At 43.1% G+C, this 72089-nt stretch overlaps 1 protein-coding gene across 4 annotated transcripts; it reads left to right on the forward strand.

Moving 5' to 3' along the window:
• Positions 1–17353: 17353 nt before the first annotated feature.
• Positions 17354–44919, forward strand: LOC147422308 (uncharacterized). 4 transcript variants are annotated; one of them, XM_086503729.1, is made up of 5 exons: positions 17354–20374; positions 41779–42301; positions 42398–43305; positions 43503–43761; positions 43901–44919. In XM_086503729.1, the coding sequence occupies exons 1-5, from the start codon at positions 17489–17491 to the stop codon at positions 44497–44499; spliced, it is 5175 nt and encodes a 1724-aa protein (XP_086359855.1). In that variant the 5' UTR covers positions 17354–17488; the 3' UTR covers positions 44500–44919. The 4 variants fall into 4 exon arrangements, with proteins under 4 accessions (XP_086359855.1, XP_086359854.1, XP_086359856.1 ...); XM_086503728.1 differs by having other exon boundaries at positions 41779–43305; XM_086503730.1 differs by having other exon boundaries at positions 17354–19939; positions 41779–43305.
• Positions 44920–72089: the final 27170 nt, after the last annotated feature.

Genomic DNA, 72089 nt, shown 5'->3' on the forward strand with positions numbered 1-72089 from the left:
GTAAGGCAAGCCCTCTGGCCGGTGACGCGTGAACCTGGGTGTCCCGGCAGGGGTCTCTAGCAGCGTGTCAATGGGGGTACGGACGTCAGGTGTCTCCACCGGCGTCTGGGCCCCGAAGCGAGGAGTGTCGAGTGGGGTGGCTCCTGGCGGAGTAGGTAGAGGTGTGTAGCTGCTAGGAACAGTCAGCCGCGCAAAACCTGGCGTAGATGGCGATGATGTGGCTGGTGTGGGGGCGGGCAAAGAAGGGGAGGGTAAAGAGCCTCGTCGAACATGAGGCGGTGTGGAGGCATCGGTGGCGGAATCCCCACAGCCACCACTAGAGCACCGGTGTCTATACGAGTGTGAAGATCATCTCGTCGACACCGAAGCTTCGGAGCGCGCCGAATGCTCCGAAAGAGAGGGAGATGCGGATGGAGTAGGAACGCGCGATGATGCGCCAGAGCGATGACGCTCCACGTACCACTGTCTCTGCTGCGGTGACAAAGAAGAAAGAAACTCCTCATCATCCATACCTGCATTAAACACACGAATATTTAAACTTAATATTGAATGAATAGAGTAGACAATGACGCAAAGACCATTAAATATAATGACGTAATGACGCATATAAATACAATGACGCAATGAATTGAGTGATAGAAGAGGCAAGTCGAAAACTCAGAATTTTCAATCAAAAGATGTGAGCGCGAGTAGAAAAGAGCGTTATACACCATGGAAGGTACTTAGAGAGCCAGAGCTTTTACAACACGGAGCAAAATTGTTCAAATACAATATTTGTGGCTTTAAGAGATCTCTCTCTCATCCTCGCATAACTCAGCATAACTTCCTATATCTATATAGAGCTCTCCGTTTAAACACATATCCTCTGTTTCATTTTGTAGCTCCTCTGCATGCACCCCATATAGAGTAGTAGCATCTTGATGCTCGTCTGGCACCACCGCAGCGGCTTCTGATTGAGCATCTTCTCTGATCTCCTCCATTGATGCCGTTGTGATTGGCACATGGTAGCCTTCATACGTCCTTGCACTACGAGGGGCTACCTCTATGACGTACCACCAGTTTGATGTAGACTTTGTAGGATGAAATATTACCTGCAGAGCCACATAACTTACATGAGAGCTTTCAAGCACATAACTTGTAAAAGGGGGATGTTAACTATTTACATACTTACTTGTTCACAATGCTCGGGTAGTACGAAAGTGTCTCTTAGGTCAGTCCATTTCTTAGTAGAATCCACCTCAAGAAAACCAGACTCTCCTCTACGCACAGTAGCGTTGCGACCCTCCATGATTATCTTGAACCATTGCACGTCGAACAAGTCGACAAAAAATCCTCTGTAATCGATCCTCAAAATCTTTTGTAGCGTGCCGAAGTAAGTGAGTTCCGCCACCACAGGATCTGCATCAGAGGAACGTCGTCGACTAGACTGTTCAAATTTTGCCATGATTCCACAATCTTGAGTAAAACGCTTTTTGTCGATCTGTTCCACCCTAAAATGTCGACCTTTACACCATGCTGCTGTGTATGACTTATACTACAACGAACAAAGATTATGAGTGGCAGTTCAAACGTTTAGAAATAAAGTCACTAGCTAGTCGTACATTGCAAACTTACCTTGGTCGCGCAACCCCGAGAGTACTCCCACTCTTCCTCAGTCACTTCGTCACCGCATTGTTGTGCGCTTTTCAATTGGTTGTGCAACCATCTTAAGCTCATGAATGTTGGTAGGCTCTCCAGAACCGTCGGATAGTACATCGGTGGTCGTCTTCCCCGTCTCCACTCGATTCGTGCCCTTTGTCGCTCTTGCTTTGCATCCTCATATTGTGAAATCCACTTTTGCATCACTGGATTGTGAAGCATGCAAAATCGGTTGATTTTAGCCTCTAGATCTTCCGTCATCTTCTTCTCAACACCGAGATTGCACATGACAATCCCAGATATGCGCTCATCATCTATGGTTCGCCATAGCGTATCCCGGGCTTTATCAAATCCATCTAGCCACTCTCCAATGTACACTAGGGACTCTGATACCAACCAACCTTCTGCCATGCTACCCTCCGGACGTGCCTTTTGACGCACATATCCCTTAAGCGTTTTCATGAAACTTTCTAAGAAGAACATCCATCTGGAATGAACTATGCCAGCTATTTCCACCTCATCAACTATGTGAACAAGAAGATGCACCTGAATGGTTAGCATGGTAGTAGGAAAATGTTTCTCAAACATGCGCACAAGCTCCGCAGCATTTAGTTTGGCGAATGGTATGGAGTCTACGTTGATCTCCTTTTGTGAGATCCATTGCACCAGCTTTGCAAGTTTGTAGATTGTGTTACGGATGTCGAGAGACAAACATCCCTCAATGGCAACCGGTAAAATAAACTGTAAAGTATGTGCAGCAATGATATTAAAGTCCACATTTTATGCAATGATATTAAAGTCCACTATGAACGTACCTGACACATTTTATGCCAATCGTGTGACTTCAAACCGGTAAGCTTTCCTTCTTTAGTAAAACAAGTTCGGAGCGAGTGCATTACGCCAGTGGGGGTCCGCAAAGATCGAATGGTCTCTTTTACTTTGAGTTCTTGGGCTCCTGTGAAAATCCATGGTGCTTTAGGGAGTTTTATCGATCCATCAGACGCTGTTTGCGGCCAATATTGCTCCATACGATCCACATTTCTAAGGTCAACTCTGGCTCCCAAAGTATCTTTCTTGCCGGTCAAATGGTCCCATAGTAGATTACCCACATTCTTGAATATGTGCATTGGATCGAGCAAGTGATTGATCATGAGTCGGGGCCAGTATGGTAACTCGTACCATAGAGATAGTCTCTTCATCCCTGGAGGCAATCCGTCATCGCACATCTCCTTCTGCTCTAACCATGCTTGTGCAGACATCCTTGGTGGCTCTCTTCCCAAAAAGCCGTCGAATAACACATGATTCTCTGGAAGATACGCTTGATGACCTTCGTAGATTTGCTTCTTCAGTGAGGGCGCCCTACGTGCATTCAGTCTAGGTCCACATGTGACACATGCTCTGTATCCGCTTGTTTGAAGCCGTGCATGTATACACATGATAATAGATCAACTATGGGAAAAAACAAGATTTACAGTGTCTGAGTGAGGAGTGTCAATAGATCACCTGAGCATTCTGTTAGCCCGGGATAGTCATGCATGGTCCACATTAGAATGCCTCTGATCAAAGCATTCCGTCGTCCTATGTGTCGGCTCATATCCACCACCTCTATGCCAATCCACAATTGTTGTAGCTCTTCCAATAGTGGACGAAGATACACATCCATATTCTCCACTTTATATCGCCCTGGCACAATCAAGCTTAGCCATAGGCGCCCCTTCTTCGTAGTCAACCATGGGGGAATGTTGTAGTTGACGATGACAACGGGCCATACACTATAAGATGTTGATCTTTGACCAAATGGATTTACGCCATCCATAGCCAGGCCTAAGCGCAAATTTCGAGCTTCCCTGGCAAAATCCGACCATGTTCCATCTATATGTTTCCAGGCTGCGCAATCTGCAGGAATTCGTAGCACACCATCCGAAGATTTATTCTCCTCATGCCATGATGCTAGGGCGGCCATGGACTTACATTCGAAGAAATTCTTGATGCGAGGAAGCAGAGGAAAATGTCGCAAAACCTTTTGTGGAATTTTTGTCCCGTGGAGATCTACTCGATATCTTTCGGAATCACATTTCGGACACTTCTCCATGTCTATGTATTCCCCTCTGAAAAGAATGCAGTCATTAGGACAAGCGTGGATAGAATTGTAATCCATCCCCAAGTTTCGCAAAATCTTTCTTGCTTCATCTCGGGAATCTGGCATCACATTGTCAGCTGGTAGTATGTGCTCTTTAAGCAATCTACACAACATAAAAATACGATACAGTCGTGTAAAAATCTATCAGATCATTATACATTTAGAGTTTTATTAAAGTAAACTAATTGTAATAGATCACCTGAAAAGCGCTGTGACGCTAGTGTCACTCCATCCAAACTTTGCATGCATGTTGAGAAGAACCAGGAGTGCTTTCAATCTAAACATACGTGCTCCATTATACAATGGCGTATCGGCTTCACTTTTCATATCATCATAGATAAGCCTTTCTGAATCCATGATCGTCTCGATCATTTCATCAGTCTCGGGCTCAAACATTGCCTCGTTGGAAATGTGCTCTGCATGATCATCCCCCGAGCTGTCAGAGGCTACATCTTGTGGCCTCACATATGCTGCTTGACCAAAGCGCCTGCGAACACGTCTATTGGGTTGCAAGATTGCTGCTTGTTGGCCAGCGTCAGAGTCCGACGAGTTATAATTGGCAAAAACTCGATCTATAATAGATGGATCGAACTCGTCAAATTCGCGAACGTGCTGCAAAGAAACACGTCTTGTCCGTCGCACAACATGCTTCCATTGATTACAAGGACATAAGACCCTCGTTGAGAGATAGGTGTTTCGGTTGGACGGTCCCACATCCTCGTCACTACTCATAATGAGGATAAAAATCTTATAACCTGGGCAACAAATTTAATATTCTATTGGCATTCTTCGTCTTATCTCTCTCTCTCTCTCTCTCTCTCTCTCTCTCTCTCTCTCTCTACCTCACATTCTCTAGTCATGTCCAATCCCCGCACACCTCGGTCTAGAGGTGCACGGAGATCAGAACCACCGGGTTATAATCTCGTCTTTATTGGTCAATACCTATATTTGTGGGTACAAGAAATCTACAGACCCACGTCTACATGATACTGCATGTAGTGGACAAAACCCCTTTGCCTCTTCTCTAGCTGTAGCACTTCACAGCATCTTAACATCTTTTCACAGTAGATCTTTTCGCTGTTCGTCTAACTCTAAACCCTAAACCGTAAGTAATTCTTGCGTGGACTCGATCTAACGTAAATAAGCGTAAATCTAAATAAACGTAAATCTAATTTAACGTAAGTCTACATCTAACCTAATCTTTAACGTCTTTTGGGATAGTTTCCTACGACGTTAAAACTCTCTTCTTCTTGTGTGTGTGTGTGTGTGTGTGTGTGGGTAAACCTAAATAAACCTAAGTCTAATCTAATATAACATAAATCTAAATCTAACGTAAATTATGTTATATTAAAAACAAAGAACTAAACTAATAGGGATTATAAGAACCTTAAAACTGATTTAACACATAATTTTTCACATAACTCGGCAAGAGTTGGCATTCTCATCACTAAAGATATGAGAGTTAACTTCCGGCGGTGACGCTGCCTCATCTCCATCCACATCTGACGACAGCAATTGGCCCTTTGGACCGTTCTTGCTCTTGTTACTAACTTTGAAGTTGCTGTTGAATGACTAGAGGTTGTCTAGATGGTCATTGTCGGGGATGTAGTGACTCTTGCCGCCTTGAAGATCCACCTTCTTCCCTATCTTCTGAAGACATTTCACCAGTACTTTTGGATCGACGGAGCCCACCATGAGTGAAGGCAGCAATACCCTATATTCCATTGAGGGCTTTCTTCACCCGCTTCATGCAGGCATCGCAGTCTATGGAGACCTAAATCTAATCTAATATAACGTAAATCTAAATCTAGCGTAAATAAACGTAAATCTAACTAAAAATAAACCTAAATCTAATCTAATTTAACTTAAATAAACCTAAATCTAATCTAATTTAACTTAAATAAACCTAAATTTAATTTAACGTAAGTCTACATCTAACATAATCTTTAACGTCTTTTAGGATAGTTTCCTACGACGTTATAACTCTCTTCTTCTTCTGTGTGTGCATGTGTGTGGATGTGTGTGCCAATAAAAAGAGATAAATGGTATAACCTTTCTATCACCCATGCCAAGTATGATAGATTGGTTATGCCATTTCCCTCTTGAATAATAGGTCTTGAGTTCAACTCCTCGTCGGCTAGATCTTTAGGTCTTTTAATTTTAATTAGTTTCCTACGACATTAAATTAGTTTCTCTCTCTTTCTCTCTCAATGTGTGTGTGTTTTTTTGTTTATGCATGTTTTCTCTCTCTTTTCTCTCTCAATGTGTACGTTTTTTGTTTATGCATGTTCTCTCTCTCTTTTCCTCTCTCAATGTGTGCGTTTTTTGTTTATGCATGCTCTCTCTCTCTTTTCCTCTCTCAATGTGTGTGTTTTTTGTTTATGCATGCTCTCTCTCTCTCTTTTCCTCTCTCAATTTTTTAATTTATTTTTTAATGTATGTGTGTGTGCGTTTTTGTTTATGTTTGTATTCTCTCTCTCTCTCTCTCTCTCTCTCTCTCTCTCTCTCTCTCAAAAACACTGTGTGTGTGTGTGTGTGTGTGTGAGAGAGAGAGAGAGAGGGAGAGGGAGAGAGAAAGAGGGGAAGGGAACATGAGAGTGAGGAGAGGGAAGGAGCATACCTGGCTCTCCTTCCTCCCCTCGTGTGTGTGTGTGTGTGTGTGTGTGTGTGTGTGTGTGGAGAAGAAAGAGAGAGAGAGAGAGAGAGAGAGGGAGAGCGTTACCTGCTCCTTGCTTGAGGGCGCCGAAAAACTCAGATCTGAGATCTGAGTTTTTGGGCGCTCTCTGTTATTTTTTTTAGCCCAGCCGGCGTCGCTATGAGCGTCGCAAATTTACAAGTAAATTTGCGACGCTCATAGCGATGCCGGGATTATTTTTTTTTTAGCGTCGCTGTGTGAGCGTCGCTAATATGAATAGCCTCTTGTAGTGCTAAGGTTCCAAAATTCAAAGATTGTGTCCAAAGGTTAATCACTAGGAAAATTGGATGCTTAATGTGTGTGCCAAAAAGTATTCAAAGAGTCCTACTTAGGAGGGGGCGAGCCTTGGAAGTAGGGGATGAGAGAGAAACACACACACACACACACACACACACTCACAACCTTCCTTTACACAAGGGGAAAGAGGGACACATGTCAGCTCCCTAGCCCAGATGCCCACAAGGTGTACTCAAATCCTATTGGATGGCCATGGAGGTGGACCGATGAGAATTAGGCTAGAGTAAATATAGTTTAATTAATTTAAAAACACTTGATAAAAGAACCAATAGGAATCAAGCTCTCTAGAAGACTATTGGACAGTCTCCCAAGGGGTCCAATGAGCATTCAACAGCCCAATGGCTTGCCTGATTCCTATTGGCAAGGAGACAAAGGGGTCCAATGAGAGTTTAGTTGCATTAATTAATTACCTAAAGCTCTCACAAAATGGGAAAGGGGACACATGTGAGAAGGCTATCACTTATGCTCTTGAAATTCCTTTGGCTAATAAGCCTGGAGAGGTCCAATAGGGTGTGAGCATGAGCAAATAGCAAGAGGGGTTGACCAAGGGAGAGAGGGGGCTGATTTTCTCAAGGCATTATTGCATACACACTCACGCTAGTCCATGTGTGGAGTAAGAAGACTCTCTCTCTCTCCTTCTCAAGCTTTAATGGAAAGCTTATCACCTACTCCAAGCTTGTGAGAAGGGAGGCCTACACCAACAACTCTTGGCTTTGTGATGCAAATCCAACCAAGAGCCAAGCTTCAATGCATGCTCACCTCCTCTACCATGCTAATTACTAAGCTAAGCTATGCTAATATGAGTGATTATGTGAGGAGATGTACATCTTTCTCGTAATGCTACTCCTTCCTCCTCTCAATCTACTCTCATACTCCACTAGCTCTCACCATCTTCGAAGGTGTGTGAGGTCTTGGGTATGAGACCGTGAGGGAATTGATGTTGTGTTTGATAAGTGTTTTGCTTAGTGCTTGAAGCTTTCATCTTCATTGCACTAACTAGTATTGAAGGAACACAAAGAATTGTATTGTAAAATGTCTCTCTTGATGGGAGAAACCATACAAAGCCTTTTGGAGGGGGGACCGGCTCCATGAAAATCTGGTCCTCAACTGTTGTCAATAGCTTAATTTCTCTCTCTTTTGAAGTATTGTTCATGCTATTTAACTAGGTGTTATACTTTTTGTTGCTCTCTCCACCCAAGCACTCTTGTTATTCTCATTAGGAATCTATTCTAACGAAATGCTCACTATGTTCATGCTATTTTCCGCTACACACAAGTTACTAGGCCATTAAAATTTACAAAGAGTGACAAGTTCTACTTGGTGTTTGGGAGACGTCGTCTCCGCAAACTTGATTCTAAGCATGCATACTTCTAACACACAAGTTACTAGGCCATTAAAAGTTACAAAGAGTGACAAGCTCTACTTGGTGTTTGGGAGACGTCGTCTGCAAACTTGATTCTAAGCATGCATACTTCTTAACATTTGTGCTCAATAAAGAAAAGAGAGTCTTATAAGACAAAAACTTTGTTCATTTTAAACATTTTTACGTTTGCTTACTCTAGGGAAGCATTGTAAGCATTGACAAGGTTTAGGTTATCTTTTAATTGTATGCCTTGCATCCATCTAGCATCTTCAAAAGGATAGTTCTTAAACTTAATAAGATACTGTCGGATAATCTTAGTGCCTGTCAATACCTTGTCTTCATGTCGGAGAATAGACTCGGGCTGCAACAGCTCTTCTTGGTCCTTGATCTCCGGTGGGTCTTCAATAGTTGGTTCTTGAGGTGGCTCTCCTTTGTAAGGCTTTAGTAGGCTCACAAGCATCATGTATGATCCAATGACTGGGCAACTTGAGTTGATAGGCCATCTCATTGATTGGTCTAAGAATCTGGAAGGGACCATAGTACCTTTTTGCTAATTTAGCATAGTACTTTTGGTGTCCCGTAGGATTCTTGCCCATCATGTGCCTTAATCGAGCCTTAGGAAATTTAAGCAAGACCCAATCATTTTCTTTAAAGGCTTGAGCTCTTATGTGCTTATTAGCAGCAGGAGCAGCCTTTTGCCTTTGTTGTGAGATAGAGATATCATCCTTAATCTTTTGGAAAGATTCTTGTAGGTCTCGACTATACTCATCTGCAACGAAGATCTTCCCGTGTACCTTAATAGCAGGGGACTTTTGGATCTTCCCTCAATTACCTCGAAAGGTGCTTCCTATGGAAGTATGTACAGTGTTATTGTAAGCATACTCCACTAAGGGTAAGTACTTCTCCCATTGGGACCTTTGATCTACTTTTGTTACATAGGCTTTTAGTAGATCAAGAATTATTAGGTCAGCTATTTCACTTTGGCCAACCGTTTGGGGATGATAGGCCGAAGAGAAGTTTAGCCTTGTACCTAAATTCTCAAAAAGACCCTTCCAAAAATTACTGGTCATTCTAGGATCTCTATCCGACACTATGGACATTGGCAAGCCATGGTACTTGAAGATTTGTGATATAAAGAGGGTTGCCATTTGATAGGCTTTGATTTTTGACAGGTATGAAATGTGCTTGTTTGCTAAACCTATCTACTATCGTCCATATTCCTGTATTCCCATGGATAGACTTGGGCAATCCAAAGATAAAATCCATGGATATGCTCTCCCATGGTGAATTAGGGATTGGCAAAGGTTGAAGCAATCCAAGTTGCTTCCCTCTATCAAACTTCGTCTTTTGGCATACCACACATTTTGAAACATACTCTGTATGTTTGCTTTCACGGTAGGCCAATAAAAATATGTTTCTATCCCTTTTAAGGTAGACTGATTCCCTCTATGGCCCACATAAGGAGGAGCATGGGATTCATACATTACTTTCTCACGTAGTGAGTTAATAGTAATGCATAGTATATTACCATAGAGAAGATAACCATCTTGTAGGGTAAATGGTTCTTCTTTCTTCCCTAGTGCAAGGGTTGAAATCACATCTCTAAAATCGGGATCAATAGCGTACTCATCTATCATAGAAGATAGATCATTAGGAGTTGCTATGGAAAGCGCATTTACTCTCGGCCGTCTTGAGAGTGCATCGGCTACTTGATTATGCTTGCTAACAATGTGAGCAATATGAAAATGAAATTGCGAAAGAAAATTTTCCCACCTCATTTGTTTGTCGTAGAGCTTGGTCTACGTCATAAAGTACTTAAGGCTTTGGTGATCCGTCCGCAAAATGAAAGGAGTCCCCAATAAATAGTGCTTCCACGAGTCTAAGGCATGTAGAACTACGAGGAGTTCCTTTTCATATACACCTAGAGCTTGCTCAACAAGATCGAGCCTTCGACTTTCATAGGCTATGGCGTGCCCTTCTTGGAGCAAAACAGCTCCAAGGCAATCACCACAAGTGTCACATTGGACCTCAAATGTCTTTGAGAGATCCGGCAGTGTAAGCACAAGTTGAGAGATAAGATTTTTGAAAGCATTTTTCTCCTTGGTAGACCATGTATACCTAACGTTTTTCTTTGTTAGGTCATGTAATGGTCCCGTGATTTGTGAGAATTTTTCTATGAAGCGTCTATAGTATGCAAGTTCATGTAGATTCCTTGGATTAGGCCATCCTTTTATTACCTCTAGCTTTGATGGATCCATTTGGATGCCATCTTGAGAGATAATGTGACCTAAATATTGAATCTCTTAAAAACTCACTTTCTTTCGATTAATATAAAGTTTATTCTCTCGTAAGACTTGAAATATTACCTGGAGATGTTGTTTGTGTTGGTCTAGTGAATTAGAGTAGATGATTATATCATCAAAAAACACTCCAGTAAAGGTTTGATGAGGCTTGAATAGCTTCTCCATCAAGCGGTTAAATGTGGCTGGTGCGTTGGTCAAGCCAAAAGGCACGACAATATACTCATAAAGACCAAACGTAGTACGAAATGCGGTCTTCACAATGTCTTGATCTACTATCCTTATTTGATGGTAGCCACTTTTTAGGTCAATCCTTGTAGCTTATTAAATAGGTCTTCTACTCGTGGAACGGGAAACCTATTTTTGATAGTGACCCTATTTAGTGGTCTATAGTCGACACACATACAATACATGTCATCTTTCTTTTGCACTAATAAAATTGGTGAACAAAATGGAGATGAGCTAGGCCTAACCATACCCTTCTCAACTAAATCATGCACTTGCCGCATAATCTCCTCTTGTTGACCTTGAGAAACTCTATAAGAAGGTTTATTAGGCGGTGAACTTCCTGGAAGAAGTTCAATTGCATGGTCATCATTACCTCATTTAGGAGGTAGTTCACAAGGGATGTCGTCAATAAAAACATCTTGAAATCCCTTGAGAAATTTGGATAACTCTAATTCCTTGTGATTGTTTATATTTTCTTTTGCTAAAGCATTAGGTTCATTTTTAGAATCTTTAACAAAAATCATATAGACACAAATAGAGCTCTTTATTGACTTATTGAAAGCTTGCGTATGTACAATGGGTATGGTGTTACCCAACTCCTTAGCATCTATGTACGTATCTTTTTCCCTAAACCTAAAGTAGAGTTGCCTTTCAAGGAATTTAGCATTGGTAGCCATGCAATCAAACCATGGTGCCCCTAGGATTACATCCTTGTGCTTGAGAGGAGAGATAAAGAAATCCTTCTTGTCCACATAGCTTTGGACATGGAGCCTCGATTTCCCAATTTTAGGGAGTGACTGAGGCTTCTTGCCCCTTGAAAGCACCATCGGTAGGTAGGACATCTCCCATCTCATAGGCTTGGATGCCTAGCTTGGTGGCCAACTCTGTGGATATGAAATTATGAGTAGAACTAGGGTCAAAGAGAATAAAAGAATCATGTTCTCTTACCTTTCCCCAAGCATGGCATAGAGGAGATCCTTTGTGATGAGCATCCTCTTCTTGGATTTCGGCCAAGGTAGCTCTAGGAGGCTCATTTCGTGTGTTCTTGTGGAGACAAGCACGATAGGCATGCTCTTGCTCCCTATACTTGAAACATCTCTTTACGATAACGCTTTAGCTCTTTAGGAGAGAGCTTATTTTTGCCTTTATAAACTCCCTTCTCCTTAGTTTCTTGTTGTTGGCATTGCCTTTGGGAGACTTTTGGACATGGTCCTTCCCCTTAGGCTTGTTATTACAGTCCTTGTTCTCCGTGGGCTCAAAATTTCTCTTAGCCCCTTATTGGAAATTGATTTGTGAAGCCACCATGGTATGGTGTATGACCGCAGATATGATGTGGGAGTTGACATACTCCGCCATCTTCAATTAAACCTGCACAAATTTGTTGTTTTTGCTCTCCAAAATCCATCTTTTTGAAGACAACGGCTTTGAGATGTAAGTCCCAAAACTTGTCTACATATTTGTGAATAGATTCGTAGGGAGAGAGCTTCAAGCTTCGCCATTCGGTGAGTACTTTGTCTTTGGCATCGATAGCCAAAAACTGCTTCATGATGGAAGCTCTTAAAGCTTTCCATGTTTGTGGAGCTTCACCGTTTGCTCGTAGGCTAGACCACCATAACCTGGCGGACTTTTGAAAACACATAGCTACATGGCATAGCTTAGAGGACTCTGTAAAGCCCTCATCTCGAAACACTGCATTGAATTGTTGGATGAAGGCCAAGGCTTTGTCCGTACCACCAAAGGTGCCATCGTAGGTAAGGAAAGGGATGTTCTTTCCTCCCTCTTTGAACTTTTTGAGCTTGGACGACCTCTTCCACGCGGCATAGGATTTCCTATCGCTTCTTCTTTTAGGTGGTTCAAGAGTTGCACCATCACTTTCTTCAGAAGAGGAAGAATTCGAGGAGGATGGAGAAGAGGGTGACCTATTTCTCGCCTTTTTCTTCCCTTGTTCCTCCTTGTCTGCACCATCACTTTCTTCAGAAGAGGAAGAGAATGAGGAAGATGGAGAAGAGGGTGACCTCTTTCTCACCTTTTTCTTCTCTTGTTTTCTCTCATCCCTCTTTGAATTATGGTGTAAAGAAGTGTGCGATGGTCTTCTCCGTTTAGGGGATGTTGGAGAGCGTTTTGCCCGCCGTCTTCGTGGAGTCATCTCTGCCAAGGTGGCAGGAGACTCACTTCTTTCTCGTTTTCTCGGTGGGGGCTCTACCATTGAAACTTGAGTTCTCCTTTGGGAAGGAAATGTGTCGTCAAGTAGTAGATTTTTGAGCCCTTCGTAGGGATCCTCTTCTTCTTCCCTTATCGGAAAGAGGCCTCTTTTGGAAGTCTCACAAGGAGGCTTCCTGAGTACTCTCTCTTCTTGGTGGGGAGTTTGGAGAATCCCATGAGCACGTAGCTACCGTTGCACTTCACCTTGGAGGCATGGATTGCCCATGGCTTGTTGAAGCCTAGTAACAAGGTAATTAACAAGCATAGGGGCATCATTAGTAGCCTATTCATTAGAAAAATCAAAGCTATCAACATGAATTTTACTCTCTTTACTATTGTCAGACATTCTAACAAACTTTAGGTGTAAAATTTTTAAGTGTACTTTGGCACTTCAAGCCCTGGTTGCTAATCCTCTTAACCCCTTTAGAAAAGCACTCAAGCTCCTGTACCCTTGGCTCGAATACCATTCATTGCAAGGAATAGAAGAGAGGGTCTTTCACCACCAAAACAACCCTGGCTCCTGTCAAACTTCTAATAGCTCAATAGTGGTTAAGCCGTAGGCAAGCCCTGTAGGACTCCACTATTAAGACCATAGCTCTTGACGGTGATGCCCCGTTATTTGCATGAAGCAGGTGCACTACAAAGCTGAAAAATCCCTATTCTACTTATGCAATTGCAATTAATAATACCAACCATCTATACTTAGCTTGAGGACCTCTCTTCTTGAGCAAGAAAAGAGAAACCTTGTGCTTTGATACCAATGTAACATTTAATGTCCAGTAACTTGTGTGTAGCGGAAAATAACATAGACATAGTGAGTATTTCAATAAGAATAGATTCCTAATGAGCATAACAAGAGTGCTTGGATGGAGAGAGCAACAAAAGCATAACACCTAGTTAGATAGGCATGAACCAATACTTCAAAAAGAGAGAGAAATTAAGCTATTGACAACAGTTGAGGATCGGATTTACATGGAGCCAGTCCCCCCTCCAAAAGGCTTTGTAGTATAGGTTTCCCCCATCAAGGGAGACATTTTACAATACAATACTTTGTGTTCCTTAAATAACTTGCTGGTGCAATGAAGATGGAAGCTTCAAGCACCAAGCTTACACTTGAAAACACAACATCAATTCCCTCACGGTCTTAGACCCAGGACCTCACACACCTCACACACCTTCGAAGATGGTGAGAGCTAGCGGGGTATGAGAGTAGATCGAGAGGAAGAAGAAGTATTCTTACGAGAAAGAAGTATTTCTCCTCACATAATCACTCTTAATAGCTTAGCATAGCTTAGTAATTAGCATGGTAGAGGAGATGAGCATGCATTGAAGCTTGGCTCTTGGTTGGATTTGCATCACAAAGCCAAGAGTTGTTGGTGTAGGCCTCCCTTCTCACAAGCTTGGAGTAGATGATGAGCTTTCCATTAAAGCTTTGAGAAGGAGATAGTCTTCTTTACTTCACGCATGAGTTTGTGTGAGTGTGTGTGTGATAATGCCTTGCAAAAATCAGCCCCCTCTCTCTCTTGGTCGACCCCTCTTGCTAATTCCTCTTGTTGGCCCCTCATTGGCTCATGCCAGGCTTAGCCAATAGGAAATTAGAAGCATAATTGCTAGCCTTGTGACGTGTTCCCCCTTTCCCCTTTTGTGAGAGCTTTAGGTATTTAAACAATTCAATTAATCTCTCATTGGACCTCTTAGTCTTTTGGCCAATAGGAATGAGGCAAGCCATTGGGCTGCTGAATGCTCATTGGACCCCTTGGGAGACTATCCAATAGTCTTCTAGAGAGCTTAATGCCTATTGGTTCTTTTATCAAGTGTTTTTAAATGAATTAAACTAAATGTACTCTAGCATAATTTCTCATAGGTCCACCTCTATGGCGGCAACTGGGCTAGGAAGTTGAGATGTGTCCACTATGCCCTTTGTGTAAAGGGGAGCTTGGAAGAGTGTGTGTGTGTTTCTCTCTCATCCCCTACAAAAATGGCTCGCCCCTTCCTTGATAGGGATGTGGGAAAACTTTCGAGTCTTCCCACAAGCATCCAAATTTTCCCTAAGGCTTGACCATTGAATATTTCATTTAATTTTGGAACCTAAGCCTTTTGGAAGTCTTAATGGGTTGAACCTTAGGGTCTTTGAAGCCCATTGATGCACATTGCTTTTTGCAGATGATCCCTCTTTGGATCCCTACTGAGACTGGCCTGCTAGCCTTACCAATATTCTAGCTTTTCCTCCCCTGGTACTTCCCCATATTAAATGATCAGTTTAACATGAGAAAATCATTTAGGAGAATTAGATATTAGTTATTATGACATTCTAGTGGGCTTAGTCCCTATTGACCTTTAACTTAAGTTATAAAGGGAGTTTACTAGTGTGATGAGCCTAGGGAGAGTAAAAATGCACGTGCAAGTTCCCAGCTTCGACACGTACGACAAAGCGTACATGGAGTAGAATGTTATGTTGGATGTTGCCCTTGTGAATATGTATGTCAATTATCGTGCTCTTTGCCAAATGTGAAGTGTCCTACAAAAGATCCCTTGTCGCTTGGAATGCTTTGATTGTATATATCTTTTTGGGTAATGCTCTTGTGGACATGCATGCCAAGTGTGTGCTCTTCGCCAAGCAGAAGTGTCCTAGAGAATGTCCCTTTTTGCCGTGTCATCTCCTATAGTGTTTTGAAGTAATGAAAAGTGGCCGTCCAGTTGTGGAGGAGAATCAACAAATCATAACCCTCCAACATTAGAGGAGGGGCATATCATGACCCTTGAACACTAGAGGAGAAACAAGTATCTCGGGGAAGGGCACATTCCCTATGGATCATAAAAATTAAGTGAGGGCAGTGCCACCTTCCCGCCATATGGAAAAATGGTAGTGTTTTTCTTAATGGGCACAAGCATGGGAGCACTTGTTTCTCACAATCATTTGATAACCAGGTTAATAGATCTTTATTACCATTGACATCTAAGAACTCCTTGATGTTCCAATCTTGCGAGATTTATGCAATTGAGAAAGTGCATATACAACCACTAGGAATATAAGTTCAACTCAAAATCCAAGTCTAGTACTACCCTTTAATATTCAATGACGATTCACAAGTGCAACCTTACAGATTGCTAGTGAAAAGTTGCAGAAATAGTTTCTTCCATAAAAAGTATGACCCAGATTCCAAAAATATTCATAATTTGATAACAATCATAAAATGAAATTATTGCATTCGCACCATTACATCAGTATGGAACTCAACATCACGACTCACGTAATCAAAGCACACTAGACTTAAAACATCAAAGTTTAAAAGAACTTTGCTGTCAAATCAAGAAACCTCGAATAAAAAGACATCATATAATTATTGGATGCTTTTTGAATATCATTATACCATTACTTGATTTGATTCATGAATGTTCATTAATTGAGTCAATCTATTTGTTGCAAGGTAATCATAGCACACTATTTTTTTATTATTTTGGGAATGTCTACTCTTTTGCTTTACCCTTGAACTAGAAACTGATATTTGCTCTAATAGTCAAAATAATTCAGTGATATGATTACCTTTCTTTGTTCTTCAATTCATCCATTAGTTCTTCTTGGCACTGTCGGACGAAGTTGCTATAGCAACGTTTTGATTTCAACTACAAAAGTGTGGCCTTGTATCTTGGGCCACAAATAGAATATTTCTTTTACCAAAACCCGCTTATCTCATTTTCACCGTCTTCTCTTCATTTTGAGAGCCCATGCTTTGGTATGTGTGTGTGTGTGTGTGAGAGAGAGAGAGAGAGAGAGAGAGAGAGAGAGAGAGAGAGAGAGAGAGAGAGAGAGAGAGAGAGAAGAAGAAGAAGAAGAGGAAGACGAAGAGAGTTTTAACGTTGTAGGAAACTATCCACAGACACAGAGAGAGAGAGAGAGAGAGAGAGAGAGAGAGAGAGAGAGAGAGAGAGAGAGAGAGAGAGAGAGAGGGCTTTTCTCTCATGGTGCCCTTCATTTGAGAGGTTCAAACTGCATCTTCATATGAATTCATTCTCCTCTCTCTCCTTCAGAAATACATTTCAGTGGCAGCGAGACCAAAGGCCACCATGTCCGCCCACTGGAGTTTCAATGTGAATCAGTTGGGAAGAGAGAATTAGGGCTGATGAGCGAGAAGGACCCGGTGTGAAGAGAGCAGGCGGGAAAAAGAGGGCGGTGTCCTCCACGAGAGATCGGACGGAGCAGGTGACAGCCTACCTCTCGTTTCTTTCTCTCTACCATCTTTCAAAATTAGTCTACTCTTCACAGCTGATTGTGCGTGTTTCACCCGTTTGGGCGCTCTTCCTCGGCTGCATGATTCCGCAGGATTTCGTCCTCCCTCTTCAATTCGGCGCTTCTACTGCTCCAAGGAAGCTTTTGCTGTTGATTATACTTGAATTTGTTTATTGGGTCCTCCTCAAAATCTCGATCTCCTCCTCGGGCAATCCTCGCCAACATTGCATGCTGCCCCTGCTGTCGATGGTCTCTCGCCATTGCATTTTGGGTCCTTGCTTTTGGGATTGCGAGCGCTAAGGATGGGCCTGCATTTCTTCAGCTGGGTGGCTTTTAGAGCGTGCATAACTAACTTGCAGTGGCGAAAACTATTGTTATTGCACATTCAGTGATCTCTATGTCAAGCTCGCTTCAGCAAGAGTTGACTGCTAACTTCAATTTGAACAACACTACCCATGAAAGATTTGATGTGAAGAAGAAGTTTAGGAAGCGGAAAAATTTTCTTAGCCAGTATGGATCATTAAAGAGAAGAAAGTTAGCCAGCCCCTCTATAAGGAAGCATGTTCCATCTAATGAACAGGTTGTACTCTCCAATTCTCGTGTTGCAGAGCGGTATTCTCTTAGCAATGCTGCAGTTAATTCAGGTCTGAATAATGATCTTCAAGCTTCTCGGTGTACTCCAGAGCATGATGGGCATCACAAAAATAGTGTCAAGGGTAAACAAGTGAAACATGTTGACCTTGATCTTAGCACCGATTTGGGTGCTAATAACAGGATCATGGATTATTCACAAGCTGCGCAGCTTGATACTGCAGAGGTACTTTGTAGCTCCACCATGTTGCCAAGCACGAAACTTCTGGAGCCTATTTCCAAATCAGCTTGTGATAAAATGCAGAGTGCATCAGACAAAAGAGTTTTGAGACCAAGACGAGTGCGCAATAAGGAAATAAAGGAGAATGTTCCTCCTCTAGCAGATCCACCTTTGATTGTTGGTAGAAGGGTTGAGGTTTATTGGCCATTGGATGCTGCCTGGTATCATGGTTTAATCAGTGCATATGACAATGTACAGAAGAAGCACAAGGTGTCCTATGATGATGGTGAAGAGGAGTGGCTCTATCTTGCACGGGAGAAGTTTAAATATGAGATGCCTTCAAAGTCGGAGTCTGTACAATCTGGTGGGAAAGCCAAGGAGAGTGCTAATGATGGGAAGGAGGGCTTATCAATGTCACCTTTGCCCTCTAGCAGGCGGCAGCATGATTCAGACATTAACAGCACAAGCAATGGGTCACCCAAGCCTATCTACTTGTCCAATAGAAAATCAACTGCTCCTTCTACGAAGGTCGTATCTCCACGAATGGATGCTGTGATATCAAAAGTCTTATTTTCTGAAGGAAGTTTTGAGGCCAAAGCAACTGTCTTGAGAATTCAAAAAGACCCCAAGGTTTTTAGCCGAAGACACAAGGGTAATTCAGTGGGCTTGGGCAGGGGAAAAACTGAGGTGGATGGATCTGTTAAGGGGGAAGGGAGTTTTGTGTATGGGAGGAGGCAGAGACATGAGGAGATGAGTAGGTCCCAAGCGGCTGACCTGACAAAGAATGAAGCTACTAAGAGTCTCAAGGGTTTTGAAGGACAGCATTTGCAGGAACCAGAAAAAAGCACAAAGAAACAAAAACTTCTTCGCAAAAATGATCACGCGAAGGGTCCAGCAGGCCATCCTTGCCCAGAGGAGGAACATCAGAGCACTGTAAAGTTTGACAGGTGTGCATTGGAAGCTGTCAATGGGGGTGCTTCTTTACAGGAAGTGCAGCCGAAGCTGACAAATGCAAGAAAAAGGAAGCGACAGCTCTCAAATGCTGAAGCTGGCATTGCTGGATTATCCAAAAACGGAGACGATGGTGTGCCAGAATCATTGAATACAGGGCCTGGAGTGCAGACTTCAAGTGAAGGACTGCACAGAAGGACAAGAAGAAAGCCCAAAATTAAAAGCTTGGCCCACACTGCTTTTGATGCAGAGGCTGTAAAAGATGTGGTGGGATCATTAGTTCAGGCCAAACTGTTGTCTAAAGAAACGGATTCTTTATGTTTTGACAGCTTACCTCCTGCGAGTTCAAGAGAAGATTGCAATCCTGGCTATTTGGAGCTTGGATCAGGTAAAGACCTTCAAAGGAGGGAGTCAAAGCGAGGTAGGAGGTATGCAGGTGGTTACAGTAGAGGACGTGGTCGACTCAGAAGAATAATGGATAGAAGGGGGACTTTACATTCTATAAGGCCTTCAAACAAATGTCAGGATAGTGATGTGGCTACTATTGAGGACAATCGATTGAAAAGCTCTTGTGATCAATCGTTTTCTCCAGAAAATTCTACTCCCTTCCCTGTGTCTCTAATGGATGCAGCTTCCACAAATTGCCCAAGCATGCTTAGTGCAATAATGTCAATGCGTTCAGTGGCCACCAAGAGATCTGCTTTTGAAAGTAATTTCTCTCAGTGTGTCAGGCAACATTGTGTCAAACTCGGTGAGAATCTGGAACGGAGTGGCAGGTTGAATCTCCGAAAGGTCTTTCACTCCACCATCCATTTTCCAAGGATAAATTTGGTGTGTGGTTTATTTACATGGCAGCTTTATAACATGTTGGAAGCGATCGAGTTGAGCGGAAGGAACGGTTTTGAAGGAAGATTTCAGTGGAAGGGCTCGACACGAGACTTAGCTAACATCGTTCTACTTTTCATGTCAGTTGTGAGATCAATACCTTCTACAAACCAAAAGTGTTTTCAGTGTTGGCAAGGCAGTCTCTCTCACGATCTCTGGAGTGTCCTTTCCAGAAAGGAGCAGTGGTCAAGGAATCTGCCCGTGAGTCTATCCCCTCAAGCTGATAATTTATTGATGCAGCATGTAAGGAAGTTGATTTCAGCGCATTGCATAGTGAACATGACATCTAGACAGATGCTCAATATCTTTTCCAGTTACATACTCAAGCCTTACATTGTTGCCATTCTTTGTGAAAAAGGTGCACAGCTTAGAGTGGTGGTGCAGCAGTACTTACTTGCTTCTTGTCCTCTGCAAGATGGCATCTATTTCAAGCGGCAGTTTGTGAGAAGTATGAAGCTGAGGTCTCATGCTGGGGCTGAAACAGATTTTGTTTCATGCCTCACACATTTGTCTGTTTCCCAAAATGAGGGCATGGGAGTCCATGAGATAATCTATAATTGGATTGCATCTGTTGCTTCTGTGGGTCATGCACAGCCGCCCATTCCAAATCCTTCATTCAAGTTGTGCAGAAACCAGGTCATTACTGTTGCTGCTGGGTTTATGAGGTTATTTGTGTTTGTTTTTGTTTTGACTCGAATGACATTGCAGAAGTGCATGTATAGTGAATGCCGATGCATATTTGTGCAAACTTCTGTGTCTTCATACACACGCATATTATACATGCATGCAATCACAAGAGGTTATTGGGGTGCATGCCTGTGTAAACCCAGAGGCTGAGGCTTGAGGTGAGCCCAAAATAAAATAAGGTTTGATTCCCCTTGTTGCTTTGGCACCTTGTGTGGCCCTTATTTACGAAAGGCTGCATTAGCAGTGAATCAACTTCTCAAAATCATTGTTGAATATATGCAGTTCTTTTATGAGAAACGAGTTTTGATTCCCCTTGTGCCTTTGGCACCTTGTGTGGGCCCTATTTATGAAAGACCGTCTTGCAGGAATAAACTGCTCACATTAGCAGAGAATCAATTTCTCAGCTGGCCTGAAATCATTGTTGAACAAATGCAGTTCTTGTATGTGTGTGCCATGATAAGAAATACACGAATGTGCAGGTGCCTGCTGTGTGTGTGTATGTTTCCCCCCCTCTCTCCCCTTGACGGTGAACCTTGGGAAGACCAAGGTCTTGATCTTCCACACTTCCAGAATAATCAAGAGGGCGCATTGTTCACAGCTGCCGGAGAACAGATAGAGGCGGTGGAATCTTATATATACCTGGAAGTCACCTTTGCCAGCCTGCTAGGGAGTTTCACCATGGCAAAGGCAACTACGGATAGGCCCACCAAAGGATATGCGGCCTTGGCCATGCTGGAGAGGAGATGCCACCAGGCACATTCTCAGGAACCCTGCGCGAAGGGGTGGCTGCTCAACAGACTCGTTACTCCAGCCTCGATGTCTACAGTTGCAGTGTGGGCCCCTGGTTTGTTAGTCACCTTATGGACATAGATTGAGAGACCACATATATGTATGATATCACACTTGCTCCATAGGAAGCCCTCAGTGCCATATGCATTATTAGAGCAGAGCTTGCTACACTGCCCATGCTAGCGAGGCACTCTTCCAGATAGTGTGCTTTATCCAGAGGATGTAGGAGCATAGACTCACACATAGGGCTGTCGAGGCTTCTAGGCAGCTTTCAGAGTTAGGTGAGCAGGGGACATAGTATTCACAAGTCAGAGACTGTCTTGGAGCTCATGGGCTAGATATGGAGAGACTATTGCTCTTCCAATATGGTCCATACTCACCTTTCTTTTGCCTCTCACACAATGAGAGAAAGTGCTAAGACAAGATCTATGGGCTTTACTTTAGGGAGACTTGGATCACACCTAGACGGCCTCTTCCCTCGAAGATGGCGTATTGCAGAGATTAGCGAAGGGGTTCATCCAACGACCACGCTACATGGACACGTGTAACGGAGGCACCACGTGCCAACGGAAAAGAACAGACTGAACAGACTTTAGACGCTTCAAAACTATTGAATTGACAGAGATACATTGCACACGAGACAGTGGCGCAGTTCCACTTCAAGGGAGCATTGGCCCCCAAATTGTGGCGCCCCTTTTGGTATTTCTTTATATTGCCTCAACTTAGTACAACACGGGCAACATTGCTTCGCATCTCCATGTGGAAGCATTCGAGAGAGTGAGCCCTTGGTTCGTAATTAAAGGCCCTTGGCCATCCAAAAGCAGTTACATGAAAAGCTTATAGTCTAAAAGCATCTGATCTCCAAAAGCTAGTGTCCCATTGTCTGTCTGTACAAACTGCCATGTTAGCATGTGTCAGGGCAATTCGTAGAGGTGTTTGTACAGCTTGCCACATCAACGTAGATTATAGGCCACTTCAACATGTCAACGCAATTCACGGGCTTCCGTAGAGCAGCTATCATCATCTCTAGGTTGGGTCTTCAATGATTGTGTGCGTGTCTTTGATTGTAGGTGTAAGGATTTTGGGTACTAATCCTTAATTAAGTACTTAAACTCATGATTAAGACTTAAGAAACTTGAACTAAATTTAGAAACAAGACTCAGAAGAGAAGGCTCTGTGTTTGATTGAATGAATAAAACTGAGTACAAAGGGTTCCTTTTATAGGAACTGAAGAGTCATTAGTGAAGAGGCATGTCTCTTGGTGAAGAGACATGACTTTAGGCGAAAAGACACATCCTTTTGGTGAAGAGTTGCAACCATTGGGTGAAGAGTTGCATTCGTAGGGTGAAGGGATGTGACTTTTGGCGAAGAGGTATGTCTTTTGGGCGAAGGGGTGTGACCATTCAAGAACAGGAGTCCTCCTGGGTTAGTCACACTTTGTATCTGTATCTGTAATGAATCAAGAAGAGTGTAACAAGTCACAATCGTGACATTCTATCACGAGGACGTGGCAGTTATTAGCCATGTCACAGAGATGTGGCAACTGCTAACCTTGGTTGTTGGTTTCTTTCCAATGGGGTTTATTTTACTTGTTTTGAGACCCTCTTTTTGAAGTAGCAAACGGTTGGACATTGTATGGCCAATGTGAACGGTAGATTCACCCGCAGACGGGAAGTGGTCGGCACTGGAATTCGTATGGTAAGAGGATGTCTAGGCTCAGAGCAAGATCATATAGGTCCCCCCGTCGCACTTAGCAAGTTGGTGGATACTAGGAAGTGAACTCAATTAAGGCGTAAAGTCAAGGTGGGACTACCAACCAAAAGTATCCGACAGTTGGGCCCCATTGCATTTTTGGATGCGGTCCCAATGAGGATAGATGGCCAGAAGACCAGTGGGAGCCCAACGGAAGCATCTCCTAAAATTTAGGGAACTGCTATTTTGGGCCACGAAATGTGTTCGCGTCATTACCTTCGGTATGACTAGGGGAACACTTTACAACTCTGCCGCGAAGTCAACTGACGCACCAGTTGAGATATTTTTAGCAGGGAAAGCCCAAACTCGGAAACTGGGCGACGTGTCAGCTTGTGAGCGATTCTGCCACTCTGGGAGGCAAAAACGAGTTGCATATCAACAAAGGGGGCGCCATTTTCAGCCACAGGCGGATTGCAACAGGTACAGAAGCTATGGAATGCTTACCTTGCCCTCTATGCACAGTATGGTGACGGGAGTGATGCCCCGCACGCTACATACTGCTCTCTTTCTCCCCTACGTGCAGTTATGTGATGCCCCACAAGAGGGCTACTCATTTGACTGATGTACAGTTGTGTGGGTTCATGCTTTTGTGCTGAGGCAAGAGCCTCCTTGAGCAGGAACAGGGGTAGCTAATTGTTGCTCCAAAGCAGGCACTGGTGAGGGTCATAACCTCACCATACAGGTGCAAAATCAGCGCTGTGTATGCGCTGTAATTTGACTGTTTTTCAGCCATACGGACACCAGGATCATTGGGAATCGTGCCCCACTGGCAAAGGACAGTTAGGGGACTGTTTGGGGCTGAAAACGGGGCAAAAACCAGTAAATACAGCGTGCTGAATTTACTGTTTTTGGACAGGAATCAGAGGGTATACGACAGTGCAAGCGAGTTCCAGCAGGGGAATTGGTTTCGCGCAAGTTTTGGGGTTGTTATGCTGCCGAAATTTGGCCAAATCAAATGGTATCTAGGTGGATACACGTGAAGGATTCCCAAGACCTTACCTTGTAATTTACCCTCCTAAAGAATAAAGAAATACCGAAAGGGGCGCCAATTTTGGGGCCTACAGGTTGTCAGCGTCTGCTCGGAGCATTCTAGCTTCCGAGCCGTGTGTGTATTCAAGTGTTAACTCCCGTCGTAGGTTCTCTTTGCAAAGTGCTCTGTGTGTGTGTTTAAAGTAAAGAATTTCGGGTGAAAGCCAACGCCTACCGCCCTACGGGCCGGTTTCATGGTTCCGTTGCCGGGACATCAATCACTTTTTCCTCAAAGAGTGAGCCTGGATTGTTCAGGGTAAAGACACAGTGCAAGAACACGGGGATTACACTATGGCCGACAAGGGGAAGGGAATTATGGAAGAGGGTTTCTCTCCAAAGGACAGGCAGGAGATTCCTATGGTTTTTGAGATTGGCGAGAGCTCACGGCCACGTCAGTCTGTATCTCCTGTCAACGTGAATGTCCCTCCAGTAGTACAGGGCATTATGACAGGGCAACTTGAGGATGATGCGTTTAAGACTCAGTTAGTTGCCGCGGTGAATGTCTTTTCGCAACTGGTGCAGAATCCGAGGTTTATGGAATTCTTACAAGCGCCACCAGTGCAACAGCAAAATAGACAACCTACGCCGCTTACGGAGCTTGTTGAAGCTCAAGCCCAGGTACTTCATGAGGCGCAGGAGGAAAGGGAACACTCGCATGTTGCGGAGTCGGGGGCTCCAAAGCAGGTTCCTCCCGTGCTTGAACAGGTGGCTAGAACGCCTATTCCACAGGTTATGCCAGTTCAGCCCGCCACCTTTCAGAGCCAGCATGTTGTCTTGAATGGACAGGGAGCTGGATACCAGGCTATGCACTCAGTTTTTCCACCACCCACGGTACATCCTGGGTATTTCGGGGGTGGATCAGTGTTCCAAAGTATGGCTGGTTATGCGTCTGGAAGTCAGCCGTACATGCCAGGAACAGTGTTCGGGGGTATGCAAGGCATCATGCCAAACCCCATGTATGGTACAATCGGCATGCAGCAAGGTTTCCACGGCAACCAGGGCCAGTTTGGGGTGCCACAGGGTCATTTTGGCATGGCTGGTTTTTCTGGACAGCAGCCAGATATCGCACCTCTGACGCAAAATGTGAATGGCCAACACGTGCCGATCATGCCTAGTACAGTGCCCATGTTGCAGACCATTCCGTATGACAATTTGGGGGCACTAGAGAAGCCGAAGGCTTACAAAGAAGGTGGTGCAGCGGTAAAGTTCAGTACATTCAGTGGTTTCGAGGACAAGACAAAGGCACTCACTTTCCTCCAGCAGTTTGATACAGCTTATGCGGGAGGGAATTTTACAGAGGCCTCGAAGGTCAGGAAAGCTGCCACTTTCTTAAAGGACAATGCGCTTACATGGTGGATGACATTGTTAATGCAAGGACAGGCACCCGCCACTTGGGTTTACTTCAAGCAAATGTTTGCATTTGCTTGGCTATCAAATGAATTTGAAGCCGATGTCTTGACAGATTGGCACCAGCTTACGGCAGCTTCGTGCAAGAGCTTGCTGGAGTACAATAGGAGGTTTTGTAAAGCATTACTCTCAGTGACCTCCTACAGATTTGTGCCACTGACAGAGCAGATAGAGAAGTATTGTTGTGGGTTGCCTAAAGGGCTTCGCGATTACTGTACAAAGAATAGAGTGGCTACCCTTACTCAGCTTATGGAAGTTGCGAACACTGGTCTTGCCCTGTTGAAAGGAGAGGACAGTGGATTTCCGAGCAGTGATAAAGGAGGGCAGCAAAAGAAAAATTCAGCGAAGAAGCCCTTTGTGAAGACGGCTCCTGATGCGTCACAGGGGTCAGAACAGGCCACCAAAGACAAGGATTCAGCTGGGACTTTTGGAGCGCAGGCAAAGAAACAGAAAAGGAAGCCTTTTGTGCGCAAGTCGCTCGAGGAAAAGAAGGTCCTAATGGCTGAGAACAAATGCTTTATATGCGAGCAGCCTGGTCATATTTCTATAAATTGTCCACAAAGGAAAAGGCCAGCTGACTCAGAGGATAAAGAAGACCAGAAAGGCAAGAAGCCTAAACCCACGGCAGGTTTAGTGCCAGACATGGTGGGTGACAGGCCCAGCACAGATGCCAGTGAGTTATGCAGGGCATGGGGTAAAGTTAGAGATCAGACGGCACTCATCTTCTTTGATCCAGGTGCCAAAGCCAACTTTATCTCACCAGAGTTAGCTATGAAGCTCGGCATCAAAGGTGAAGAAATGGGGTACACAGCAGAGGCAGGGTTGGCATGTCCTGGCCACTCAGAGTGTGTTACTCCCATCATTGGAAAACTGCGTCTGCATATTCAGTCGTATGTGGACACTGAAGAGTTTTACATCATGCCGCTGGAAGGTTGTGACGCCTTGTTGGGGATCCCGTGGATGTTCCGAGTGCATGGAGTCTTGGATGCCTACAACAAAAAGATCACTGTACAGCATAGGGGCAAAACTCACATCTTGGATGTAAAGCTTAAAGGAGAGTCAGTCCCTATTGTATCTGCTTTTGCTATCACTTCTGTAATAAAGAATCATCTTTCTGTGTACTTGATTTTTGCACGTGATGTCTCAGATAGTGATCAGTCAAATTTATCTGTGTTAGATAAAGAAAGGTCAGCATTTTTGCAAAAGTTTAGTGACTGTTTTTCTGATTCATTACCGTCGCAATTGCCGCCAGAGAGACCTGAGGACCATCGGATAGATTTGGTGCCAGGGTGTAGCCCACCAAATAGACCTCCCTACAGGGTTAGTGCGGCACAGCAGAAAGAGATTATGGGCCAGGTTGAGGAGTTATTAGAGAAGGGGCTGATTCAGCCTAGTTCTTCACCCTTTTGCTCCCCAGTGCTCCTAGTGCAGAAGAAGGATGGCTCATGGCGCATGTGTATTGATTATCGTGCGTTGAATAAGAATACCATCAAGAATAGGTTTCCTATTCCTCGCATTGATGATATTCTCGATCGTTTAGAGGGTGCTGCAATTTTCAGCAGGATAGACCTGAAGAGTGGGTACCATCAGATTCGTATAAGCCCAAAGGATGTACACAAGACTGCTTTTAGAACGACATTTGGTCTTTATGAGTTTCTAGTGATGCCGTTTGGGCTAACAAATGTTCCTGCCACGTTCAACAGAATGATGGACCGGATTTTCCGCTCGCATCAACAGTTTGTTGGAACATTCTTCGATGACATGATTGTGTATTCGAAGAATGAAGAGGAGCATAGGCGTCACTTGACCATTGTGTTCGAAGAGCTGCGCAGTCACAGGTTACTTGTCAATCCTAAGAAAAGTGAATTCTTTCTTGAAGAGATCCACTTTCTGGGCCACATAGTCTCAAAGGATGGTGTTAGAATGGATCCCGCAAAGGTCGAAGCTATCAAGACATGGCCAGACTTGAAGACTGTGCACGATGTCAGAAGCTTCTTGGGATTGTGTTCCTACTATAGAAGGTTTATCAGAAATTTTGCAGAGATAGCATTGCCTCTTCACGCATTGCAAAAGAAAGAGGTCACTTTCAGATGGACCCAAAAAGAGATTTCAGCTTTTAGTCTCTTAAAGGAAAAGTTGACTTCAGATCCAGTTATTGTTTTGCCAGATCTCAGGAAGTCATTTGTGGTCCAATGTGACGCGTGTGGCAGTAGCATCGGAGCAGTGCTAATGCAAGATGGACGGGTAGTAGCATATGAAAGCCGAATTTTGCAAGGGCCAGAGAGGACTATGCAAGTCTATGAGAAAGAACTCTTGGCCGTTATTCATGCGCTTTCTAGCTGGAAGCACTACCTCTTAGGTGCTGATTTTGTTGTCCAAACAGACCATCAGACCTTGCGATACTTCTTGACACAGTCAAAGTTATCCGAAAAGCATATGCGATGGGCAAACATTCTTTCCATGTTCCACTTCCAGATTATGCATGTGGAAGGCAAGAAGAATGTTGTGGCTGATGCGTTATCAAGAAAGCCACAAATTTCAGCTGTGTCAATTCCTTATCATCATGAGTTAGATGACATGAAGGAACAGTATACTGCTGATGAAGATTTTGCAAGGATCTTTGAACAGTTACAAGAGGGGCAACATCATGAGCACTACCTCCTCAGAGATGGTTTTATGATGATGCATGGCAGACTTTGTCTCACTAGGCCACTGCGACATAAGGTCATGGAAGAGAGTCATGTCCCACCGTATGCAGGGCATCGTGGCATTGATGCAACAGTTAAAGCGGTAGAGACGTTCTTCTATTGGCCTACCTTGAGGAGAGATGTGGATGCCTTTGTGCGAGCATGCATAGTTTGCCAAAAGGTCAAGTTTGACAGGCAAAAGGCACCAGGGTTGTTACAACCACTGCCGATTCCGGATAAGCCATGGGAAAGCATTGCTATGGACTTTATCTTTGATCTTCCAAGGACGCTAACAGGGAATGATGGTATATGGACCATTATCTGCAGGTTCAGCAAGCAGGCCCATTTTATCCCTGTCAGGAAGAAGATAAAATCTGATCAGATGGCACGCTTGTTCATGTACAATGTGTTTAAGTACCATGGTATGCCACAATCGATTATCAGTGATCGTGATCCTCGCATGACCAGTTTGTTGTGGAGAGGATTGTTTGAGAACATGGGTACTACGCTCAAGTTCTCGTCTTCGTTTCATCCACAAACTGATGGACAGTCAGAAGAGGCCAATTCTACTGTCTTAGATCTGCTGAAATGCTATGTGTCAGATAATAAGGGCAAGTGGGAACAGTATTTGCCTATGCTTGAGTATGCGTACAATAATACGGTGCATTCGTCTACTGGCAAAGCACCTTTTGAGATTGTTGAAGGCGGCAAAAAGGTTCCTCCCATTTTGCACACCAAGGACAGGATCTTTGAGGCAGATCGATATGTTGAGAACATGGATGAGATGTATAAGAAGATTAAAGTTGCCTTGGAGAAGACTCGGGCAAAACAGAAAAAGGCTGCTGATCGTCACCGTCGTGAATTGCTACTATCACCTGGTGATTGGGTTCTCTTAAGGTTCGAAAAGGCAAGGTTAAAGAAGATGAAGGGCAAGGAACGGCTGTTTCCTAAGCTCAGCATGCGTTACTATGGGCCTTTTCAAGTGCTTGACAAGATCAGCTATGTGGCTTACAGGCTGAAATTGCCTGATGCATGGAAGATTCATAATGCGTTTCACGTGAGTCTTCTAAGACCCTTCGTGGGTGATGTGCCAGAAGATATGCCAGTTGAGGATCAGCCAGAAGTTGAGGAACTTGATGAGATCCTGGTACCTGAGCAAGTTTTGGCACATAAGGACAGAAAAGTTAAAGGACAAGTTGCAAGACGTTATTTGGTGAAGTTCAAGAACTATCCGCCTATGGATGCAAAGTGGATGGAAGAGCATGAACTGTCAGAGTCACCAAATGTATTGCAGCTTTACCTTGAAGCCTTTGGGTTACAGCCTACTTATGCCCCAACCCAACGTGTGCAAAGGAGGGGTAATGATAGAGCTAGTACATCGAATGTACATATGAATTCAGTGCCATAGATAGAAATGGCAAAAGTATGAAGGCCTCATTAAGTCATTTGTATCTATGTATGTTACGACCTTTCTTGCGGATACATGCGATGATAAAAGAGTGTTAATAGCACAAGATCATCAGTGGCGTGTATTTATGGTATGCAATCGAGGACGTTTGCGATTTCAAGAGGGGGGTATGTCACGAGGACGTGGCAGTTATTAACCATGTCACAGAGATGTGGCAACTGCTAACCTTGGTTGTTGGTTTCTTTCCAATGGGGTTTATTTTACTTGTTTTGAGACCCTCTTTTTGAAGTAGCAAACGGTCGGACATTGTATGGCCAATGTGAACGGTAGATTCACCCGCAGACGGGAAGTGGTCGGCACTGGAATTCGTATGGTAAGAGGATGTCTAGGCTCAGAGCAAGATCATATAGGTCCCCCCGTCGCACTTAGCAAGTTGGTGGATACTAGGAAGTGAACTCAATTAAGGCGTAAAGTCAAGGTGGGACTACCAACCAAAAGTATCCGACAGTTGGGCCCCATTGCATTTTTGGATGCGGTCCCAATGAGGATAGATGGTCAGAAGACCAGTGGGAGCCCAACGGAAGCATCTCCTAAAATTTAGGGAACTGCTATTTTGGGCCACGAAATGTGTTCGCGTCATTACCTTCGGTATGACTAGGGGAACACTTTACAACTCTGCCGCGAAGTCAACTGACGCACCAGTTGAGATATTTTTAGCAGGGAAAGCCCAAACTCGGAAACTGGGCGACGTGTCAGCTTGTGAGCGATTTTGCCACTCTGGGAGGCAAAAACGAGCTGCATATCAACAAAGGGGGCGCCATTTTCAGCCACAGGCGGATTGCAACAGGTACAGAAGCTATGGAATGCTTACCTTGCCCTCTATGCACAGTATGGTGACGGGAGTGATGCCCCGCACGCTACATACTGCCCTCTTTCTCCCCTACGTGCAGTTATGTGATGCCCCACAAGAGGGCTACTCATTTGACTGATGTACAGTTGTGTGGGTTCATGCTTTTGTGCTGAGGCAAGAGCCTTCTTGAGCAGGAACAGGGGTAGCTAATTGTTGCTCCAAAGCAGGCACTGGTGAGGGTCATAACCTCACCGTATAGGTGCAAAATCAGCGCTGTGTATGCGCTGTAATTTGACTGTTTTTCAGCCATACGGACACCAGGATCATTGGGAATCGTGCCCCACTGGCAAAGGACAGTTAGGGGACTGTTTGGGGCTGAAAACGGGGCAAAAACCAGTAAATACAGCGTGCTGAATTTACTGTTTTTGGACAGGAATCAGAGGGTATACGACAATGCAAGCGAGTTCCAGCAGGGGAATTGGTTTCGCGCAAGTTTTGGGGCTGTTATGCTACCGAAATTTGGCCAAATCAAATGGTATCTAGGTGGATACACGTGAAGGATTCCCAGGACCTTACCTTGTAATTTACCCTCCTAAAGAATAAAGAAATACCGAAAGGGGCGCCAATTTTGGGGCCTACAGGTTGTCGGCGTCTGCTCGGAGCATTCTAGCTTCCGAGCCGTGTGTGTGTTCAAGTGTTAACTCCCGTCGCAGGTTCTCTTTGCAAAGTGCTCTGTGTGTGTGTTTAAAGTAAAGAATTTCGGGTGAAAGCCAACGCCTACCGCCCTACGGGCCGGTTTCACATTCCCTCCCATTTAAATTAAAATCCCATGTTCAGATGAAAGTCTTCCGCTTGTCAAAGAATTCTTGAAGAAGGTTTGGGTACTGCTGCATATCTTCATCCGTCTGCCAAGTTGAGTCTGACTCGTCAAAATCCATCCACTTGACAAAAAATTTCTGTTGTGATCTTTCGTCTTGTTTCTTTTTGTCTAACATCAAGAATCTTTTCTGGATCAAGAATTATGTGTTCATCTTCAATTTCTGGCACATAAGAAGATAAGTCGGGAATTGGCGAATCTTCTTGTATGTACTGTTTGAGCCAAGAAATGTGGAAGGTTGGATGAAGTTTTCCACATGAGAGTGTAAGTTCTAACTTGTAACTGACAACTGAGTACTTCTTGACTATTTTGAAAGGTCCATAGAAGCAAGGGCGCAACTTTGGAAAGACCGATTTCACACTTTTGTAGCGAAGAGGTGCTACATACAACAAAATCCAATCTCCTTCTTAGAAATCTGCATGTCGTCGATGCTTATTGGCTTGTTTTTGGTATTTTTGTTGGACATGAACCAACTTGTCACATACTTGAATAAGTACATCTTGCATTTCTTGAACCAACTGATCTGCTAGAGCTACTTTGCGTTGAAGAACAAAGTTTGTCGGTATAAGAGGAGTATGTCCATAATCTGCTTGGAATGGAGTCATGCCAGTTGTTGAATGGATAGAGGTATTGTATGCGAACTCTGCAAGTGGCAAATACTCTTCCCATGACCCCGATCGAATTTGTATGTAATGTCGAAGCATTTCTTCCAAAATTCGATTCACTCTTTTTGTCTGACCATCAGTTTGAGGATGGTATGCTGAGCTGAATAACAAATTTGTACCAAGAGATTTGAAAAGGGATGTCCAAAAATGCCTTGTGAATTTTGGATCTTTGTCTGAAACAATAGACTTTGGTAATCCATGTAATCTGAAAATGTGTTGCACAGACAATTGCACAACGTCTAGAGCCGAAGCAGCCTTCTTGCAAGGAATAAAGTGTGCCATCTTTGAAAACCGATCAAGCACTACGAGAATTTGTGCATTGCCTTTTTGAGAACGAGGCAAAGTAGTGATAAAATCCATGCTGACACTTTTCCATCGTTCTTGAGGTACTTGCAAAGGATGAAGTAACCCTTGAGAAAGTTGTCGAGAAGCTTTCATTGTTTCACAGGAATGACAAGCTTTAACAAACTTGATAACATCTTGCTGCTTTTGTGGCCAAAAATATGTTGTAGATAACAATCTGTATGTCTTGTTGATGCCTGGATGAGCAGCAAAAGGGACTTCATGATGTTCTTGGATCAAAAATTTTCGCAATGGCGGATTGTGTGGAACACAAATACGATCAATGTAATACAGCAAGTCATTGACAATGGTGTAAGTTGCAAACATATTCATTTCTGCAGGAGTCGGAGTAGAGGATTTAAGAGCTTGAAATGCATCCCCAAAATCTCTATCTGTCAAATACTCATGCTTGAAACAAGCAGGTATTTCCATCTGCACACCGGAAATGGCAAAGTTGATAGCGCAAGGCATGCGGCTTAAGGCATCTGCAACTGCATTTGCAAGGCTTGGCACGTACTGAATCATCATATGAAAACTTGCTAAGAACTCAACCCATCATCCTTGACGAGGATTCATCACTGGTTGAGTAAAAATATATGTCAATGACTGATGATGTGTCTGCACCACAAAATCTGCGCCAAGAAGATAGTGTTTCCAAGTGCGGTAAGCATGAACAATGGCTAAGAATTTCTTGTCATAAACTGGGTATCTTATTTGAATGGCTGAAAATTTGCGGCTGTCAAAAGCAATGACACGCTCATTCTACATAAGAACACCGCCAGAAGCACGATCTGACACATCAGTCATGACTTGAAAAGGTTGAGTGGGATCTGCAATAGCCAAAACTGGAGTTGTCGTCAAGGCGTGTTTAAGGGCTTCGAACGACTGTTCTGCTTCTTCAGTCCATTGAAGTTTATCCTGCTTGGTAAGCTAAGTCAAAGGAGCTGTAATGTCTAAGAACTTGTGGACCTTGGTATGATAAAAATTTGCAAGTCCCAAAAAAGAGCGCACATCTGAGATGGTGAGCGGTAAAGGCCAATCCACAATGATCTGTATTTTCTTGGGATCAACTGCAACGCCACAGAAATAATGTGGCCAAGGTATTCCACCTGATTCTTGAAGAAATCATTTTTCTTCTTGTTGATGTATAGCACATTGGTTCGCAAAATTTGGAAGACAAGCTGCAAATGTTCCTTGTGATCAGCCATCGTTCGACTGAAAACTAAAATGTCATCCAGATAGACGATCACGAACTTGTCAAGTAAGGTCCGAAGATTTCGTTCATCAAGGTCATGAAAGAGGCCGGGGCATTGGTTAACCCGAATGGCAATACCAGAAATTCATAGTGACCATACTTTGTGCGAAAAGCTGTCTTGTACTCATCACCAATGCGAATGCGAATTTGGTGATACCCTGATTTTAGATCAATTTTGGAGTAGATCTTTACTCCCAATAATTGATCAAATAACTCGTCAATGCGAGGCAGGGGAAACTTGTTTTTAATCGTCAACTAATTCAAAGCACGATAGTTGATGCAAAGACACATAAACCCATCTTTCTTTTTGACCAACAGGAGAGGAGCTCCAAAGGGACTTTTGCTTGGGCGAATATGACCTTTATCCAACAAATCTTCGAGTTGCCGTGTATCTCTTGAGATTCTGAGTATGAAACTCGATAAGGGGCTCGAATTGGTGGAGGTTGGCCGGGGATCAAATCTATGGGATGATCCACGGGAGGCCGAGGAGGCAAAGTTGTTAGTAGCTCGTGGGGAAACAAGTCCAGATGTGGTTGAAAGAAGGGTTGTGCAAATAAGCAATGTTGGAGGAGGATTTAACTTCTGCTTCTTCTGCACCGGGTTTGACATCTCGCAACATGATTAAGGCAGTAGCACAATCACGTTTCCGAACCAGCCGTTTGACTTGTAAAGTAGAAACCAATATAATGGGTTTGGTACTGAAAAGACCACAAAGCTCTATTTCCTGTTGCTTGTGAAAGAGTCAAATTGAGTGATCTCTGAAACTGATCATTGGATCATACTGAAATAACCAAGATTGGCCAAGGATCAAGTCGTAATGTGACAAGGGCGTAACTGGAAAACCAAGTTAATCTTGGTAATCCTGAATCTGAAAATCCAGCTTTTCAATCCTTTTGTTGCACTCGAGGAAGGAACCATCAGCAAGTTCTACTTGGTAAGCAAGTTCTCACTATGGTTGATTTTGAAGGCGAAGTTTAGTAATCAAAGATGTGCTGACAAAATTAGTAGAACACCCACTATCCACAAGAACATTGATTGGCTCCTTGCCAACAAAGCCTAGGAGGCTAAGAACCTAGTTTGAAAGATCCACTGGAGCAGCGACACGATTTCGAGCATTCATCATTAAGGCACTCACAACCTTAGAAACTCGAACACAACGTGCTGCTTGTTTGCCTTTGTCTGGGATAGGAGGTTGGCTGTGGATAGGTTCTGGAATTGTGGTCTCCATGTGAGAATTCTGGCGAGGATTTGAAGGGTTCGGCTTCTTGGGGCATTCATACCACCTATGCTGTCCATGACAAATTGTACATAATCTTGGACGGTTGGAGTTGGAGGTTGAAGGAGCCAATGAAGAGGCTTGCTGCCCAGAAGAAGTATCTTGCCGAAAATCACGACGACCATTCTTTTTGTGATTGGGAGGATTGTGTCGTCGATTCTGATTATTTGCAGACGAGGAGGCTCTGGAAGTGGCTGCTTGTCTAGAAGATTGGGGTCGAAAAGAATTTTGTCCAACAAAGTATTGTCTCGAAGATTGAGATCCTGAGAAAGAACTTTGATTCTGACCACCTTGTCCTTGATAATTACGTCGTGAAGAGCTTGCAGAATTGGAAGCTCGATCGCCAGGAATGAAACTTCTGAATGGGCGTTGATTATCGCCAAGACGCTCGACATAAGCGATTGCAGCATCCAGTGTGGCAGGGTTAAATTTATGGACATCATCCCTCAGGGAAGGCTCAAGTCCGTAAATAAAAAAGTGTGGAGTTTGTCTGAAGGATTGAGAGTCACTATCTCAAGAGTTAATTTTTGAAACTCCGAGATGTACGCGGCCAAGGAACCAGTTTTGCTCATGCGGCGGAGAGAAGACCAGGCGTGAAAATTGGCATTTGCAGGCTCAAAGCCTTGCAAAGAATGCGCCGGAATTTGTCCCAACTAGCGGTGATTTTTCCATCTTTAACTCGGCGACGCCACCAAAGGAATGCAGTATCCTTTAGCAGGGAACTTGCCAAAGCAACCTTCTTACTCTCAATGAGATCGATCATCGATGTTTGAAAAATAAACATCCATCTTGAAAAGCCAATGGTCCAGCACGCGCTTATCGAGGCGATCGTTGTATGGCTCGGGCAACTTTGCATCAATTTTCTTCTTTTTGTGCTGTGTTTATTATCTTAAAAAGGTACTTTAATTCTGGATTGTCTACCGTTGGTTCTGGAGATTCGACTTGCTCAGGAACTGACTCTGCTACAGAGGAAACCGAATGTGTAGCTTGCTGCGTCCTCGAAGAAGAAAATGCCTGTAAGACATCCAAACATGCTGCCATCGATGCAAGACCGTTGGAAAGGGCCTCCTAGAGGATGGACATTGGCTCTTTGAGGATGGCTATCGGATCGTCGGGTGGAGTACTGCCCGTCTCTGACATTCTGATAGCTCAAAGGGATTATCTCGGAGAGGTGTGGTCGTCGTAAAAAGGCGAAGCTGCTGTTGATGTTGCATCTAACGAAATTTGCTCCAAGATCCGAATCCTCTATATCTTCCACCTCGTCGATAGGAGGTGTGTCGTCTAGTGTCAAAGGCGTATAATCCGGAAGCTGCAACTTGTTGTGAACCTGAACTAGAGGCTGCTGGGAGATGATGTCGTTGACTGCATCCATTCGACACTCCGTCAGAGAATAGGCCAAGTGAGGGTACCGGCCCAAAATGTGCTCAAAATGTGGCAAATGAAGAGGCTCGCATGTAACAATGATGTGCCACATCACCCAGACCTGTGAGCGAGAGGCATGACGATGGGTAACATATACCAGATAATTCTGCGGCAAAACTGCTGGCTGTAGTGCAAGAACAGGAGCAGGTTCGGGCGACAGAATGAATTCGGGAACCGATATCTCTTCTGAAACCGGAGCGGGTTTTGGAGACGGGGAATCCGGAATGATAATCACTTCCGGTTCGTATGCGGGTTTCGGTTCTGGGGTATCTGGTATAACGATCACTTCGGGAGCAGGAGGAGGATGTTCCGGCAAGATGTCTTCGGGAACCTCGTCTATATAAGAGAGAGATAAGGCACTGGAATTCGGAATTGATCGCCATCCATCGCGTGCGTGAAGCCGATGCGAGAAAATTGCCAGCGCTAGAAGAGGGAATCCTCCACGCGGGAGAGAGAGTGGAGTCTGGAATCGTTATTTGCGCCATCAGTTGCATATGCTGCTTGGCCTTCGGTTTATTTTTTTAAATGTTGAGGCCTTTGCACACTAGGGGTTAAATTGGTCCTGGCCCAAATTTAAAGTGGCCAGCCAATTTTATTAAAGGCTTTAAAAATTGACAATCAGCAAAGAAAGGAAATCGCTGGCAGCGCAATAGGATGTCGAAACTCTCCAAAGAGGTATCGCCAGCGCATGTGACCAAGAGGTGCATCTGTCAGGGCTGGGGCTCTCAAGGGGTGTGACCCATCATTGCCAAGGGGTGTGAGGTAGGAAGCTCCAGTGCATGGAAGAGAGGAACCCAAGGAGTGCATCCCTTCAGAGAAGTGCATGCTAGGAGTGTAGCCGGTATGTCATAACACCCCATCTCTTTCTTCTGTCTTCTGCTTGACTTTATGTATACGTAGAATTGAAGATTACCTCATATTGGATTGTATATTGTCCATTGTTCTTTTGCTTCCATGCAACTCCAGGAAGGGGGGGAGAGGGTAGTGGCGAGGGTGAGAGGCTCACAACCTTCGGGTCTCGAGAAAAAATTTGCTCTGATACCACTGGGTACTAATTCCTAATTAAGTACTTAAACTCATGATTAAGACTTAAGAAACTTGAACTGAATTTAGAAACAAGACTAAGAAGAGAAGAGTCTGTGTTTGATTGAATGAATAAAACCGAGTACAAAGGGTTCCTTTTATAGGAATTGAAGAGTCATTAGTGAAGAGGCATGTCTCTTGCTGAAGAGACATGACTTTAGGTGAAAAGACACATCCTTTTGGGGAAGAGTTGCAACCATTGGGTGAAGAGTCGCATCCGTAGGGTGAAGGGGTGTGACGAGTCGTCGAAGGAGTGTGGCTTTTGGCGAAGAGGTATGTCTTTTGGGCGAAGGGGTGTGACCATTCGAGAACAAGAGTCCTCCTGGGTTAGTCACACTTCGCATCTGTATCTGTAATGAATCAAGGAGAGTGTAACAAGTCACAATTGTGACAGTAGGCTCCATCGAACGGGGGTCCCATAAGCTGTTGGGAGTTAGGATTTTAATCCTGACCCATTGGCCACTCGGCGAGGATTAATAAGTTGGTGAGAACTTTGTCTTCTTTTGCTTGTGCTAGGGTTTAGGCCCCTCAATTGGGATCCTAGGTTGGTTCGGGTTAGGGCTAGGGTGCCCAACCCTAGGTCTTCAGTGGCTTGACGCATCAGCAATTTGTAACCTCCCTTCTTCTTGAAAGAAAGTAATTGTCCGCGAATACGTATGCAAAACAACTCAAATTAGCTAAAAAATGTTCGAGGGTCATTCAGTTTTCCATATCAGAGTTCTTGAGATTCCGGCGTATCAAAATTAGCTATCACACCTAGATTATGCTGATCTTTAACGGGTGTCTCGATGCACTAAAGTTACATACTTAGGCAATCTCACGTAAGTGGCACATCACGATGCAACACAGATGCTTACATATGCATGTTACAAGGCACAACAAACAACGCCATTGAGCACTCCTCCCATATAGACGGTCTTAGGCATGAAGCTACTCAACGACTACCTTCACTCCCCCTGCAAATAACCTTAAAAGGTTTGGGCCATGAGCTTACAGGACTGATACAACCAAATGCTCTCCAGATCGCAACTTGTGTCGCTTGGAGATTCCTAGCATACAACTAAACGCTCCGCAAACACCCGCTCTGCGTTATTCAAGAGCTTTCCAATATACTACCCGGTGTGCATCGTTCATAGGTCTACAACAAATGTCACAAGGTAATGATGCAATTGGAAGGAAAATGGCTAAGAAGACCAAGAGAAAGTGAACCCAAAAGAACTTGAAGAGTTTTGGGCATGTGGCCCAAAATAAGGGGTTAGGACTTTAAATCCTAACCCAACAAGTTAAACCAACTTAAGGAGCACTTGGCGTGGGTCTAAAATCCAAAATGTTCGAAAGCTTGACGTGTGGATTGTTGTTCATAAAATGTGCTGACTGCTTACGTGACAGGGCCGTACGAGATGCTAGCATGGTAGGCTCTATGGAAGTTTTGTGATCTGTGGTGACAGTGCCATGTGGCAGGTTGTACGGATTTTTGTTTTTTACGGTTGTTGGATTTTGGTAGTTTTACATGGGCTTTTTGTGAGTAGTGCTTTTGGGGGTACAATGCTTTGAATTTATGCTTTTGGGGCTCTGCTTTTGGCATCTCTTGTGCTGTTTATAAGTGCCCTTTGGGCTTTCGGAGAGTATCTGGACACGAAGTCTTGGATAGAGAGTGGACTTTTGGGGAGTTGTACTTTGCGAGCATAATAATAAAGAAATATCGGAAGGGGCGCCAGTCTCTGAGGCCAATTGAGAACTCCGTCGTGCCGTGCCGACTCTCCTTCTCTCTCTCTCTCTCTCTCTCATCAAGTTCAGTGATTTTGCAGTTTCCGGTCATGTGTTGCTAATGATTTCTCACCTAAGCTTATAACAACAAACATGAACACTACTCCTAGGAAAGCTCGAGGCGAAGATATTCAGACATTCTCAGACCCAAAATTTTTGTTCAGTACTACTCTCGGGAATAAATTTCAAACCATTGAAACTAGCATCAAACGAGAATCAAGCAATTTCAAGTCGACTCCAAGACAAGTTCAGTTCAAACGAGAATCAAGCAATTTCAAGTCGACTCCAAGACAAGTTCAAAACAAATAACATCCATTTCAAACAAGTTTCGCATAGTATTTTACAAACAATTTCTCAAACAAACTTTCAAACAAAGTCCAAAGTGTCGAAATTGAACTTAAAAAGCATTTTTGGTATATCTTGGTCAATCGAGCTTGAAAAGACGACTGGCTTTCCATCCTGAGAGTTGCACCAAAGTTAGGGTTAGGTTCCTTTTATAAGGTTGTAGTCGACCATGGCATGGTCCATAAGCTCTTGAATGGTCAAAATTGGCTTTGACATACAATATTCTTGTGGCGGTGATGGCAGTCCAGAGATATAGCGATCACACTAGGCCTCCAAGGGTATCAACTCGAGGAGAGACACCTAGTGATAGATGTCTAGAAATTTCAAAATTGTAATCTGTTAGGGTTTTCGCGGCAAGTAATTCAGGATACCCCACTTTACTAGAAGTTGGACTATGAAGGAAGATGTCAAATGCCATGTAACTTCGGGCAAAAATTTTCTTGAAAGCTTGCCAAGTCCTTGGAGTGTGGGACTTGGTAGCTATAGACATCCACTACTTCTCTGAGAAAAGGGGTGGCTCGAAAAATCTTTAATTATTCTGAGTAGTTCACCATTGAATAGATATTGTCAAATTGTTGCAAAACTGTAAAGCTTTCCTTGGATCTTTCGGGAAAAAAAATTCTTGTGAAATCTAGTGCCATCTTGATCTGTCTACTCTTGGAAGGATCGATATGCTTTCAGAAAAGCACATGACTAAAGTTTTGATACCTCTGTAACGAGAGGGAAAAATAACAGAATGAATAGACTTAAGACACTTCAAAACAACTGAACTGAAAAAGATACTCTGCACACGAGACACGGAGTGGCGGAGTTCCACCCCAAGAGAGCACTAGCCCCAAATTGTGGTGCCTCTTTCGGTATTTCTTTATAATGCTTCAAATCAGTACAATGCCGGCAACACTGCTTTGTATCTCCACGTGGAAGCATGTTAGAGAGTGAGCCCTTGGTTCGTACTTAAAGATCCTTGGCCATCCAAAAGCTGTTACATGAAAAGCTTATGGTCTAAAAGCATCCGATCTCCAGAAGCTAGCGTCCCATGGGCTGTCCATACAAAGTGCCACGTCAACATGTGTTAGTGTAATTCGCGGAGGCGCCCGTACAGCTTGCCATGTCAGCATGTTAGTGTAATTCGTGGGCTTTCGTACAACAACCACGTCATCATGTCCACGTTGGGTCTTCAGTGAGGGGGTGTGTGCACCTTTTATTTTAGGCCCCATCGGACAGGGGTCCCATAAGTTGGTGGGAGTTAGGATTTTTTAATCCTAACCCATGGGCCACTTGACGAGGATCAGTAAGTTGGTGAGAACTTCTTCTGCTTCTGCTAGGGTTTAGGCCCCTCGTTCGAGATCTGCAGGTTGGCTCGGGTTAGGGCTAGGGTGCCCAACCCTCTAGGTCTTCAGTGGCTTGACACTTCAGCAGTTTGTGTCAACACACATATGCCACATAGTTCACGGGTGGTGATTGGTCAGCTCAACGTATTGTCACACAAGCTAGAGATTGAGATAGGCCAGGCTGTCGACATCCCTAGAGGTGAGAGGACCTTCCAGCTATGCATTGAGGAAGTGGAGAGTGAGGAGAACTTTGTCTGTAGATGTAGGGCATTAGAGGCAAATCGAGACTTTGCATCGCCAGGCTACTAAGGAGAGACAAGCCCTGATGATGGCAGATCCAGCTTAACTCATACGAGCCGCCCTTCAAATCAATACAGGATGGAGCTAGCCGGATATGTGGTTACATTTTTGCATGATTGTACTTACTACTACCTTGAGCATATAGACATGGATCTATGCCCATAGTGAGAGTTCCGCAGCCCCCATGGATCCCCCTTCCATCACTCTCTTCCTTTCACTTCTACCAGCCCTATTAGAGGTTTTCTTCCACTATCATGTGTTTACTTTGTTTTTTTTGTCAATTACCGTTAGATGGAGGACATACACCCATGTACTTTTGATTTGTCTCGTAGGCCAATCTTGGCATCTCATAGAAATAAAAAATCTGTCTTCCTTCCTTTCTTTTCTCTCTGCTTACAGCCTCCGTGTATGCTAAGAGTTCAATACATATGTACATATACAAGCACTCATATGCATGCTCTCTCTTCTCTCTCCTTCCCTCTTGCCCTCTCTGGGTTTGCTTGACATGTATGAGAGAAGAGGTAATGTCTCTGTATCGATGCGAAATTTCCCTGTTGGAGTACTCTATCTATTCTATCTTATTGAAATTGAATGGCATGGATATAAGAAAGGATTTTGGATTATATGAGACTTGTTCAAAAGACACATGCCATTTTCAAAGAAGTCAAGCATGCAACACTCATTATGCCATGATGGGCCATCATGTTTAGTCCATTTAAGCTCCAAAGTCAATGCTTATTTCTGAGTAAAGTTGTTTTTTTGGCACAGGGTTTGCAGTTTATTACTGCATCAGTCGCTTCTGTGAGAAGAAAATCTCACATGGACCACTCTACTCTTTGTTTGGAGCAAATCAGTGGTAGTTTTGGTACAGAGAGCTGGCGTCTAGGAGGCTTATTACTTCCCAGAGAAATAGGAGATTTGTTGTTTCACGGCAGGTTCTCTTGTTTCCATGAAGTTAGAAGGCTCCTGGACTTCTATACAGGCTTATGCTTTGACTCCATGCTTCAAAAGTGGCTTGATTCATCAGGTAGCAAGTCTGTTGCGGCTGACAAATTTTATAAAAAGCTGCACTTTAAGGATGACCTTGGTGCTAAGAAAGAGGTCATGTTGGATAGCCATGATTGGGAGGAAGAGAGCGGCAAAAAGGCTATAAATGATTCTTCTTTTTGTATGGGAATGGATTTCTGTTATTTGAATGGTCTGGAAGTACCAGTAGAAGGCAACGTTTTTGACCAAATTTCATCAGAAAGGAACACTCCTATTGCTGTCAAGGAGGCGTATGACTTGCCAGGTGCTATTACTCAGCTTGATAAGGGTACTACTTCAAACGCATTCATGCGTTCTTCACCTCTGTCTTCATTAAATGATTTGGCTTACAGTGCCTCAGGTTCTTCAAGCTGCTCAAGTGAAGAGTGTAGCCCAAAGTGGAAGACTACAAAGATGGCGGATATATCATTTAGACCTCAGGACACAGTTGAGCGGAAGGGTATTTATAGAGAGAAACGTTACATGACTTCCAGGCAGCACTTCAAAAAGAGAGCAGGTTCAAAGCGCTGCCCTCTCGGATGTGAGGAAGAGAAGTCCGATATGCAGCAACTCAATTTGTCATGCACTGCTAACATTTTGTTAAGTACTGAGACTAGAAGCTGGAGAGAGTTTGGGGCTAGGGTTGGGTTGCAGTCTAGAAAGAGTGAGTGGGTAGTGGTTGTGCAGCTTGAAGGTGCATCTTATACTCACAAGGTTATGGAGAGTACAATGACGAGCCGAGTTAATCGTTTTACTCATGCCATGATGTGGAAAGGTGGAGATGGGTGGATCCTAGAATTTTGTGATCGGATGCAGTGGATGCTTTTCAAGCGGATGCATGAAGAGTGCGGTCACCGGAATGCACGGGCTGCCTTTGTAAAACAAATTCCTATACCTTTTGTTAAACAGATTGGAGTAAGTGGTGAAGACAGGCCTTCGGATGATATTCTGTTCGGTGAAAATTGGCCAGGGGAAGTTGAAAATGCTCTTGATTGCACAAAAAGAGTGTATGATATGGACTCTGAAGATGAGCGGTGGCTTGCCCAGAGAAGCCAAAGAGTGGAAGAGAAAATAAGTATGGATTCTTTTGAGAGAGTTGTAGACAAGCTAGAAAGAATCACCTATTTGAGGCAAGGTGAAATGGTGGCTTCGGATGAAGTAACAGAGCTGTGTGAAAGCATGTCATCAGAAGATGCTATGTTGGCAATCCATCACTACTGGTCTGAGAAGCGGATGAGGAAAGATAATGCTCTGATACGCTATTTTGAGGTACTCCCATTATATTTTTCCACACAATAGGAGTTTCTTTATATCAGATTTCCTGCATTCATGTCCTTTTTTAATTAAGTCCCTTCCTGCTCTCCTTAACTACTCCCTTTTGTGCATGCATGTACAAAGGTGTTTTTTCACATAGCTATCAGGCATTGCTTCTTATTTTATGACGTAACCTGTCCACATTACTGCAGTCGTCGCTGCCTAGAAAGTATCAGAAGCAGTTGGACAACTGGAAGCAGAGAATGGAGGAGCTTGAATGCAGGTTCCCGAATGTGTCCAAGGAAGAGCTGGAAAGACAGTACCCCCAACCACAGCTCTTTGCATTTTGCTGGCCGTCACGAGGGGTGGATGCTGACAGCAATGTTAGTAAGAGGTTGCAGAGGCAGCGCTCACAACAGAAGCACCTCAATGCTTTGAAGTACGTGAGGACCTCTTCATTTGATACCTCTGGTACGCAAATGCTGCTTTAAGGTAGATTGTTTGAATAGATATTGTCTTGTTTGTCTTAAGAAGTGGTAGAAAGTCTTACCTTTTTTTGTTTTTTTGGCTGGGAACGGCTACATTTCTTTACATTGTACGGTTCTTGCAGAAGAATTGCAGAGAGTCTCTTTGCTGAGGTCCCAGAGAGTACATGATTCTGATTGGTACCAGGCTACTCAGAGAGGTGACTATTGGCAGAGGAAAATTGCAAGAGATGGATTCTCGGAGCACCTCGTAACAGGTTGTCAAGTTGGAAATGCTGAGGGTGCATCTCTTTACGAAATGCAAGCCAATGCGGCAGCAGCAAGACAGTCGGCCCAAATGTACTTGTTGAGGTTTGATTCCGCTTTGCAGCGCGCTGTGTCGGCCATAATTGATTTCGAAGCCACATACATTGCTGAACTTGCATTTATGAGTGAATCGGCCACAGCGTCATACGAGCACTTGGTCGACTTGAGGAAGCGGATAAATCGAGTGATGAACCAGTTCTCTAGTCTTGCAGGAAAAGAGAAATTTTTGGAACGCGATCCCGATCTGGAGGATGGTTCTGATGATGCTGAACATGAAGATGATGATCCGTCATGGACTGTCAGTATGCATGAGGAAGCAGCCTTTTCTTTGAAAGAAGACGGCACTTTTCTCTCGACCTCTGAGAGGGCGCATCTGGAAGCGTGGATGCGAAGTACCCTTAGGCAGAGAGCATGCTAGTCTGATGAGTAGCCGGGGATAGCATATTGAAGACAAGCTTCTTGGAAAGCAGGTCATTCACAGGAGGACAAAATGCAACTCGTGTATATAATTTTGTCCAAATCGTTGATGGCCGCCCTCTGCAGTCGCTACTCATGGTGGTCATCATTATTACTGGTACATGTATAAAGGACCCTACTGGCTCTGAGTACACACATTTTCAGGACAAAGCATCATGCAGTGGCAGAAATATTCTTTCATTGTACATGCTAGTTCTGCTTGTAAAATGAGTTTCAATTGGTGGTTCAACTTCATCGAAGTTGAGACAAGCAATCCATTCTTTTCAAAACCTTTTTTCATAAAACAAATGCACTGTAAAGCCTACAGTCCTTTATTTGCAGCTTTTTTGATGATATTGAAGCATGAGTGCACATTCTGTCTTGTCTTGGTGGGGGTCTTGTGGCCATATATTTGTGTGTGTGTGTGTGAGAGAGAGAGAGAGAGAGAGAGAGAGCTTTTTAACGCCTATGTGAGGCCGAAGTCGGCCTATGAGACAAATCAAGTATACATGTGTATGTCTACTGTCTATCTAAAAATACAAAAAATTTCAGACTGGCAGAAAATAGGGAAAATTACCAAAATACTCTTGTAGTTTGTGGAAATTCCCAAAATACCCCTCAAATTTCAAAAATTCCCAATATACCCTTGAATCATTTTGGGATGCATAGTCTAATGTTTATGGCAATGGAGATCTATCTTTTAGCGTCTCAGACAATTATTTACAAATGATCTCACAAATAGAGGCATCTGTGTTTAAAAATGATGAACAATTTCAACAAAAGTGGCCTCAATACCATCTAAAAGCCTAGCTCTATCATCTTCTATTGAGGAGAACCAATTTTGCTATGATGAGTTGCAAAAGAAATTGTTTTTAGAGATGTTTGTGAGGTAAATTAGGGATATTTTGGCAATTTTGGTAAAATTGAACGGCATTATGGGATTTTTTTGCCAAATATGATGGGGTATTTTGGGGATTCCACAAATTAGAGGGGTATTTTGGTAAATTTTCCTAGAAAATGAAAGAGAGAAGGACGTTGTGAGTGATGAAATCTATGTGGATGGGTGGAGCACTAGTACTAGGGATATGTGCATGTCTATATGTTGAGGGTTGTACAACCATGCAAATGCATCAATCTATCTAGTTCCATCTTGTGCTAATCGGGGGGTGTAGAATGTAGTACATGGGAGGGTCGGGAGCAAGTGCTGCCTTGATGAACGCCTTTGGGTGAGCCATCATCTTGGCTCGTCTCTCCTCGGTAGCTCAATGTGCTCGAGTCCGGATTTCCTCGATGTGTGTGCGGTGGAGTCGTGGGGCTTGGCCTTTGGTAGCCCGCGGGCATCGTCGGCCCCAGCTCGCCTCAGCTTGCTGAAGGGTCACTCCCTTTGGTGGGTCTAAGAGTGGAAGCGGTGTAGCTCTTTGAAAGAAATCTATAAGTTGTGGCCGTCTCCCCTTCCCTTGCCCCCCCACGCCCCCCCCAAGAGGTTTCTATAGGTGGCTGTAGAAGTGTCCCCATACCTTTGTATCCCCAGCAAGTAGCGCCCCAACTATCTCTGATCTCGAGAGTGCATGATATCTCGGAAGGTAGGCTGTCCTCTGAATAGGGACTCATATCGGCCTCTGATATCTGCACAAGCTCTGCATTTGCAAACAAAATGCTCCTCGCTCTCCATTTCCTCTCTCCATACTCTACACACTCTCTCCTCCATGAGCTCGCCCTATCTCGATCTCTAGTCTGATACTCTGAGCTGACCAATTGCCACCCGTGAGCTGTGTGGCATGTAGGTGTCCATATAGCATGGTCGTTGTATGAACCCATCCTCCAGTATGGTAAGAAAATGGTCTCTGTAGTGTGACATCTTCCGTCAGAGGGAGGATGTGATCCAAGTTTGTCTGATATAGAGCTGCTAGAGATCCCGTAGGATCAATACATTTCTCTCACTACGTGAGAGATGAAGCTGGGGGGGGGGGGGGGGGGGGGGGGGTTGGGGTCATACTGGAAAGGTGGCAAACCCTCCATATCAAGGCTGTGTGTTTCAAACCATGTTCTATCGTATCCGGTCTATGATAACTGTATAGTTGACTCAAATGCTTGTCGGGTCGGGAGTTCTCGCACTCTCTGGATGAAACAAACCATCTGCAAGAGTGCCTCCACTACCATGGGGGGTGGGGGAGGGGGGGCGGGGGGCTCTCTACCCTGATGATGTCCGGCAACATTGCGTGCTTGCCTCGAAATAGGGGAGAAATCATATAGATCTGTGTGTGTGTGTGTGTGTGTGTGTGTGTGTGTGTGTGTGAGAGAGAGAGAGAGAGAGAGAGAGAGAGAGAGAGCTTGATTAACCTCTTAAGGAGAGTCCTATGAGACTGAACGATGTACATGTGGGTGCCAAGGCCAGACCTCAGCACTCGGTGTCGCGCGGGATTTGAACCGGGGTGGGGGCCATGCAAGGCTTGCCGCCTATCCAAGACTCTCGTGCGCATATGTTGACCATGATGGGAAACATATGCATGATTAGTAAACGCGGACAGGCTCCCTGCTTGTCCAAGTTTACTTTTCGTGTCCTAGTTTACTTCTGGGTCATCCTACAGTTGCGCGTGTCTCGATCTGTGTGTCCTAGTTCCCCTGTCATAGATCCCACCGCTTGGGCTTAATTTAATTGCCCGTGCCCTTTAGTGCTGAGGCTGCCCAGATAAGAAGGGCAATTGCTGAAAATAAACCGGCTGCAAAGGACAATAAAATCAATCAACAAGGGGACGAAGTTCAAACTGTAATGGATGTGGGGCTAGGAGTACAACCATTGTAATATGCAGTGGACTAGGTAGCTCCATCCTGGCATCAAATTAGGGGTGTAGTATGGCTTGCACTAGTGAATGAGGCCCCCCTTTTCCCAAACATAGCACCAGGACTTGTGAAGGCTAGATGGCCCAATGATGTACTCATTAGGCTTGGTATCCACATGCTCTTGTGAAGGCTAGATGGCCTAGTGATGTACTCATTAGGCTTGGTATCCACATGCTCTTGCGTTGGAACTTAAGTTTGAAGCAATCAAGACATTTGATTTTTTCTTCCTTAAGTTCTGTAAGTTATGGCTTATGTGAAGGTATTGCTTATATGAGAACTACTTCAACATGGAAAATCTCAACACCCTATATGTCTTAAGAACACGAGAGCACTTATTTTAATGATTAAATTGATTTAATGCGATAAGAGTGTCATTGGTCGATCATTTCCATGAGATGCAATTTATCTCTTTAAAAGAAAGGTTATGTAAATTGAACCATGCAAGATCAACCTCAAAAAATTGATGTGTATAAGAACATACACCACAACATAAATGCCTATGTCATAAAAACACTATTAACAATAAATATAATCAGCTACAATTTGTCATACATTCCACAGATATGCTTGTTGTGTAGGTACAACTCATGATAACAAAGAATATCTATTCGGACTTGGTCTCAAAAATCAACTTTATCCGGAACTTGGCCTCAAAAATCAACTTCAAAGCAAGAATCCTTTAGAACTGCTAGAACCTGCACCATCATCCACAAAACCTAGTCTTCCATCGTAATCCTGCAAAATGTTCAAAACACCCTTTGCAGCACAAACATGTTGCATCATGTATACCCAGAGTGGGTAGTTGTCACTATCTAGTTTGTCCTCAATAGAAAGCATGCGGGAATCATCACTGCTGTCAGCCATTGCTAGTGACTGCACCTGATGCAAGAATTGCTATATCAAAGAAAAGGTGCACAAAACAAACCTATGCCATAGAGCACAATCCATAGCAGACTACAATGTCTCAGTTTCACAAAAATATGCATTATCAAAAAACCTACAGAAAAGGACAAAATTGCCTACGCAGCACTACCAGGAGTGGTAATGGAGGTTAAAATGAACCTGAATCAAAATGTTGATAGCCCCAAGGTCAACTCAAAGGTTATGTCACCTGCAAATGCTCATAAAAAACCACCTCAATCTGAGAACATGAGTTGGAGGGGGGTTGTGCGATGTTGCCTTGGTCATCGAAGCCCATTTTGATACCAACGGTTACAAGAATGCACACAAAGATGGAAAAGATGATGACGGAGGGTTGTTATGAGATGTTGCCTTGGTCATCAAAGCCCATTCTGATACCAATGGTTACAAGAATGCACACAACGATGGAAAAGATGAAGAAGAAGCTCAAGATCACACAACGCAAAAAGTAATATTATTGAGTGTGCCGATACAAAGATAAGAGTGATGAGTGTATATACAAGCTAGGGAAAAAAACATACTGCAAAAAAGTGCCCAATGGCTCGAAGTGTCTGTACACACATCACTACCATAATTTGGTAACAATCTCTCCAACCGATTTGCATACCAAACAACATGCCTCTAGTGTAGCAACTAAATTGACAATGGAGCTGAGTGTATCTACTAGTGATACCCAGGGCATGGCGACATGTGAGCAAGTACAACAACAAGAGCTGGTTGTAGGCACAATCAGGAGGGTGCATAGGGATATGGTGTTTGACTCATAGAAGCCTCAGCTTGACACATGCAGGGGGTGACCTCTATTGCTTTGTGGATTTCCACTGAGATTTTTGGTCAGGGGTTATACCAACATCTTTTATCCTTAGAAGTCCCATAAGAGATATGATTCAGAGGATGTATGGTTTGTATAAGAGAGTCATATATTGGCAGAGTAAGATGTATTCTTGAAGGACTTTTGGATAGCATTGCTAGCTCCATTGATATGAAGCAAGGTTGTGTTCTTTCACCCACTCTTTAGGCAATACATTGATGAGGTAACTGACTACATACAAACGACATTTACATGCACTAAAGCTTTTTTGTATTGAGAGATGCCTCACAATGAACCTTGGTAAAACCAAGGTTATGATTTTTGACACCTCAACATAGCTACGAAGACGATCAATCTTCACTTTCGAGGATAGACAGGTAGAGGCATTTTCTTGGTATGTACATTTAGGGATCATATTTACTAGCAGAGCAAGCAGGTTCTCAATGTTACAGGCCTCTTAGGATCATTGAACATGAGCTTATGTTTCATTGGCAATTCTTCCGAGTCAATGTCATAATGCACTTTTTTTTTTCCTACACAACATACGGCCCACAAGGGGAGGTGGTTATTCCTTCCAAATATTAGCCATGAAACATGGTCGAGCAAGGGCCTTGTACCATCGGGCAAGAGCCATGCGTAGGCATCACCATGGCCGCCAAATTGATGTTTGTGCTGGGAACGATAGAGAGAACTCATAGCAACTAGCTAGAAACCTCCTCCTTGGGTGGATCATCCTCCTCGGGTGATCCACCAAAGGAAGAGGATGCAATTGAGTGTCCAAGGGCAAGATCCCTAACAATGTGAACACCAGGTGAGCACAAGGTGTCCATCTAGAGGTGACCCAATAGGGGATTTGGACTACAACCCGAAGGTTGAGAAGCCAGAGCCTTATTGTTAGACCAACTCCTTGGGGACCATAAGGCACATTTTAAAGAGCCTTATGACACCCACACTATTGTCTCTAGCTCCACTTTGGACACTACGTTTATCTAGAGTATCATGGAGTAGACTAGAGAGACGTGAGAGTTTTTTGTTGTCTCCTGTGATGATCGCAAAAAAATGATTTTTACCATGTGACATATCAAAATCTGAGTTTGATGTACTACTCATGGTGATGGACTTTGAAAGTGGATGGAGTGATTCTTGGTGGTATGAAGAACAATATGGCACTATGAGCACTACATTTGTATGGTTGACCTCTTTGGGCGGGCGATGCATTTTTGTGTGTGAAAAACTCACAGTAATAGTGGATTATATTAAGAGATCCAAAAATTTACAAATTCCTGCCATGCTCGTCACAAGCCATGACCACTTCAGCAGATCATAGAAACATCGGCTAATGGGGGAGCCACCCCACGACTACAGTTGAGCCCATACTTTCACCTTTGCACTCCGTTAGTACAAAGCCTAGGGTCCTGTTCCACTCCTCTGAGTTTCTTTGCTTTCCAATGCGGATGATCATTTCCCTGCTTTCTTGGATTATCTTCATGGGCTTTGCTACTTCCAAGGAGTTCTCGAAGATCGACAGTTCCTTTTCTTCCAAATGTGCTTGAAGTAGCAAAACCTCACGATTTGTGTAGCAATGACTAGTATCTGACTCTTAATTGTCTTCCCTCCCAACAAGAGATCGTTCTTGAAGAATCCTATTTCCCAAGTTTTTTGGATCCATTTGAAAATCTTTCTTGCAAGACCATAGATCGATGGACACTCCTTGAACAGGTGAGAGAGGTCTTCACAAGCCATTCTACATTGCGAGCATCTATCTGGACCAATGCCCCTTGCAAGGACCTTCATGCCAGTTGGCATTGCTCCCCATAACACCTTCCAGAAAAAGACCTTCATCCCAAGCGACCATTGTGGGCACCATATGTTCTTAATGATTGTCTCCCATCTTGACCATGACCAAAGGTTTATCCACTGCTTATTAAGCAGGGAAACCAATCCTGTGATTCCATGGCTCTACTTGTCATCAATCTTTCTGGCCCACTGAGGCTAAATCGAAGGCCAGTTGATCTATTCCTTTCCAACAGCCTCTACTGTAGTCCCACAATTGACCTATATGCCTAATACCTTTGTTATTGACCTTTTTGGGCTCCAAGTTTTAGAACGGCCCATTGCGGGGCCATCAACTTATCATGCACCTCAAGCCCTTTCCACTGACCACCTTGCTAGCGTATTCTGGAGTTGTTCATCATATCCTTGGCCATAATAGCCCAAGCCCCGTCTTGCTTAGCGAGCGCTACCATAAACTTGGCAGATTGAGCCTCCACGTGAGTGCTAGGGTTAAGGATCCCAAGCCTGCCCTGCTCTACAGGTCTCGCAACCGTCTCCCATTTCGTCCACTGCCAGGGCGCTGCGTCTTTAGTGTTGTTCTTCCAAAGAAATCTCTTTACTGATTTTAAAAACTCTTTCTAGTTGCATTTACTAGCTTAAGCAACACACCATTGAAAGGTATATATCGCAGCATAAACGAATTGATAGCATTCACTCTGCTCGAGAAGGGGATAATCACATACTCCCATCTTCACATCTTAATCTTGACTTGCTCCATAATCCACAGGAACTTGTGTTTGTGAGAAATTTCCACCCCCAAAGGGGCTCCTAGATGCCGGAATACCTTCCCTTTGGACACTATCTCCCCAATCCACAAAGACGGATCAAACGAGTTGTTTTTGGGTAGAGAGATCAATCTAGATTTTTCAATACTACACTTCGACCCTAAGGCTAGGGAAAACGTTTGCACAATTCTAGAGCCTTCTTGATAACCTCAGGGAAAGCCTTGAGAAAGAGCAAGGAGTCATCCGCAAAAAGCTTAGCTAGAAGTTGGTCATTATTAGGTAGAGCCAATCCTTGAATCTCACCTTTAGCAGCACTGTCCTCTAGTAATGTAACCAGAGGGTGGGATCTAGTGGCAAAAATCAGAGGGGCAAGTGGGTACCCCTATTTTATTGATCTTCTAACCTCTTCTCTCATTGAATAAAAGCTCCGATTGGCTATCAACACCAAGGGTGCTGCCCATATGGCACATCCGTGGCCCAAATCCTAACGACTTCATGACATCTTCAACGAATGACCATGTTATCCAGTCATAGGCTTTATCAAGGTCCAATTGAAGCAAGATACACTCTTGTTTACTAGTGAAAGCAGCGTATTCGATGCTGACCATTGCAACCAAAATGTTATCATAGATAGATCTTCCCTTGATGAATCCATGCTAGTGGGAGGTGAGGACTTTGTCAAGGAGGGGGGAGAGCCTAAGTGCTATAGTTTCGGCAATAATTTTGTAAGCTACAGACATCATCGTTAATGGGGCACCAATGCTTAAGTTGGGAGCAACAAACTTGCTTGGGGATAGGTTTGATGAGGACTCTTTTGATGCTTAGGTCCATGACCCCATCACTGAGGGATTGATTCACCAACCTCGTGATGGGATACTTAAGATCGTCCCAAAATTCCATGAAAAACTCAGTAGTTACCCCATACCAACTGGAAGATCTTTCTTTGCCCAGAGCATGTAGCGCAAGGGAGCGAGAGCATTCATCCTCAGTAAATGCCTTCTCCAGAAGGTTGGCTTCAGGCTGGGATACCATTCTTTTGACACTCCCAAGGAGAGTCAATCTGGTGTCATTTATCGTAGGGGAGTGGGCCTCGGGCTAGCCTATGATCTATTGTAGGTGGTTGAGCATTAAGACAACCATTTCATCAGGATTTTCAGTATCCTTTCCATTATCATTTGTGAGCGTGTAGATTAGGCCCCGACGTATTTTGACTTTAAGGGCCCTACAGAAGTGTGTACGATTGGCCTCCTATGGCGAGAGGAAGGTTTCTCTGGAAAGGATTCTAGCCTTCTTTACCTCCTCTAGTTGGACATCGGTTAAGTCTGCTTTAGCTTCCAGTCATCTATTGTGTTCCGCCTCTGAAGCAGAGCCTTCCTGTTTTTTGGTGGTTAAGATCTTGACTTCGTCATTGAGCCGAATGATACATTCCTCTTGGTTTTTCTTTCTTCTAGGACCTACAATTTTGATGCCTTTTTTGAATACCCTTGGCAAAAATATCCCAGGCCCTTGGGCTTCTTGAGTCTACATCTTTTCGAAGCTTGCTCAAAGCTTTGAGGGTCAGACTTTTGAAGAAGGGGTCTTTCAATTTTATGCTTAGAGAAAGGTGATTTGAAAGGCATTGTGAAGTTATCACCTTCATTTCCAGCCAAGAAGGAAGCCAATCATCCTGATGAGAACAGTAGCAACGATTCAGTCGAGAAGCCGTACCGTATATTGTAGGCTAGTGTATGTGAACCCCGACATGCTGCCCCATGGGCCTATCTCCCACATGCCCACCGATGCACACTTCTCACAGAGGTTTAGCCATTTCGATATTTCAGATCCAACTAACATGTTTGATGTAGTAGTTTTGTCCCTTCTTTTCTCCACCATATTAAAATCACCTACCAAGAGACATTCTCCTTCAACCTGGATACCTTTTAAGTGCTCCCATAGTTTGGTCCTTTCCTTCACTGTGCAGGGTCCATACACGTTGATGATAGTGATAGCCTGCTCAACCCATTTAATCCTTATACCCAGAGCCCTCCCAGAGGGATGATTGAAGACCACCTTTGGTTCAAGATCACATTTTAACAAAACTATGAGAATAAGCATGGGCATGCCATCACATATGCGTCAACATCTTGACAGAAAGCGGCATTGTGCAAGGCATTGCCACCATGGATGCAAGAATTCACAATGAGAGCTTGTCAAGAAGGGAGGCCAATTGCGATGGAGAGGAGCCCTTGAGAGAGCGTGTACAATGCAAAGGGAGGAGCCTAGAAGTAGCCCTATGAAGAGGGGAATAAAAAGAAATAATAAAGTAGTGAATTTACTCCATGGGACACCTCCCTCTAGCACATGGTGGAAATACACAAAAAGAAACATTCGGCAAGAAATGAAGAGGCAAGCAAGAGAGTCACTGAATAACTAGAAATGTATACATTTGGCTTTATAGCGTTTTGACATGAGATGTGAAGGGGTAGGGAATGGTCCTTCACTAACCATTCTCTGGAATAAACGTGACAAGTTGGCGACCAAAAAAGGTCGAGAGCCAGTCTTGGGAGCATCTACTCCAGGGAATGGTCAGTGCAGGACCATTCCCTCCCGTCAAGCATCGGGGGAGGGGGGCCAATAATGGCCGTAGTGATCACGGATTCTATTTATTGATGCCAATTGAGTATCTGATTGTCGGCAAGTGGTGTGGCTTGCTTAGTAGGTTTGCATGAGCTTGATTGTACCTACGCATGTAGAATGCATCTCACACTATGCAGCTACACATGCCTCTGTATGGACGATGTGTCTTACGGGGACGTGTTGGAATAAATAATCCACATCATCCATCCTAGTCGTCATCCTAATACGCACAACTACCTGACTTCCTAGGAACCTCATGGCACATCTGTAAAACTGGCCTGTAACGGCCCCATTCTTGTGTATATAACCACCACTCTAGATCAATACAAACAACGCATTTTCGCCTATAGCCTTCTTGCCATCTCTCCTACGTAACCCTCTCTAGCTAACAGCCTGTGTCCTCTCTTCACTCTCTCTCTTTGTGAGTCCTCCTCCTTATCACACGGTGCTTGCATAACTAATGTTGTAAAAAAATTGATGGTGAAGCTACTAGGTCAATCTTGAATTAGGTTTCCATTGATTTCTTCTTCTTCATCATTGTGATCTTTACTTGGTTCATCTTTTCTTTGATTTGACACTCAATCGTACGGACTCAATGGGCTCGGCATCTTTTCCAATGATGCTTTCATGGTTCGTGCCACCTTTTCGTTGACTTTCAATATGGTCACTCTCCACGCCATTTGGTCCATCAAAAAGCACCATATACACTGGAGCTCTGGTACCATGTTGAAATCACTGCGTGAGACATTTGTTTTCTCAAAGGACAACTCTTAGATGGAGAGGGCGTACCTCAAATTCACCAAGATCATATGGCCACAAACCAATATTCTAGTTTGATTGGTTCTTTGATCGGAATGCAGCTTTTTGGAATATCTATTCTTAAGGTATTCAAAACATGATTGTGATGAAGAAGTTTTGGATATATTTAAACAGGTGTAATGTGAGAATGCCAATTCACATGCAATTTTGGGCTTGAGCAAATGCTAAGTGAGGGCTACTCTCCAATTGCAGCCATCTAAAACCTCTTGCATTATGCAAGACGTTGAAATGGACAAAAAAATCTTAACAAGCTTAGGGGTTTTTATTCTTGGAAATGTTTTGATGGACATGCAAGCCAAATGTGGCATTCTCACCACAAGTTCTTGCGGAGCTTCCAATCTGGGATGTTGTCCTATGGGAGCGCATTGATTATAGGTTATGACCAACTGAGCCTATGTCAAGAAACAATTGGCCTTTTTTAGCGGATGTGAAATGAGGGCTTGTCTCCATATGACATCACATATGCTTGCATCTTGAAATCTTATTCCATATTGCAAGTTACCCCCTACCGATTCTTGTTAAAAAATGTCACGCACAAAGCAACTAGCATTCAAGGAGTGGAGTGATAGTTAGAGCCGAAATCATAGCTTCTACCATAGCAAGAAGTGCAGCCAACCTTGACCACATGAGAGAGAGAGAGAGAGAGAGAGAGAGAGAGAGAGAGAGAGAGGGAGATGTTTCATGATCAAATTTACTGTGCTTGCTAGTGCTTTGATCAATATGTATGCGAATCTTGGCACCCTTCCAAAGACATTAAGGGTTCTTGATGACCTTTCTGTCCTAAATGTTGTCTTCTACAGCAAGTTGATTGCATACTCTCTTTGGTCTAGAGCGTTTAACACACCCCAAAAATAAGAAACGACCTCCAACACTAGAGGAGAAGCATGTCATGACCCTCCAACACTAGAGAAGATGACAAGTATATGGGGGAAGGGCAGGTTCCCTACGGTTCAAAAAAATTGGGTGAGGATGATGCCACCTCTCTGCCATATGCATGTATGACTTTTTTCCTTTTTTATGGACGCAACATACGAGCACGTAGCGCATTTATCACAATCTTTCGAAATCCATGTCTATAAATTTCTTTTATTAATACTGAAATATGCTAACTCTCATTTTCTCAAATCTTACAAGGTTTGCACATTTAATGAACAATAACAAAACAATTTCCATAAACTCAAGCAAGAGCAAAAGCATGATACAACCAAAGTGAACACGACATTACTAGACACAATCGCAAAAGTCACAGAAAAGATGATGATCAACACAATGATGGAGATTGCAATAGACATGATTGACATGAGAGAAGGTATGAAAAACAAAGAGACCATGACAGAGGGGATGGATATAGAAGGGATCGTAGTCATTGGGATAGTAACTGAAGGACTCTTAGGGGGCATGATGATTGCAAGGATAGATGCAATGGATATGTTGGCAATGATAAAAATAAAGCCGCTATTGAAATAAAGGCACCGTGGGTGCCATATCACATTGTTTTGAGTCAGGATCCGAGCTTGTCAGTCCTATAGGTAATTGGGTGATCGACGATGAGAGGCGCACCACATATCTCATTTGACACTATTTTTAATTTGACCGGCCAGTGTGGACATCTATGTGTGAATGGGCCAAACTCATATAAAAGGGCCATTGTAGCCAAAATTTCCCGTTTTGAAGGGTGCATGCTAAAGAAGAGTTCTCCTACCTTATCTCCATCTCCTTCTCCATCGTGTGCTCATGAGTGTGTGTGTATGTTTGTGTATGCTTGAGAGAGAGAGAGAGAGAGAGAGAGAGAGAGAGAGAGAGAGAGAGAGAGAGAGAGAGAGAGAGAGAGTATGTGCGGTTGAGCATTGCGGCGGCATTGGCATTGGCAGTGGCGAGGCGGTTGAGCGTGGTGGTAGTGGTTCCCTCTTCTTCATGGCTAGGAATCCTTCACGACGGCGAGCATAGAGCGATGAGTGACATGCCCTTGCTCCCTTTGAGCTTGTAGGTTAGCCTTGTTGAGTGCTTGGAACCCTCTGTGGCTGCCACATAGTGCCGGCAAGTCGCTAGCTCTAACACGTGCAATAGGAGCACACATTTTTGGCATCGTTATCAAAGAGTTGCCTTGCACCAAGCTCGAGAAGCACTCGGTGCTGCCTTGTGAAGTCACTTAGTGTAAGTAGGAAAGGTAGAGAAAGGTGGCACCTGTGTGTGTTTTTGATGCAAGTCTGTCAAGAATGTTCTGTTGTTCTTCTACCCTATTAAGTTCTGCTCTATTTTTTCGCTCAGTCAAGTTTTGTTGTAGTTCTCCTAGTTTCTCAATGTTTTAGTTCTATTTTGGATTTGGAAGGTCCACGTGCACTGCACATCTCGCACCAACGTGGCCCTTAACTTCAAATGTATAAAAAATAAAAAGTAAAAAAGAAAAATTCCATATTAAAAGAAGGATGGAGATCATTCCCCAAGCCCAAGCCTAAGCCAAGGCCTAGTCCTTAGTATTATGACATAGTATAGACCCAAGACTATATATAGTCTACCCCCACAAGAGGGAATGAGGGCATGTGGGACAAGTCCTCCACCCGCCCCTTCATACTTGCACCCTTGGACTTTCCATTTTAAGCTTAGTTCCCAACTAGAAATAGACCATTTTGAGGATTTTGAAGGCGTAAAGTAATCAAATTGTGGGCTTTAAAGCATGCCACATTGCTCTGACTGAGGCGCTCGTTTTGGGCTATCACACACTATATTGAATATCTTGTTCAAAAGAAAAGACCAAAAGATCAAAATTTGAGAGTAACATCGAGTTGCAAAACACCCAAAAAACTAGGTGAGCAGCCTTCACGGGCACTCACCAACACTTCTAGGGTGTTAAGGTCACATGCACATACACTCTGGTTGTGTGCTAGAGCACGAGCACCTGTGGTCTCTAGGGCTAGTGCAATATCTCTACCTAGTGGCGTGGCACCTACCACTGGACCTCGACCATATGAGCATGTAGCCACTTATGCACACATGGATCCTACACCTCTGATTGTACCGACAACATATGCTCCATAAGTGCCATTCTCAAGCCCTTATCCGAGTGGTCCTATGCCAAGGCATATTCCATATCCTACGTTGACTATAGATATGCCACGGCCAATAACCACCCCTGTCACACGTATGATTCTAGCACGAGTGCCTCCACCGATCATACCTCCTCACATAGGTGATTTGGCAGCATTTACTCAAAAGATAGGTTGATCTATTACGGAGAATATGTGTGACACACCTGAAAGAGAACCTAGGTGTAAAGCGGTATAGATTGCAAAGCTTATGCAAAAATTCAATGGGGACAAAGATGCACAAAAGCACATTAAAGTATTTGAACAAGTATGTGATTCCCTGGGAGAGAAAATTGAACTACATAAGTGCAATGCTTTAAGCCCGACTTTGAGTGGGAAGGCTGGGGATTGGTATAGGACCTTAATGATAGAGGAGAAAATAATTTACCATACTCTTTGAAGATTATTCCTAAAGGAGTATATACAAGAAGGTGTTCCGATGGGTGTAGCACCTTAGCTACAAAAGGCGAAACATGAGGAAGGCAAGTCAGTGAGAGACTTTATCACTCATCTAAAGCACTTAAACTCTCGTTATCCTGTAAATGAGCATTTCAACAATAACTAACTCCTCAATAGATTCCTCCGAGGATTGCAGCATGAAAATAATGGACTAGTCATTAGAGCTATACTTCCTTGGAGGCAGTCACTACCAATAAAATCCAATTGGAAGACAATTTAATGATTACAGGTGAAAGAGTGTCTTCTGAGCCAAAATCTAGTAGCTCGCAAGCATCAGTGCATGAGCTAATGACCATAAAAGCTATTGTTAAAGAGCATAAGATATATGAAATGACTTTGGCAGATCTCACCAAAGCCATTCAAGAAAGTCTTAGAGATAATCGTGCTCCACAAAACAATCATACGTGCCCAAGAAGGGAACAACAACGGTGCTCAGTTTGCTTTGGTCCACATAGCACTAGTGAATGTCCTACATTTAGAGTAAAATTCAACGGGAATTGCAATGCATTTGGTAGGTACAATCACCAAGCTAAGTATTGCATAATGTTCAAACATGTGATGGCGAATAGACCACCTTTGGCTTGGACGGATTCACCCCAAGTCCCTGCATTGATGTCTGCCCCACCTACCGAACAAATGTAGCAACATATGGTTCCTAGAGCCCAAAAGGTTGTTCAAGCTACACCACTACCACCTCCAATGCTAGGACCTCAGCCCCCGCATCCAAGAGTCACCCCTATGAATCATATGGGTTGCGAGCCATCTAATGCTTGTTTGGATGGCTGTGAGGAAGAAATAGACACTAGTATTGCCTATCGGGAGGATACTCTTGAAGAGTGTCCTATATACTATCTAGAAGGTTTTTGGGGGCAAGTCAAACCTATTTATCAAGTACCTGCTCTTGTAACAAGAGGCCAAAATATCAATCTCACTGCCAAGAGACCACCTCTTCAATGCTACAAGTGTGGGGGTCCACATTGTGTAGCTGAATGCCCTATTAGACTACACAAAGAATACCACACTAGTGCATACCAATCAAGGGAGCACATCTACAATGCCGATACTCATGTGTAATTGATGTGGCATAGATTATTTGATTGCCCAATGTCCAAATAATCTAAATGCACCAAGCATCATGCCATTGAAATTAATTGATTACTAAGGCACCACCACAAAGTACATCGATGGTACCAGTAAATGTACTCACATGATTGATGCTCCAAAACCAAAATTATATTCTTGAAGAAATATACGTGGCATCAATCACCTAATCCAAGAAGAAGAAGAAAACACGAAGGCTTAGTGTCATCCAAGAACAAAGCAACTTTAAGTCATTAGGAAGTGGGCGTACTCCCTTCTTGTTGGAGAGGATGTTTACCGAGGGATTACCTGACGCTATTGAAGAAATGGAGATTCCATCTTCCCCATGTCAAGGAACTAAAACCCAAAAAGTTTCGTTAAATATTGCCAAATCGATGGATTTCATGACTTCAGAAGTTAGAACCACCATCATGTCTAAACTATATGGAGACCCCGAGCTATTCCTAGCTCTTCAAGCTTTCCTCAACGGAGAACTAAAAGTTGGTTTACCACAATTTTCACCGATGGATATATCTAATGAAGTGCCAGTAAAGGAGGAACCCTTAGATTCACAATCCAACTTGGATGAGAACTCTATTGTTGAAATACCTGTTAACAAGTTGGGACAATACTTTGAAGGCGATGAATCCAATGCAGCCCTACCAATCACTACCAAATGATTGAATGTGAAGGGAATCCTTGATGGTGGCACTAGGGTTAGCATTGTAACTAGAAATTGTTGGGAATCTATGGAAAGACCTCACCTTCGGACTACAAACATATTGGTAAAGATGGCCAATGGGACCCTCTTTTTCCTATTGGGATGCTAGAAGATTTCAAGATCAAAACAAGGTAAGGCACACCTTCATTGTTATGGATTTTTCCAAGCACACTATGTTATCTGAGATGATCTTAGGACCTCCTTTCATGAGAGAAGCAAAGATGGTGCATGACTAGTCTAAAAACCATGTCTCCTTACAGTTCCAAGACTCTGTCATTCGAGTTGATCTTGTGACTACTCGGCCCACTTGTCCCCAGCTTCCCTTTCCGTTCAGGATTTGCTAAACCTTCTAACTTTGAACTTCAGTATCTTGCACACCGCGGCTCTGTTTGACGAGCTATCTGGACTGGCTTCTAGAGCACCTCAAACACTACACTCTAGATCACTGACTTGGCAGTTCAAAAACCTTTACTTGCTATCCCATTTGGACCATTCTTGAGCCTTTTTGACCTAAAAATCCGCATTGAGCATACAATCCCACCACCATTAGTCTACCCAAGGACTCCATACATGTTCTAGCCTTCTGCATTGCACCTACCTCTACAACCTTCATTTGGCATAGACCACTTTCCAGCTTGGACCAACTTTGGCCGCACCACCGCTATAAATATCCAAGAAAACCACCAAGAATTAGCACCTCTCATGTTCACCTCATAAAGCAACAAAACAAGTAAGATCATGGGAGAGTACCTTACCACCCTTGAAACTTGATGATGCACCTAGGGTGGTGGGAAACTATAGGTCAAAGTCTCACCCATTACAACTTGGAACAATTGGTTTCAAAAGATGACAACAACCTTCCAAAAAGTATGATCTACCCAGGAAAGGGGGGAGTGTTTAATGACATCCATCATTTTCTCACTTCCCTTTTAACCTTCCTCCTTGGCCTCTTGACTCTCCATTTGTGGGACTATATATATATAGACATACTTAACCAAAAAATAAAATAAAAAAGAGAGAGTAAAAGATAAAGAGCCACTAGCAATGACAGTGCACCCTATTGGACCCAACCCATAGCCCAAATACACCATGTCACAACAAGGAGCACAAGAAAACAACACTCATGTTTTAAAGACCTAACAAATCTATCTGTGTTCCCAGAAATGGCTAGTTCACCAGAGACATGCGCTTCTATTTTTCATAAAAGGTATCCTTTTTACTTTTCTCAAGTGTTTCGCATATGTTACCCTACACTTTCTTGTGAAAGAGATTTGATAGAGATACTTGCATGTGAGAAAAATGCTGAGGAGTTAGAATGGTCAATACGTCTATGGACTACTAGTGATCCCTACCCAGTAACGTCAGTCTCTCCACCACTGACACATGCCTATTCTTTTGCACAAGATGAGTATCCACACATTGTAAGGTTCTTGATTAACATATGTGCACAAGAAGATGATGAAGAATCCATAATAGATATTGGGAAGATTCTGGCCTCACTGAAAATGATTTTGTTTATCTAGATGATGAGGATAGAGGCTTAGCCTTATGGATGCCACCTGCTCTATATAATATCCTCTTCTCTTGATTCCATAAGTGGTGACAAATAGGTAGGTTAGGGGTCTAGATTTTGTTTTGGCTTGTTTTCCATGAATTTTTGGTCTTTTCACACTGACATGCCTCTTGGAGGTATATTGCCTTGTTGCTTGATATTGTTGTGTAGGAACTTGAGAGAACTTATATGGATCTCCATCCACATGGTTGATGACATCTTCTTCAACGAAATGAGCGACTCCATCCCTCCAGGTGTACTACTTTCCATGATTCATGCTTGTGGATAATTATATTTGCTGATGTGGTTTTCCATGGTTTGATTAAGTGCATTTAGTTATGTTTTGTTATCTTCCATTATAGATGAATAAATTTTTCTTTGCTTAAGTTGATGAACTAGAGTTTAGTCTTATAGATGAGCCTTGAGGTTAGGAGGCCGTGACTTTAGGTTAACTCATTTACTTGACCACTAGTCCTAGTTGTAAAAATATCTGATTGTTTGAAGCCTTGGGAGTGTTTTTAGCATAGAGAAGCTTGCTCACTTAAACAACAAATGACACTAGTGAGAATACAAAGGAAATGGAAGCAAAAATCAAAAGTGCCACAAAGGTAAAATCTTAAGCTGGAAGAGAAATCCCGGCTTGATTTGACACCTCACTCACATGTATTGTCTATGGTACTAGAACCCTAGAGGTTCCCAATGTGGGCACTTTTCTTTGAGAAGCAAAAAGCTCCAGGCATACAAATTAAGCATCCACAACAAATAATTTTGAATTAAAAAAAAAAGACATGAAAGAGACTTCCATTAAGCTTAAAGGGCAACATTCAAGCTCTTGTTTAAAGTTGTGAGAGTTAGCTAGCTAATCAAAGCTGAAGGCACAATTAGGGAATCTTGCATTTAGATAATCTTCCTACTTCGCTACTACTAAAGTAGTTGTTTCAACCTTAGCCATAACTAACTAATCGATAGACTCATCCATAAGCCTAAAACTCTTGATTGATTAATTTCATCAAAGTGCAATTTCTTCATCCTTAAAGGTAGTGTAGCATTTCATAATTCTTTGCATTTACTCATTTACTCATGTACCTTACATTCCCCTCATGCTTTATTTCCATAAAGTTCCGCTTGCATACTCTCACGATCAATTTGTTGTGTAGACAGTCTACCACAACAAATTGACAAACAGGCTTCACCTCACTAGATTTCGAGGAAGGAATCTACGTTAGGAAGGGGGGCATGTTAACCGACGATGGAGACCCTTGTGGTGATGTGATTACAAGTCACACAATGGAGCCAACACCAGGAAAATAGGAGGCTTGGTGGCTGCCCAATGCTGCCCCACGCTTGGTGCTGACCTTGGTGTTAAAGTCATCACAAAAGACAGTGGAGTTAGCACCAAGCGAATAGGGGGCTTGGTGACTTCCCAACACTCCCCATCGCTTAATGTTGACCTTGGCAAATGGAGTCAGCTTAGTTAACACCCACGGGTGCCACATCACATTTTTTTGAGTCAAGGGCGGGGATTTTTGATCCTATAGGTGCTTTGGTGATCATCGATGAGAGGCGCACCACATATCTCATTTGACACTATTTTTACTTTGATTGGCCAGTGTGGCCATCTATGTGTGAATGGAAAAAACTCATATAAAAGGGCCATTGTAACCTAAATCTCCCATTCTGAAGGGTGCATGCTAAAGAAGAGTGCTCTTGCCTTATCTCCATCTCCCTCTCCATCGTGTGCTCACAAGTGTGTGTATACTTGAGAGAGAGAGGGAGAGAGAGAGTGTATGTGCGATCGAGCTTTGCGGCGGCATTAGTAGTGGCGAGGCGTTTGAGCACGGTGGGGGTGGCACCCTCTTATGCATGGCTAGGAATCCTTCACGAAGGCAAGCGTAGAGCGGTGAGTGACACACCCTTACTCCATTTGAGCTTGCTAGGTTAGCTTGGTTGAGTGCTTGGAGCCCTCTGTGGCTCACACATGTTGCTCAACAAGTCCCTAGCTCTGACACATGCAATAGAAGCACACATTAAGAAATTACAGTAGGATGAAGAAAGAATTTATTTTGGATTACAACAAGAATAGAGGGGATGAATATAGATTTCAAAGACCAGACCTTCACTTGGAAAGGTAGGAACTTGGTGATACAAATCAAACCACCATTGCACTTAGGAATGCATCAAGTGTCCATACTGTAATGTTTATGGCCATAAATGGGATAACTATAAAATCAATATATAACATTTTAAAGGAGGAAAATATGTATTGTTGATTGCACTAACCAATCTTAAACTTATTAAGCAAGAAAAAATTGCTAAAAACCTAGACAATGGAGCCAATACCAGTGGAATGGCTAGGAGAGGAACATACAATAATTTCTTAGAAGAGGTAGAGAAAGAAGAGATTTTACCATAAAAAATTTCACTTGTGGGAAGTTCAACAAAATGTCTCAAAAATGGGATGGATGAAGTGAATGAGGGAAAGATGGCTAAGCTAGTACCAGTGCGCATGATCACTAGGAGCTTTGGCTTTGTCATCAAAGGAATCCTGGAGGATCCGTGAATCAACCCAAGTAGAGCAAAGAGGATTTTGGCTACTACAATTAGTCAAGATCTGGATTGAAGGAAGCTACAGAAACCACAATACTCAGAGGCCCAATCCATTCAAAATATTTCCCAAGTAGCCTCAGTGGCACAAACAATAAGAATCCCAACAAATGATTCTAGTGTACAAAGTCTTGATAAGACAATAGAAATTCTAGTGACTGGTTCTAATATGAAGAATCTCCACGGAAGGAAGTTTTGAAAGTTAGAGTTGACTTTGAGAAATGTTGATAAAAAGAATTTGGAAATAGAAAAGGTCTAAACAGAACAATTTGATTTTCTACCAAAGGATCCATCAACAAAGGAAGCAAAGAAGAGTAACACGAGCATGGCATTGCAAGGATACTAACCAGGAGGAAGATCGTCCAGTTCAGATTCAAGTTTTGAAAATGTGTAGGATGAAATTTATGTAAAGGTATGTGAAACAATCCAAAGGCTCACAATAGCACTGGATGACATAAGAAAGACTATACTTGAGGCAACCAGGTTCATCAGGCAAAAAGAGCCTGAAGAGAACCAAGTTCATAAAAAAAAGGCAGCCAAGATCATCAGTAAACAAAGGAAAAAAGAGCCTAAAGTCATCGCCATAGACTGATTGAATATTAAGGATGATGAAGTACCAATCACACAAATCAATTACAAAGTTTGAAAGCAATGGGAATTGTTATCTAGAGTCATCCTAGAGAGAGGTTTTGATGTAAACATACTAGGCAAACGCATCAAAAAAACATGGGGATTACTGAGATGAAGCCTACACCATTCATAATCAAAATGGAAAATCATTGCATTGTGAAATCTAGTGGCCTAGTGAAGAATCTCCACATTAAGGTTGGTTTTGAAAAATGCAAGACAAGATTTTTAATGATGGATGTACAATGTGCCTACTTTATGTTGTAGGGAGACCTTGGCTATGGAGTGTAGGGGATGTCCATGATTATGCCGGCCAAACACTCATTGTATAGGGGCTAAATGTAAGAACTCAGATCCATATGAATAATACTAAAACATGGAAGAAAGCAAAGCAACCTGAAGAGATATGCCAAAAGTATGGCATGAAGGAAGTAGAAAGGATGCTCACCTCTATGAATATATTCCCTAGAGTTGAGATTGATTTGAACACAATCCTATTAGATCAACAAAGGATGCAAGAATACAAGAGTAGTATCTTGAGCGATTTATTGAATTAAACCAAGGGGAAATGCCAATAAGTCTGAATGGTAGAGCCTTAGAGGAAGCAACAAACCAAATACCTAGGATAACTAGATCAGGTGGTACCACAACTTTAGACAACACCACATTAAGTATGGCTAGACTAGATAGTGTTGAAATAGAGTTCAAGAATTAGAATGCACAGACACTAGAAGGCACTAAACAGTTGGTATTTGATCCCAATGACTTCATACACTCCTTATAATGGATATGCAAGTAGGATAAAGACTAAGAAGGAGGTTGAATCATTGGCTAGAATAAAAGATGGACAACTAATTGGTTGTTAGTAGATGATCAAGAAGTGGAAGAGTGGAAATTGGGCATGGAATCATATCCAAAAATCATAAAGATCAACAAACATCTAAAGCTAGAAGTCAAAGAAAAATCCCAATAGATTTTTCAAAAGTATAGAGACGTGTTTGCCTTAGAGCACACTGATTTAAAGGGAGTAGACCCTGAATTTTGCCATCATAGAGTACCACCATAACTTGATGCTTGACCAATCAGATTACAAAGATATAGGATGAAGTCCAACTATGCAAAGAAGGTTAAGGAAGAGATTGGTAACCTTTTGAAGGTAGGATTCATCATAGAGTTAGCAACAAGCGATGACTTGCTGTTTCCAATCATGGTGGCACCAAAGAAGAATGAAAAACTCAGAGTTTGTGTAGATTACCAAAAGTCGAATGCTCAGACAATTACAAACCTATTTCCAATACCCTTGGATATGATGGTAGATGAGATAGCTATTCATGATATGTATAGCTTTTTGGATGGGTAAAATGGCTACAATTAGTTAAAGATAGCACTAGAAGATAAGGCAAAAACAATCTTTATGAATGAATGGAGAGGATTCATGTACTTGGTTATGCCATTCAACTATGCAACACTCCAACTATGTTTCAAAGGTGTATGATGAAGATATTCAATGAATTCTTGCAAAAGTTTTTGGCCATCTTTGTTGATGACTTAACCATATTGTCATGTGAAGATATGTACCTAGCGTTTTTGGAGATGGACTTTGAGAGATGTAGAGAGAAGAGGATTTGTCTGAATCCTTTCAAGTCTATATTTTGTTGAGATATCAAGCTCAACATGCACTACTCCTAGTGGACTATCACGTACACTCTCTCACTAGCATGCCTTGGTGGATAGGCATATCTTTGCTAGTGATACTACAAATGGACTACATTGACTTGGTCTACCTATTAGAGTGATGGCACACCTATCCATCTAGACCACTCACTAGCGGTTCACACTAGAATCTTTTACTAGTTTACCATTATGTTTTACTTTCAATTTTATGCTTTATAGACTTCTTATCTTGAGTAAGTGAAGAAGAAGAAGAAGTAGACGATTTACCTCCATCTCTGTGTGTGTGTACCAGTTTACCTTTATGTTTTACTTTTCCTTTTATGCTTTGTAGACTTCTTATCTTCAGTAGATGAAGAAGAAGAAGTGGAAGATTTTCCTCCACCTTTGTGTGTGTGTGTATACTTGCAAGATCTCAAGATCTCTCCTTATCTTTATTTTAACATGGTATTAGAGCATGGTTGTGTCTAAGGAGCTTGGAGCAACAAGTAGGAGTAGTAGAAAATTCTGTGTTGGGATTCTTGAGAGCCATCGTCTACATAGTGGCCAAACTAAAAACATTTAAAACATTTCACCTTTTTATTACCATTGGAAGGTTGAGAAAAACATTGATTATTGGAAGGATTTTGGTTGCCCCTCTATTGCATGTGGTTGTTGTTGCTGCCATGGGATTGAGAAGGTGTAGTAAAATTGTCAAATCTCCATCTCTTGAAGAAGTTATGGCTTTGATTCCTAAACGATCTCTGACCGAGGTACTTTTTTTTTGGATATTGTGCATCTCAAGTTTGTAGTAGTCCTTTGGACTAAACTACACTGCTAGAGCGCATTTTGGTCCCCTGTTTTGGAGTTAGAGTGCTTTTGTATGCAAAAATACTAAGGTTTGAGTTTCAAGAGACCTACATTTTGGTGGTGCAAAAAGTTTCATTTTGGCTATAGTGTTTACACAACTATTTAGTATTGTGAAACATGTGTATGTCTACATACTATGGTTACATGTGGTAACTGACTATTTTTAGCAAGCTACTCACTGGTAAAGTGTTGAAAACATGTCCTCAACAACCATGATGGACTTAACCAGATTGTTAGCGCGAAGTTGAACAAGAACAACTTCCATACTTGGAAGTTCAAATGCCCAATTTCCTTATGGGTAAAGGTTATTGGGAGTACATCAATAAAGAACATGAGACAACACCAATGTTGTTGTGCCGCTCCGGTCCCATGACAAGAAAATGAACAAAGGAATGCCAATCAAGAGTATTTGAATCCTACATGATTAATCAGCAGTTATAAGGGCTTGCTAACAAGCCAATTTTAAGCTGAAAGTGTGCCAGATGCAGCTCTAAAGGTCAGAAGATGTCTTGGTAATGCTAAACAATGAGTATGCTTGAAGTGGTCATTGTTAGAATTTTATTAATCCAAGTTGAAGTACTCAAAAAGCGCTACATGCCTGTCTTTACGGCTCATCAATTGGAGCTACGAGTAAGAAGTTATGACAGTTTTAAGTTGAGTCAGTAGTAGATCTGTACCGGATTGGGCAACTGCACCTAAAGGGACAAAACTAGAATGAATGCATCAGGCTGAAGTGCTCAATTTCTGGAGCGAGTCGGTCTTTTCAGACCGTTGATCGAGATTTCGGTTGGCAAGATATGGCCAGTTTAAGTATCACCGGGGGCCGGGTTCGAACCGCCCTGGTCGCCCTGATCAGTCACATTCATGTGGCTTACTGAAGTGCGATGCCTGATGTGTATGCCAAATGTGGGCCGATGCAGAAGCATTTTTTATCATAAGCCTAGCTTTGACGGACACAAATACTTGCATCTTGGAAGCTATGGTGCATTTAACACACTAGAGTGGGCAATAGAATTCATGGTGATATTGCTAATCAGTGGATGTGGAAAATGATGTCAAGGAGGCAAAGGCTTAACGGATATTATGCCAAACGTGATTCCTTTACAATGACTATGGCCGGTATGCATGCCAAATGAGAAGCCTTCTACTAGCCAAATGTGATGCTTTCTACTTGTAGGCATTGCACGGCTGTTATGCATACCAAATGTGGTGCCCTAACCAAGCCTATCGCAAATGGGGTGCCCTTTAAGGGCCACCCGCCCATTGAAAACTAAGGGGTGCCAATCGAGTGGCTGCCCACCAAAACATAGGCCGCCCATTTTAAGAGGGCCATTCTAGTTTTATTAAGGGTGTGAAGCCAAGGGGGAGAAGAAAAGAAAACAAGGAGGAAGCAGCGTAGACAACGAAGACGATGCAAGAAAAGAGAAAGGAGGATTGTAGCGGGCAGTGTGAGGGTCAAACGGGCGCCGCGTAGAGTCGGGAGCTCCCTAGCAGATTCGTGCGCCGCCTTTGGAACCATTCTCTGTGCGTTTTGGTGATGTCAGAAATCTGAAGCTTGCCACGTCATAGGGTGGCTACCCATTAGCGATGTCACTAATGGGTATGCCAAAAATAGGAAGCTAGCATGCAACCTACAAAAGGACAAAACGTGTGGTTATTTGGGGGGTTGTTTTTTCCTCATCCTTGAGTGCTCTCTAAGAGCATACTATCAGGAAGACTTCATAAAAATCTCGGAAGCTAGCACTTAAGGGGGGATTTTTTCCTAAGAGCTCAGAACCTTAACCTCTGGATTGGATTATTAAAAGCCCTTAAGCCATCTTTAATCCACTCTTAACCTCGTATACCATCCAAACCCTATTCGAATCCTCAAGCTTAAGCTTATAATCTTCCAATAACCTACTCTCTAAGCGCTCTTAAGCCGAATTAAGCCTATTAACTCGAAGCCATAAGCCAAGATCTGATATCAAGCCTAATCTCTCGGATGCCAAGCCAAAGCTAAGACTAATCGAATTCCTAAGCTTCTTAATCTCAAAAGCTTGAGCCAAGTTCTATACATCAAGCCTAATATCTCGAGCTAGTTCTTGGCAAGGCACGCAAGCAAGGAAGATGGAGGTCGAAGCTTGAGAAGAAGCTTGTCAAGGGTTAAAGCAAGTAAGGAATTGAAGCCTGGAGGAGCCACGGAGCCGATGCCTAATCTCTTGAACCGAGCCAAGCCTAAGCAAAGGTAATCTTAATCTCGTTGAGCTTAGCCTAATCTCGAGCTTCTAATTCTAAGCCTAATCCCTTTAAGCCAAGCCAAATCTTTCAAGCATTGATTAGCCATTCAATTTCTCGAGCGTAACCTCTTTCAGCCATCCTAATCCTATTATAAGCATTCAAATCAAACCAATCTTAACCGGATCACGATAAGCTTCTTAATTGAAGCCTAATCTCTATATTCTTAATCTTTGAGCCTAATCTTAAACCATTAGCCGAGCCTAAACCCATTCAATTCTCGAAGACAAATCAGATGGCCATTGGAAGAGGAAGTTCCTAAGCCATAACGGGAAGAAGTAGAAGGCAGTATTAAGAAGGTCATTATCACTTTTCTTGATTAGCACCTGGATTAAGCCAGGTTTCATCTTGTAAGGAGCATTAAGCCTCCATTAGTGATTAATCAATGATGATTAGTGTTGATTAACTAGAATTAAGAGGACCGTTTGTTTTGAGCTCTGTCTTGTTAATTGTGCCTGTTGCACCTCTTTCCCCGCACCTCTCATAGCTAGGGGCCCGATGCCTTCCTGGCTCACCTTTCTCACAATTATCCCTCGACATTCTTGGTGAACCCGACGTGAAACGAGCCGGGGTGGGAGGTTAGGATGGAGATTCTAGTAGAATTGAAGCAATTTATTGAAGATTACAACTTGAATAGATTTGATAAAAATCTAGCAACAGCAGATCTGCCAAAAATATTGGGCTTAGTTCATAGGTGTTTGCAAGAAGTAAAAGCTATGAAGGTGAAAAAGCAACTTGATGATGCAGTGGAGATGGCACTTGATGCCGTGCATGAGCAGTATGGAATTTTTCAAGGACATGATCCAGATGGACTCCTTGCATGTTATAAAGCGGAGATGAAGAGCCAAGGAATTCCAGAAGATCGAATGATTTCAACCTTTGAAGAAGTTGTAACCTCCAAGTTTAAAGATAAGGTACGAGAACTGGCCGAAACATATCCCATGCAATGAGACTATTTGCAGATGGTTTTGTTCATGAAAGCTCAAGAATTATCGAGTTAACAATGAAGGAGATTAATGAACGAGGCCATATTATTTTCTATAAAGAAGAAGGGGATCATATGTAGTTCCTTAATTATGATCAATTTTGGGACTATATTTCTGCAAGAAGTCAAGCCAAGGAAAATACAGCTTTGGAAGTAGTAGATTCAACGACAAAGGACCCTATCTTAAGATACCAAGCAAAGGTACATAATGAATTCACTGCTGAAACACAAATGTATGAATTTTTGTTGAAGATTTCTCGCATGGAAGTTACTTCGAATAATGGCTCTAGTGAAGAGCTAGACTGTACAACAAAATTTTTTCAAGCTACTGACCTTGGCATGGGATGCTCTCAACAAGTTTATCAAGAAGATAAGCCACTACAGGCTTCTAATGGTTCTATCGGCACTATAGTTGAGCAAGGTAGCAGAGTTATTACAGATGATTGCAGAAGCAAATCTATTATGCATGCAATAGATGATGAAGTGGCCGAGACTGTGAACCTAACACAGGATGTACCTGATAATGCCAGTGAGCCTATGGTTGTTTCTGGCAGTATGTTTGCCGATTCTATTATCACGGAAGCAAATTCCATAATTGATGGGTTTTTGGCCCAATCTGAAGGAGAAGGTTATAGCAGTATAGCTCAGCTTTGTGATACATGTACCCCTTCAGAAGGGGTGCCTGATGAACCTTTTCAAAGTTATAATGGCTTGCTAAGTAGCATGGATGCAGCTGAGGAAGCAGAGGACGATATTGAAGATTGCCTACATGATGCTGATTGGGAACAGGATATTGACATGGATTTTACATCTATGCTTATATACGGGCTGCAAGAGGATCCAACTCCTATAGCTTTGTTGAATGATGAGACTTCCAAGGGTGATTTTCCCAAGGATGTTATGGATGAAGACTTTCAGGACAAAGCTATTATACATTATCAACCTCAAGAGCCAGGTAAAAATCTCTCTGATGATACAGGTCCAGAAAGTCCTAAGATTTTTTGTAATGGCTATGAAGCTAGAGGGGGTGATGATGCTAAATCATCCTGGATACTGCATAAAGTGCACAGGATTTTTCATT

Source organism: Adiantum capillus-veneris, chromosome 27 (assembly GCF_014529385.1).
Source record: "Adiantum capillus-veneris isolate H3 chromosome 27, ASM1452938v2, whole genome shotgun sequence".
NCBI lineage: Eukaryota > Viridiplantae > Streptophyta > Polypodiopsida > Polypodiales > Pteridaceae > Adiantum > Adiantum capillus-veneris.

Bases quoted from the DNA above. Each gene is read 5' to 3' on its own strand.
- LOC147422308 (XM_086503728.1), top strand. From the start codon at position 17,489: ATGTCAAGCTCGCTTCAGCAAGAGTTGACTGCTAACTTCAATTTGAAC. The intron at 20,375-41,778 runs GTCATTACTGTT...TTTTTGGCACAG, and splicing joins TCAAGTTGTGCAGAAACCAG to GGTTTGCAGTTTATTACTGC. The intron at 43,762-43,900 runs GTACGCAAATGC...CGGTTCTTGCAG, and splicing joins CTCTTCATTTGATACCTCTG to AAGAATTGCAGAGAGTCTCT.